Genomic DNA, 60,948 nt, shown 5'->3' with positions numbered 1-60,948 from the left:
GAATACAAATTATGACGTCAGTTGTAATGTGGCATTACCATTAGGATTATTCTTTATTTAATAGTCCATTCATAGCTGCATTTCCCCCCCCCAAATTAAGGAATTTTCCCTGTTTACAAAAAAATTTAATATTTTTATTTATATTCAAAAAATTTAAATTCATTTTTTTTATTCAAAAAATTTAGTATAATTTTACCAATTTGGTTGTAATGTGGCGGTTGTTTTGCTTATTCACAGTGGCATTAACTGTGAAAAAAATTTCATGAGAAAAGAACCAAAGTTTAGCCGATTTTTTTTTTTTTTTTGGCCTTGAAAAAATTTAAAATCTTCTTTGCTCTTTCCAACCATCTCAGCTTGATCTTTTCAGAGATAAGAGGTCCTGTTTTCCTTCTCCTGGATTTTGCACCAATTTTATTCCGGATTGAAAATAATAAAATGCGTAACATCAACCCTGTACCAGTGTTTCGAACAGCATTGAAAAGTTAGGTACTTAATCTCGAACAATTCATTTCAAAATCAATAATTTATTGTATTTGACTATTCAGTAAAGACCAACAAACAATTCGGACCAGTTTGCTATAATACAAATCAACTGGTCTCAATACTTTCCTGATGGGTATTAATAAATATTGGAGATAACCGATTTTGAAACCAAGTATTTGAAATTATTTATTGTAGAACGCAATACCAAACGTCAGTTGCAGCAAGTGCTGTAATTTTCCTCGTATTGTTTATTCTTTAATATATATTTAGCTTCACAGATAATATCCTTGTTAACCAGAGTAGGTCCCTGGAGATGGTTGTGTGAGCGAATTTATCCGATCTATTATACTGATTAGAGTGATTTATAATCTGTAAATATATATAATAGTGTATTTTGTGTGTGTGGACCTACGTGGACAAAATTTTACTTGGGTGCCTCTTTTGAACCTGGTCAGGTTAAGGGGCACCGATTTTTGGGGTGTCATATAAGGGGATTTTTCAACCCTCAAAACATTGATTAGGGGAAAATAAGCCTAAAATGGCAGCTTTTTTTAGTTAACAGTCATAACAGGGTTTTTCTTATTTTTAGAGCTGCTCCTTTTATTATTGAGAAGGGAACATGTATGTATAGAGTCGTGACCGGAAGTTACACCCTGTGCAGTTTCCCCTGGGAAGCTCTGCCCTGGGAAGTTTTGCCCTCATATATATATTATTGCATAAATGGAGCTTCCACATATAATTTAAGGTCTTCCTTTACTTCAACTTGAAGTCCTTTGTAATTAATTATGAAATTATGGCATTTGAGTAATTTATTTGAAATAATTGTTGTTTCTTGTTATAATGAATTCGAACTGTTTGATATGTTCAATATTATAATATATTAAAATTGAATTAAATGCACTTATTTTTACACTACTGAATGCAAAAATGCATTACAAATGACTTTAATTAGGGGGAGACTAAACGTTAATCTTAAATTATATGTGGAATATGCATTTATGCTATAATATATGTATGAGGACGAAACTTCCCAGGGCGAAACTTCCCACAGGGTGAATCTACGTTGTCTTGGATAAACATATAGTTGTCCTTGGGGAACGTGCTCTGCAACCATTGTGACATGGTACTCGAGCTTGTTGTATACGTCTATGTTGACTTTATCGTTGGCTTTGAAGAAGAAGGAAGGCATCTTGCTGCCTTCGGACACCACGACGCCGAGGACCATTACCTGACCTAGATGTTTGGTTCTGAAGGTTCTCTCGATCTGAACTCTTGATTCAGCGAAGAAGCGATCATTTCTCCTGTTCAGAACAGCGTCAACTGTAAAGATCTTCTTGTCGGAGATCGCACACCCTCTGCCTTTTTGCTTGTTGCTCGGACATTTTTGATCGCAAAAAAAAAGAAAAAGTAAAATTGTCAGACGTTTAGAACTGAGGCTCGACGGCCTCAAAGAGGATTCTAATTTTGTGAGCCCTCACCTTGTATACGGAGTGGGATTTTGTTTATTCTTTGCTCTCACGACTGCTTCAAGCTGATCTAATTTAAACGTCATGACAGCACAGCTGCTCTCCTCCCAAACAATCCTTAAAAATTGAGGATTCCCATGTGCATCTTCGGTTTCTTAAATTTTTACATACGGACAGTTGTGCATCACTGGCTATATGTATGTGTCACGCTTTTTGTGACGCAATTTCTGCCCAATTGCTTCTTCCCAAATGAAACCCTAGTATGAAACACTATTTATTGATATTTGAAGATCTCATTATTTGGTTTTTGATTCAGTTTCTGGAAAATAAATACGGATTTGTTTCCAACAAACCAGTCCCACCACCCATTTCAGCGCCAGACGTATAAAAAGCATGTAAGACAGGGAATTCAAAGACGGCAAGTCAACACCGCAACATGTTAAAGTTATTGGAGAAGCGACACAAGGGTTATCAAGGTTAATAGAAATACAAGGTTGTTAGGCCATTGTGTAATCGGGCTTGAACGAATTTTCAACCTGATGTATCGTACCGACTCCAGGGAAAGAAAAACAGATTTTGACAAAACATACAACCACTCATTTACTATGACGTCAATATTAAAAGCATGGTGGAAGTCAAACATCAGTTGTACATTTGTTATGGTATAACCTTGTATTTCTATTAACCTTTGAGGGTAGGAAAGGCATAGTGTTGTCCTCCTTCTTTCGGCAGTGCAACAGCACGCCACCTTTTTCGTTTCATATAAAGTTCAGTTTAAAATAATTGGGAGTGTTGTGAATGCAAACTGACAGGCTGATCTACCTTTACGTACCTTGCATTTTATGAAAACAACAAATAAAGGTGACAGAGCAATAAATCTACTAAGATCACACGTTGACTTTTTCTCGATTTTCAGTAAATATCTTTTCCCTGGCAAACATTTCGTTCGTGCTACAAAGTAATAACTTCAGTTGTTAGATAGGGAATGTTGTTTTATTGTATAATAATAGAGCAATAGCATATGATATAGTCAAATAATCCGTAAACTCATCCTTTTTGAAGCAATAAATATATACATACATAAAATTTACTTGAGGAGCATCAAGTGTTCCATACAAGTGTGTCTTGCTCATTAGACTTTCAATGCTCCTGCGTAGTAACTCATTGGAAAATGACGTCAAATCCCTTGATGACTACGATAGTTTAGTTTAAAACACATCTTTGCACATATACATGCTCTGTTAAATTGCGATTTTGTACAAGTTGGAACTTGTACAAAATTGATTTCATTACAACATCCGTCATTTGAGTTGTTGACAAAGGTGGGGTTGGTTCTTTTTGACAAAACTTTAACCATTTTGACTGACAATCATATTTATTTTTTTAATAGAAAAGACAATAGAGGATGAGCAAACACATAATAAAAATTATTAGGGCGTCCGCAGGATCATATTTAAAAAATTTAAATAATAATTTTTCTTTGAGAAAAATTTCAAAAATCCATAGCTATTTAGATAAATTTACTTTTTTGAAAAAAAATTTAAAAAATTAATTAAATTTCTAATATTAAATTTTTTTTTTTTTTTAAATTTAAAAAATTCGTAGCCATTCTCAAAAAATTAAATTTATTGTAAAAAAATTCTACAGCTGTTCACAAAAAAAAAAAAGTTTTGGGATTTTTTAAAAAATCAACTGTCAAAAAATAAGTTTTTGGAAACAAATTTTGAAAACTATATTTTAAATATTAAACTTTTTAAAAAAAAAAATCCAAATATCCAATTTTTGGATAAACATTTTCAAAAGTTTATAGTTAGTCAGAAAAAATGAAATTTTTTGGAAAAAAATTTGAAAAATTAAATTAAATTTCTAATATTAAATTTTTTGAAAAGGAATTTCAAAACTTCGTAGCTATTCTCAAAAAATTAAATTTATTTAAAAAAATTTTACAGCTGTTAACAAAAAAAGAAGTTTTTGGATTTTTAAAAAATCAACTGCCAAAAATAAGATTTCGGAAACAAATTTTGAAAACTATATTTTAAATATTAAACTTTTTGAAAAACAAATCCAAATATCCAATTTTTGGATAAACATTTTCAAAAGTTTATAGTTAGTCAGAAAAAATGAAATTTTTTGGAAAAAAATTTGAAAAATTAAATTAAATTTCTAATATTAAATTTTTTGAACAGGAATTTCAAAACTTCGTAGCTATTCTCAAAAAATTAAATTTATTGTAAAAAAATTTTACAGCTGTTAACAAAAAAAGAAGTTTTTGGATTTTTAAAAAATCAACTGCCAAAAATAAGATTTCGGAAACAAATTTTAAAAACTATATTTTAAATATTAAACTTTTTGAAAAAACAAATCCAAATATCAAATTTTTGGATAAACATTTTCAAAAGTTTATTTGCAAAAAATGAAACTTTTTGCAAATAAATTTGAAAAATTAAATTAAATTTCAAATATTAAATGTTTTTTAATTTTTTTTTTTTTTCAAAAACCCATAGATAATCTCAAAACTACGAATATTTTTTGAAAAAATAATTCAAATATTAAACTTTTGAAAAAATATTTCAATTATTAAATTTTTGGAAAAAAATGTCAAAAATCTACGTTATTCACAAAAAATGAAATTTCATTTTTTGGAAGCAAATTTGAAAAGTTAAAAAAAAATTAAATTTCAAATATTAAAGTATCTACAAAAAAGGCAAAATTCCTTGATTTGGCAGCGCATCATCAATAAAATTCAATAATATTATCCTTCAGGGAGTTGTATTATTTTTCCAAAAGACGACACAGCCGATTGTTTTGTAAACAAACTAATATAAGTAAACAACACTCCTGCCCTAGTATTATATGCCCTGTTGACCTTTTCAAATAGAAACGACGAGAAAATATGTCAACAATGAATGATCTATTTCTAATTGTGAGTAAATTTTGGAGAAAAGAAAATGGTTTTTTTTCAAATTTACGAACAATATTTTAGTATAACATCCTCCCTATAGCAACAAACTTGATTTTAGGCCCTTTATACTTGTTTCTTTAGGGAGGAAAGGTTGTGAGATACAAGATGTGAATTATCAGTTATGTAAGTCCAGTCTTTTCTTTTTTTTTTGGAATTGGTAATCTGAAGAGTGAATTTTCTTTTCCTTAGCAGTTGATTATATAATTCCTGAGTGGTGAACATCCTTTCCTAAATAGATTCAATAATATCCAAATTGAACATTCGTAAGAGCTCATAAAAGACCGAGGTAACCCTGAGGATTTGTTGTGGAGTTATAATCGTAAGTTCGTGTTGGACTCGGAGTAGAATAGGGGATCGACATTGGAGTAATTCTAGCAAGTCCCCTTGTTGATATCATTTTCTACCTCCTTCCTTTTCACAACTAATCGTAGCTGATCTAATGAAACGTCAATATCATCTTTCTTTCTCTCCTTCCAAAACATTTTTCAAATTGTCAGGGGGTACCATGTTGATTTTCTTTTAACATGGCCAATATACACAGGATTTTCATCACTTTACAACGTGGCTTTTGAATATACTCTTCGGGGTGTGTACAAAATATAATTATTATATGAAATGAATACTTTTTTTTTTTGCATGAGGCCTAGATTGTACAATAATACACATGTAAATAGGATATTATAAAGTTATTAGATACGTACTACTCTACAAGAATTTGTTCTTGGATCGGAATGTTGTTGTGCCTTGTCGTGAAACGTACACAGTATATTTATAGGGTAACTATTTTACCAAATATGACTCATACAATTTTTTTATATATTTGTGACTCTTATTACTTATCTGGCCTAATAGATATTAATGTATGTACTATTAGGTGAAACATCAATCCACGAATATATATTTAAAAAAAACAACATTTCATTGCTTTATTTCTTCACAAGGTGGATATCCAAGAACTTTGTGAAAGCATGACTTCATTTAAATCTATTTTTTTTGCACTTGTTATCTCATCGTCTTTCATATTCTGATATATATTATCAGAGTGCATTAAAGTAACCTTGCTATTTCTATAAGAGAGCATCAAAAATTTTATTCCTTATTAAGAGTAAATTTACCCTTTAAGGACAATTCGCAAACACATAAGAATGTGTTTGTTTTTTTGGCGCAGGAGCTATATCTTAGAAAGCGTAGGTTATTTAAAAAGCGTCAATGAGAAAGTCTTTTTTTTTTTTTTTTTAAAAGAAAAATCATCATCTCCTTACTAAATTTCTACAAATGTGGAGAGCAGGAAAGACCTTCGATCACAAATGATGATTAAACGAATAAATAGATCATAAAAAAATATTAAAGTAGTAATGTTATTCCATTAATAAACATTATCGTTCCATTATTAACTCACGTTAAAATAAATAAGGCATTGTCCTCCCCTCTTAAAATCAACTTGGCTGTCTCTATTAAAAGAAGTAGCGAAAAAATATGCTTTAATTATAGGGACAACGAACTTTACAAACACTTGCTCGAACAATTTATTATTGTTAATACAAAAAAAGGCCAGATGAACCTTGAAAATCAATAGAAGGCCGGTTATTATACGGAAAAAAAGAGAGAAACAAAGTATTTCTGCTCTCTGCAAAAGCGTTCAAGGCCAAGTAGTTAATAGTTCACCTTGCAAACGGAATCATACATTATAGAGAATCCGTGTTTCTTCATGTTCATTTAAATGTAACATGGGGAGACTCTTAAACTTAAGGTAATTAGAAGCACGTACGCAGTGCGTGGGCTGGAGGGGCTGTAGCCCCCCCCCCCCAAAAAAAAAAAAATATATATTTTTTATTTTTACTAGAAAATTAAATAATGGTAGTTTTTTTTATAAAATTTAATATTTGAAATTTAATTTAATTTTTCAATTTTTTTTCCAAATCAAAAATCAAATTTTCTGTGAATAGCTATGGATTTTTGAAATTTTTTTTGTAAGAAATTGAATATTCGAATTTTTTTTTTGAACAGATGTGTATTTTTGAAATTTTTTGGTAAGAGCTATGAATTTTGGAAAAAAAAATCTAAATTTTTTGTGAATACCTAAGGATTTTGGAATAATTTTTCCGAAAAAATTAAATATTGAAATTTAATTTTTGAAATTTTACGACAGCAGCTGTGGATTTTTGTTTTTTTTTTGCCAAAAAAATCAATTTTCTGTAAATAGCTATGGATTTTTGAAGCTTTCTTCCAATAAATGGAATATTCGATATTTTTATTTCAATTTTTTTTTTAACAGCTTTGTATATTTGAATTTTTTTTTGCAAGAATGTAATTTTTTGATAGTTACTATGAATTTTGGAAAAAAAATTCAAAATTTTTTTGTAAATAGCTGTGGATTTTGGATATTTTTTGCAAAAAAAAGAATATTGAAATTTAATTTTTGAAATTGTTTGTCAACAGCTGTGGATTTTTGAATTTTTTTCGAAAAAATTTTATATTTGAAATATTTTCAAAGGTACTAAGTATTATTTTCATCTTAGTCATATTTTTTTGGAAACACCTTTCGAGTCCTTTTTAATGGGAATTGATTGTAAAAAAGATGTATTTTTAATAACACAACAAGGATGGTAAATAAAGAGATAATATAACTAGTGTTGTGTAAAGTCCTTATCTAGAACTAAAACAGGAGCCCAGTTCAGTCTCGGTCCGGTCCAATCCTAAAATCTTATAAACTTTGGTCCTAGATGATATAACGGTACTTTATTTATTCTTGTTATAATCAGATATAGTATTGACAGTCCGGAGGACCGACAGTCTTAACGACCTGCCCTCAGACTGGACTCGTCTAAAACGAATAAATCAGCACTGACGAAGCACTACAAATAACTATTCAAATATATTTGGAGATAAAACTTGTAAATTATAATTCTCTTATCATATGTTTAAACGTAAATGTTTCCACACACCAGTACAGCCACTCTTACAAATTAATTAATATTTGAATAAGATACTAAATTCATTACAATTGAGTCATTCTAACTCTAACAATAAATGGAAAAATATCTACTTTTTCAAAGGTGTCCGCATGATTAAATATTAAAACTCCAAAAACTAAAAAATTTTGAAAAAAATTCAAAAATCCATGTCTATTCAAAAAAAAAAAATTTCAAATATTATTTTTTTGCTCTGCTACATAATTTGCCAGAATGAACTTTTTTTTCAGAAAAGAAATTCTTCAAAAGAGTACAGCCCCTCCAGCCAACCCCCTGCGGAAACTCCGGATTTTAATTTCCAGCTGAAAAGTGTTTTTCAAACTGTGCACACCAAGGCATAGCCAGCCATCCTCTTAGCCATACCTATATATCTTACTTCAAACAACAATTCTGTAGTTAAATAAATTGATAGTTATGTGTCCTAAACAAGTTGTAACTTGTACTAGAAGAGTGTACAAGTTCATATTTCTTCGTTTTATTTCATTATACACTAACCATATAAATTAACAGTCAGGGAAATGCCCGTATACTGCAAGTTGAAGTCGAGTTTCAAGTCTTTTCTCATAAGCTCAAGTCCTTAAATGTTTTCATTAAGTTCAGTTTGAGTCTTTGGATATTTTTATCGATTCCTCAGATTTATTTAAATTCATTGGAAGTTCATAATTACATTTTAGGGTCTATAGTGTTTTAAGGCTTTTTTTCTGTATAATCTAGCTTTTGAGACCAAGTCGTCGTGTCGCAAATCTCGATTCCAAGTCCCCACCTTTGTTCAGAACTAGGTATTATAATGCATGGACACTATCATTACAGGGACACACGTAGAGCGGGAGCTGTAGCCCCCTCCAAAAAAAAATAGAAAGATTCAAGTCAAAAATTAGTAAAGAAACGCACTAAACAAATTATGGGTACAATTAGGAAATACTAAGATAAGAGGAGAAAATTATGTTTATATGACGGTTCATTTATATATTATATTATTTTAAATCTGCACCCTTGAAATAAAAAGTAAGTATATCATCGTGTTCCCTAAAGATATTCTAAGGAAATACGAGACAATCATATCAATAGAAAACTAAATTATCACGTTGAATATCGAAAGAACATCTTTTAACTCGTGTTATTGTTAGGGATATGATGAAATAAAAGTGGATGAAAAGTTCATAGATTTATCATATGTGAAGAAAAAACCGCTGAGCATTTTTAGAAAAAGATGCATCAGAGGCTCAATGCACTGGGTCTGAAAAAGGAGGATATCTGTGGCAGGGCTTATGACACTACTAATAGCACGTCATCCAACATCAATGGCCTGCAATGATCAAGAACTATGTACCAGGAGCCGTCTAATGCCCACAAATTGATTTTGCTGAGGGCAAATGCCAGCGAGGTGCAGCAAATTCGGAATTGCATCACAATGTTTAATCAAACATCCCTATTCTTTAATTATTCTTTTGGAAATTTTTCTTGCAGAAATGTAATTTTTAAAATTTATTTTACAAAAAAATTTTATTTGAAAATTATTTTTTGTCAACCGCAGTGGATATTTTAATTTTTTTTCGTAAATTTTTTAGTTTTTGGATTTTTATTTCAGCATTAATCGAACAACCCCCCTCCCCATTATAATCTTGCAGACGCCCCTGAATATTGGGTTCACCATATATTATGTATATTATAAGAATTGAAAAAATAGATTTTCCCCTATTCTAGATTATTATCCAATATTTTTTTTAAGTTTACGTACTACATGAATATATATAAAATTATTTCAAGGATTTTGTCGTATATACATAGTTGATGGCCACGTTGAATTGCACATATATTGCAAGCTCACTAAATTTTATGAAGGAAACTACATTTATTTGGTGTACGATCGTTTGCAGATCATTAATTATTGTTATTCTTTGTATAGGACGAGGGGGGGAAAAATTGACAAAAATCTTCAAGGTAAATAATATTGCATTTTTGGTTTTTCCTCTATGTAGAACAGTGTTTCTCAAATGATTTATTAAATTTCCTCCTGATTGTCAGGCCCGTGGCTACCTCCTCACTAAAATCTTGTTGTCAAATTTATCGAAAAAACAAAGTTTTTTGTCAAATTTTTATTTTCTAAAAAAACTCAATAAAAAAGTATTCTATCAAAATTGTGAAAAATCCGTCCCCCTAATGAAAAATTATAACAACGACTCCTATGATCAGAAAATGAAATTTCTTAATAAATGACAACTTTTATTTATTATTATTTTTCTCCATGACTTCTTGGTAAGTTCTCCATTGTGGGTAGACAAAACGGGTTGTGTGAGGTCTAAATCCTAATCCGAAAATATCATTATAAAAAATATTTTCAATTTTTATAAAATAAAATGCGTGGCTCTTTTTTTCAAAATTTATAAATAATAGTTTTCATTAGATTTTTTTAATAAGGATTTTATAATATTGAACCACTGACTTATTGATTGGAGACAAATATTTTATTTCATTTGAATAATATTTTTTAGAAAAGGTCAAGTATTCCTGTCGCCTTATTAAAAAAGATTGTATTTACATTTCATTTAATGGCGGTTTTTTTGTTTTTTAAAAAAATATATTCCTTTTTAAAGACATTTGACTTTTTTTGGAAGATAAATTTTTAATTTTTATAAACGTCAAACGTGAGGTATATAGGAATTGAGATTCACTGCGACTGCAGTGGTCTAAGATCGTCTAAGTCTTAAAATATCCCGAGCCTAAATTTTAAGAAAAGAAAACTAGAATTGTTTTTTGGGCGTGCGCCTGCTTTACCAACACTTAATAAACCAATAAACTCAAAAACTCAATTTCCTCTTTGGGAGAAAAGGAGAACGGAAAATCAATGGTATTTTGACTACTTTTTAATACAAATTTATTCAAGTTTTCCATAAATGCTGCTTTATGGCAAACCTATTCACAAGTGCTAGATGGATGTATCATGGCAAATTCTGGCAATTCTGATTACATGATGGCATTACCTTGTATTTCTATTAACCTTGATAGGCATCAACTCCCTCAAGCGACTGTTACATAACAACTGCGTGTAGAAAATGGGTTACTCTTTTGTGAGTAACTGTCAACAGATGCTAAATGGATGTATCATGGAACTGACTAGCTTTTATTTATGATTGCCGCTATCTTCACGTTGATGTCTGAAACTTTTCAGACCACTCTCTTTTATGGGCATGACTATAGTTTTACACGCAGTGACAAGACTCTCTCTGACAGATCAAGGGAATTTTCGATCCCCTCAAATCTGTCGCACCATCTCCTCCTGAAGAGTTTAATCAATTTTACACTTTGTTATTTTTAGAAAGCAGAGCAATTACTTTTAAAAGATGTTGGTTGTTCGATTAATGTTGAAACAAAAATTCAAAAACTAAAAAATTTACGAAAAAAAATTAAAATATCCACTGCGGTTGACAAAAAATAATTTTCAAATAAAATTTTTTTGTAAAATAAATTTTAAAAATTACATTTCTGCAAGAAAAATTTCCAATATTAAATTTTTTGGAAAAAAATTACAAAATATAATTTCAAATTATAAAATTTTTGAAAAAAATTATAAAATCCACAGCTGTTGACAAATAATTTCAAATATTACATTTCTGGGATAAAAATTTCTATTTTTTGGAAAAAATTCAATTAAAAAATTCAAATATTAATATTCTAGTAAAAAGCAAAAATTCTTTAATTTTTCTTTGAGGGAGGAGGTTACAGCCCCTCCAGCCCACCCTTTGTGGACGCCCCTAATATTTCATATACATATTGGAGTCAATTATATACTTATTATTCAAATTTGTGGGATAAGTAAATATATCCAAGTATTTTAGTAAGTATTTAGAACCTTTATTTAATTTAAGACACTTATATGGGGTCCAATATGGCCTTTCAAATAAAGTCTATCAAAATTATTGCGACAATCAATTTGGGCTACTTTAAGTGCAATTTGCGGGGTCTCCAAGGAAGTTAATAAGAATAATTAATGTAATACAGTCTCAATTTTGAGAAAAATCATTATAGTATGCTTTTGTGTTGACGGGACACATTTATTGTATAATACAAGATAATATTATGTACTTTTGTTTCTATAAAGATGTAAGGAAATAAGAAGCAAGTTATTTTAATATCGAGAGTAAAATATGTATATGTTGGATATTACGAATGAACGAACATGTGTTGGCATTTATGTATTCTACAATTTACTTATCATCGGAATAATATATAAAATTATGTAACGTTTTATAATAATTAAAATTATGATATCTGTAAGTATATTATAGTGTCCCGTTTTTTGGGTTAATATTGCCCCCCCCCCCTGCACAAGGACACCTTTTCTGTGCAAGACAATACAAAAAATAACTTTGGAAAGGATTGATGCCTTTCAGGTCTTTTTAATTTTTATTCAAGTGGAAATTGGCCATTTTTAAGCCTCTTATACCGTCCAAATATTATGTTATGAGTCAAAAATTATATTTTTACTATTTGATAGCGGTACAAAAAAGTCATTGCTAACAGGTCTAAGTGCTGGAATATTTTCATCGAATCAAGTTCGAGTTCTCAGAAAAAGAAAGATACTTTAACGAGTGCTTTACATGAATTTTGAGTCCAATTCGACACAAGAATTAGATTTCGAGTCCAAGCAAAGTCTTGAATTATGTGAAAAAGAAGAGTCGCAATTCTTCAAAATATAGACTTGAGTCCTTGTCGAGTCGTATGCCCCAACCTTTGGTAGTTGGTTTATGTGTAAAAATATTGTGAGCCTTGTTTTTAATAATTTAAGGGGTTTCAGATTTGTTGAATAATTGGATGCTTCTCTATTTTATCAAAGATAACGTTCCTCCCTTAATAACCCTCATTGAAGTGATAGTTTTTGAACAAAAAGGAGAAATATTATATTACAAGAGGCTTAAAAATGACCCATTAAGACACAAAAATCTCCTTTTTTTTAAAATTAGAATGCCCAGTACCACAATGGCAAAAATAGTGTGAAAGGCCTCGAGCTTTGCCAAAGTCGGTTTCTACAAAAAAGTTCCTTTGTGCAGGGGAAAACAATTTTCACTCAAAAACGAGACAGTCTAATGTACTATATTCATATAAAATATCTAGCCCTCAGGTATGACATTTAGTAGTAGTTGTAGTATTAAGGGATATGCTGTTATTTGAAGATGAAGTTAATTTTAATATAATATATTGAAAAGTCATCAAAAATTCAACTACTTCCGTCTCCATTAAAATATGGCGTATGTGTAAGGATTGAATACGTATACAGGGCAGTCCAGGATTAGAGTCAATTAAAAAAATAACTCGCAGATTGTGGCTTTTCTTAATACTTTTGTACAGGTTTAATATTATCCTACAATTGACCATAAAATTTCATTCAAATTTATGGCCCTTGTTATGAACAGTAGAAGCCTCGTCACTGACTTGCAGCTAGTGCGGGCAACGGCTTCTGGAATATTTTTCTCAGGGAGGTGCTGTGATTATTGCCCGGTAAATACTCTACATTGCATAGAAGAGGGAGGCCAAAAGTACTTAAAATAGTCTATACACCATTCTTGGCATTCATTTTCAGTGTGGGTTGTGACTTCATCCTGCTGGATGTTGCAATATGTGTGACCTGGTTAACGAGTATCTTTACATAAAATACCCTTCATTTTACTACGTTTAAGTTAATGGAACTTAATTAACGGTTATGAAACCCTCTGTATATAGAAGGCTTTAATATAACTATGTGAGCTATTAATGAATTAAAGGAAATATTATTTACATAAAGATTTTTATATGCAGTGTTAAAACATGATATTTACTAATGTAAGAAATCCTTTCAAATAAAGTGATTTTGTCTATATTTAACTATCTTGAGAGGAATATTTATGCGCGTCCTTGCCGTAATATGAAACCAAGAGTAAGCATTAGGTGTATAATTAAAACTAATTAATTCAAAAATAGTATATTATAGAGAAAAGTCAACTTTTTTGCTATATTCATTTATTTAATTCAAACCTTAAATGAATTATTTGTTAGTAAAATTGATTCATACTTCCCTTCCGACTTTAGACAATTACTTTTACTTCTGTTGAAGAGTAATTAATTAATGGAAGCGGCATATAATAAAACATCAAAGGATAAAATGAATTCATAAATTGCCAAAAAGGTGGCACAAAATCCAAAAATGTTAAAAGGCATAACATAATTCTTATACAGATAGCAAAATCTAAAAAGTGTAGATGGTAACTCTTATATTATAGCGTTATTTCTTTGAAGATTACACTTTGAATTTCCAAATATGTATATTCTTTCCTGAGTCGAGGGAATAGACAGTATTAGGGATTTTTGAATGCCAGCAATGCGACACAATGGGAAGTCTATGGCCATCATGTTGAAAAATCAAATTCCCTCCTGATTTTATACTCAAGACTTTTATCACTAAATTATCTTTTGTAATGTATGATAAATATTCTTCATTTGGACTAAGACGAAAGTCCAACGCTAATGTGTCTTCCAGATGAAAAAGTCTTTCTGTTTTCTTGTATAAAACATATTTGTCTTTGACTTTTTCTGATAAAGTGACAAATATGTAATGAGCACTAAGAAAGATCAAATTATCTGTAGGGAATGGAAGATTGAGTTGAAAATCCAATTGATCATCGGTGTAAACGCTTCCATCCTTCTTTAATACTGTGGGAATTCCATCCTTGGATAATAAAGCACTCGCAATATCTGAATTATGGGAACACAATTTAGAATCGGATTCAGAAAGGATGGAATATACGGCATCATGGCTAATCGCTAACGTTCTCTCTCTGTGAATATAATTATATGAAATGATATAAATATCGTCTGACCAAAGAGAATTCACTTTGATATTACTTGTACGAATGCAGCACTTTGAGGTTCTTAATATTTATATCTCTATTCCTTTGGAGTATATCCGTTTGACTAACTCTCCATAAACCAATAGGTGTAACCAGAGAGTCTTCTGTCAAGAAAAACACGAGTTTTGGTCTTTCTTCTAAATAAATCCCGGCAATGAGTGGCGCATCCCTCTTCGGCAAAATAACATTTGTTTTTAACGATGAGGGTGATGCATATACTCCCAAATCGTTGGTAGTCAAGAGTACCCAACGATCTCCTGAAGGAGAGACGGAAATGCAGAGAGCCTTTTCTCCATCCTTAGCCTCCATATCATACATAAATAAGTGTTCATATCTACAAATAATTATTACTTTTGAATTAATTATGGTAAAAGAAAATAGTTACGATAATTACCGTCGGATGGACTCAAAGAACCATTCATCCTCATTCACAACTTGGCCTCCTTCTTTCAATTCCATGTTTTGAATATACACTCAGTGTTACCAGGTTTCTTTTCTTCTAGAAATTAAGCGTGGATTCGCTCAAATCTCGCGTCAAGCTAATCTACCGACGTTATGAAATATGAGTTCATAATGATTTAATCACACGATTGAGTATTGTTAAATGAGTATATTTTCATTATGAGTGATAAATCAGGCTATTTTAATAAAACTGAAAATAAAATATATACTATCAATATAATATAAAAAAATTTCTATCATAAATGATTTCCTCCTAATTTTGGACTAATATTAACAGAGAATATAATATAAATATTTTAATATGTATTTCGATATAAAATTTGAGATGATCAACAAGCTCTCAGATGACGCTCAATAAATGTTTCATGGAGTCTTTATGACCAATCACTATCAGAAGCGGAACCTGATTCCACAGAACTAATTGAATCATCAGAATCCTCATCATCAAGGAATGTGGGAAGCATACCTTTTCCTTTTTCATCTGCAGAGTCCAAATGATCATTATTATTTGATTTACCAGACATACCTTTGCGTCTAAGGCGTAAATTATTAGCTAATAACATCATTAAGTCAGGTCCATTCGTGACTTTGTTATTGACTCCACCAACACCAGGCTTAAGTTCATTTAATTTTCGATCTTTAGCAGATTTTAACCCAGCACATTTAGAACCTCCAGCATTACGAATAGCAGCTAATAAATCACCTCTCGAGTCCCCTGATTCTACAGGTTTTTTCAGAGGGTCTGAGGGGAGGAGGGAATGGGTAGAAGTAGTACCAAAATGATTCGATGTTAACAATGGAGGGGGTGGTGGGGGCGGAGGGGGTGGAACAGGAATAGGAGGATCTGGAGCTACATCAAGTGTACTGTTAGTAGGCGGTGGGTTCGGGGGAGGTGCTGGAATCGGAGGATGTGGTACTGTTATTGAGTTAGGAGTACTTATAGTAGGTGGTGTATTTGGCTGAATGGTGACTCGAGAAGTGGAAATCGGTTCAAGCAATGATGGCTTGGACTCTATTTGAGGTTGGTGTTCAGGCTGTTGTATTGTTTTTGGTAATATCTCCATAATGGAATTAGTAAACCCTTCAGCAATATTATCAAGACCCAAGTCATCAGGAAGATCCAACTCCGGCATTTCTTCCTCCTCTTCATCAGGATAAAGTAAATGATCACCTCCTTCAGTATCCAATTCTCTAGTTTTATCAACATTATCTTCTCCATCTAACAGCTCATTCCCAAACATTAAAGAAGAACTTCGTTTTTTAGAGGCATTCAAAGGATCAATCGCTTCTCGATGTTTATCAAGCATATAAATGCGCTCGGCCGTATTGAATAAAAGGACATTAGAAACGGATTTCATCTTCGAGCGATGATGGTGATGAGTAGAGTGTTGTTGAACAGACTTCTTCTTTTTTGATGAAGAAGTATTGTAGATGAATATTGGATTAACTGTATTAGGCAGATTGACCAATTTATCACACTTATACACCTTATAGGAAGGTGGATCTATGGAGGAAAAGAGGGATTTGTAAGGTATGTAGTCCAGTCCAGGATACTGAGAATTGGATATTAACTTGGAAGCCGTTTTTTTAACTTTGAGCTCTTCTACCCGTGACTCAATCCCTTTGATCTCCTATTCATTCAATTATAAATATATAAAAATAAAATTAGTGAGTAAAGTATATATAATATACATGTCATTACTGTTGTAATCCTATCCAAAGACTCCTTCTCTGACTGGATCCGTTGAGATATTCGTAGAAAAATATCATTGGCCACGGCATTCAGGTACTCTAAACTGGAGGCAATTTCCAAAACGGTCTCTTGCGACGAAAGTCCTTGTGCTATGAGTTTGATGGGATAAGAGCATGACTTCTTTGGCACTTGTTCCATGGCAAGGGACTAAATTATCTATAAAACATGAGCAATTATAATGTTAACTATTAATTAAACGCCTCCCCCATCAAAAAATGATTGGATTATTTTGATAATATAAATAATATTGTTATTCTATAGTAAAATACGTAGGTTGTGTGATTTTTGACAATGGATTTGACATTTTGAGAGTGACGTCATTGTACATTATTGAGGATTTATTATTTAATGTATTAAATATTCTATTCTAAATGTAAAAGGATTATTTAATGAAATAAAAGAGGGGGGGGAAGCTACATGTACAAAGCAGAGAGAGCCTGCGCAGAATTAAAAAAGAGAGAGTGAGAGAGACAGAGAGAGAGAAAAAGAGAAAAAAACAAGTGCTGCTGCTCCAGCAGCTGCTAGAGGGACTAAAAGGAGAAATAGAAGGAAAGACTAGAAGGAAGGAATTGGATGGAACTCAATTCCATGAGCAATTCAACATAAAGCTTTAATAAGTGTTCGCTCAAAATTAAGACCAAGAAGTAATAATATTAATATAAGGAGGGACGAGCCTGTCAATCATCTATAGGAGGAGAAGAGGACGAAAGAGAGTAAAGACTTGTTTTGGATTGGAGTGATGCGATGTATTGCTTGCAGTGGCTTATTCCTGTCTTGCTTATCCCAAAGCCATTGAATCCAGCTCTTGTGCATAATCACGCTGCTTTTCTGGCTCTGTATCTAACGGGCTTCTTCTTGGATCGGAAGCCCTGCTCCATGTGCAGCCTTGTCTTTCTCATTACTATTTACATCTCATTCTTTTGGAAGTAAAATTAATTAGTCCTCGCCGCACTTGATTCTCCTTCTCGCCTCTACAAATAAGTGAACATCCCATTCCCCAGCATGAAAATCAACGATAGAACCCTTTGCCACTACGCTGTAGGTCCTGAGGGATTCGATAAAGACGGCATCCTTTGGAAGCGTGGAGAAGTCAATAAAAACTTTCAGAAAAGATATTTTGTACTCAAAGGAAATCTTCTTTTCTATTTTGAAAAGGTTACTCACTCATTTTATTTTTAGGCGAAACACTCAACTCATCACCATAAATGCAATTTTTGTTTTTTTAGTCATTATAGCCTTTCTAATATAAATAGAGGTAAATGAGTCATGGGGTTTGCAGCTAAACTTTTTTTATTCTACGGTTTTTAAACGTAGTAGAACGCAGTCCTGGTGTCAACGGCTTAATACGTATGTTCGTTTTTGCTTGACATTTATGAAAGTCTCAAATGAAGTTATAATATTCATCACTTGAGCCGGATCTCAAAGGACTGAAAAGCCTGCCCTCTTTAAAATAAATATATCCTATGAAATAAGTTATATTATACTCTTATTATAACTCATTCTGGACCTTCATAAATATCCACTAGACTGTAACGTTTTCGAGTTAATATTTTTTTTTTTTCTATGCACATGATTTGTGGTTTCTCTATTTTATCAATTATAATATTAGAGCCTGTTGCTCTTTTTTGTTCCTACAAAATCATTTCAATTAGGATAAAATTCTTTAAATTATTGACAATATTTTTAACAGATAAACTGAATACTAAAAAATATAAGAAGTGCATTTTTTTGATTAATAATATTATCATGTTTTGAGCGACGGTACAATAAGACTAAAATGGCCAATTTCGAACCAAAATGTTTTTTTTTTAAATTAAAGAGGCATGTATACTGCCTCAAGGGCATAAAAGGCCTCAAACTTGCCTAAGTCTATTTTTATTGTTCCCAGTGGAGAAGTTATGTGCCGGGGGGGGGAATATTTACCCGACAAAGGGACAATCTAATGTCCATTATATACAGATTTCTTGTATACCTGACAGAGTCTTTCGATCCCTTGAGATCATCCGGCTTAAGTTGCGTCTACTGTATGTAAAAATATTTATTCATATAACTACAAAATTTCAGACAAATTATCCGTAAACCATCCATGTATCTTCACTGCAAAGCTTTAATTTCAAATGAGGTCTCTTACCAGAGTTTGTATAAAAAAACAAGTCACTCCTGTGTATAACAAGAAAATGTCGGTTGTTTATTTTACTCGAGAGTATATGACTCGCCTTAATCTTGACTCAAGTTGCAAGTTGTGGTGTATCATTAAAAATATAGTATGTACTTTAAATGATCTAATGTGTTGTTTTTTTGTAATTTTTATAGAAAGGAGACAAAGAACCCTTGGGACTCATCGTTCTCGAGGGCTGTACCATTGAGCTCGCAGAGGAAGAACAAGAAAAGTTTGCATTCAAAATAGTATTTCATGGTGAAGGCCGAAGATCATATGTTCTAGGGGCAGAGACTCAAGTAATGATCACAAGTTTCTCCATATTTATCTTTCTTATATGCATGCAGTCAAATTCGAATAAAAGCAATACCACAATATTTCAACGAAATTGTTGCTGTTATCCGAAGTGCATCCAACATTCGATTTAAAATCAGTCATTTTCCTTTGTTTTTGCTGTTTAAGTTTAATGTAAAAATTTTATTTTCTCATCACACGCCACTAATGTTGTTCGGTATAGTAATGCCAGGGCACTGACGTATTTAAATATTACTATTAAGAATGGGAATATTGTCTAGATTCCGATGAGCGTAAATTTAAAAAAAAATGTATGAATGCTCTTTTAAACTATTCCTCCCTATTATGAAATTTATAACTTATCAGTGATTAAGGAATAAGGATAAGAAACTATAACTCAATAGTTAATATAGTCTAATATAGAGATCACTGATATCAGATATTTTGTCTCTCAATGCGGCTCAAAGTTACCATATTTCTTATGAAATTCTCTCCGGCCTGATTATTACGCTCATCACAATTTAGCCAATATTAACATCAATAAGTACTAAATTAGTCTTGGAACTGCCACTTGTGGTGTCATTACGTAATAAAAATATTGGACCACCAATGAAGTAACCCCCAAATTTCAGATTTAGACCCCCCCCCCTTTCTTTCCAAAGAATGTCCCTTATAAAAAACAATATTTATGAAAAAAAAAGTCTGACCTAGCCCTCCCCGCCACCCAAAACAAAAATCATATGGTAGTCCGTGAGGGCATGTAAATTTCCTTTTATATATATATATATATATATTTTTCCATCAAAAAAGTACCAAGAAGTATAGAAATACCTATATCAATGATGGTACCGGAGCCAGCACAAAAATATTGGTATCGTGACAAAAAACTAAACTTCAATGTGAAATTAAGGAGTCCATGTTGATGGATTTTCTGTAAAATACTTATAGACAGGACTATAAATAGGGTTTTGAATGTTATTTTGAAACATACATTATTCGTGAATTTGATAGATTTTCTCTGTAGATATTTTTGGAATGAACATATTTATAGCTGTGTTATCAGAATACCAATATCTTCGTACCAGTTCTGTTACTTTTCGATACTTTTTGACCAAAATTATTAAATAAAAATGTCATTAAGAGCAATTCACGTATACGGGCATCTGCATGATGTTTGTTAGAAGTTAGTGGGGGTTAGCTCAGAAATTTGGTTACTTTTCATAAATAAAATTCTTTTTTTTTTCCGGGTAGAAGAAATTTGAGGTCATTGGCGGCATTTTTTATGACGTAATGGAGCTGGAAGTACCAATTCCAATAACAGTTTTCTTGGTAGTTCAGGTAAATCCCGACCATCTTTAATTACACCCTGAACAATAAGTGAAATATTTTATCCAGTTATTTCAATTTTAAACTGAGAGATTGAGCCTTAGCTTAAAGTTAAATACACAACTTTTAATTCAAAACAAGTGTTTACGATGTAGGAGACCCGTAGGAACACCATCATCGAATTTGCTTGAGCTGGAAACTGCCCAGCGTACATCAAATTATTACATCAGTTATCCAAAGAGCATAGTCTACGACGTCTACAACCACTGGAAGTAGGAGTAAAAATATAAGAGAAAAGTCCCAAAGTGATAAATACGCACTCTCATATTCCTCATAGGTCTTAAACATTCCTTGAAGTCATCTCCTGGGACTCTGATTAACGTTCTTGCCAAACAGCGCCAAGTAAGCCGTACAACAGTCTCCAGGATCATAAACACTGACCTGAGGATGTATTTATACCGCCTCTACAAAAGACATATCCTTACACACAAAATGAAGGCCACCCGGGCTGCCCATGGAAGAAAGTTGCTCTAAGATTTGAAGTCCAATGGTAACCAGATCATCTTTTATTCGGATGATAAACTATGAACTGTCGACATATCTTACAACATCCAGAACGACAAATGGTTGGCCACAGAGAGAAATAATGTCCCTCAAGTGTTTAAAACTAAGTTTCCGGCCAGTACCATGACTCTTGGGACTATTGGGAGCAACGGAAGTTGCTCCTACGATCCTATCCTTTGAGCAAAGGAGGGGGTAAAGGCCTGCTAATCATTTAGACCTCATATCCAGGGAAAATGGTTACCACAATGAATGATTTTTTTATTTTGTATTATTAAAACTTGTAAATAGAATTTCAAGCCTCTACTTGCTTCCTTTCTTGATCTGGATGCAGTTAAAGGTATTCTGGATTTACCTAAACGACCCTGTAGTATAGTAGCGCTTTAATTGCGTCAATAATCCGGTATAGTAATACTGGACAACACTCATTTGTGGTTAAGTATATTATGTAAAGTATCTTTTAACTGAAGAGTTTATTTATTGACCCCCCTAATCGTTAATGGAGTACAAAATTTGTTTCTGAGAAAAATTTGATCTATTCCCAGAGTTGCTTTTAGGTCTGTATCTTAATGAGATTATATACATTTATTATACCAACAATATGTAACAACCTTCACTTTTTTCCCTGGCATGAAACCCTGAATGTGCAAATACGGTGTTAAAGTGTTTTTTCTTAGTTCTATGTTTTCTGTTGAGAAGCTGTCATCAAGCAAATGTTTATATATTTTTGGTTAATTTTTATGGCTATTTACATCATACTCTTTTATCTTAAGTTCATCTTCTTGAGTGTACAAATAATCATCAATGCATTATTTTTATAGGAGATGGTAGAAGAATGGATGAAACTCCTGGCCTGTGCTCCATATGATTATATGAAGCTAATGGTACTTGAATTACAACAACAATTGCAAGAACTTGATGAGGCAGATCGATTGGGAGTCAATTCGTATTATTTTGGGGGTGAAGTCAATAATATTATTAATAATAGTTCAACCACCTCTTCCAACCAACGAGTCAATCCATTCGACTGCGATCTTTTAGATGATTTGCCTAAAAATGACACTTTTACGAAAACTTGGCAATCCATACATTGTGAGTATGGCAGGAAGATATCGAGGGACAGACAGCGTTGGTGCCAGAGAATAGAAGATGAAAACAGGAAAATAATTATGCGAGACGATGATACGTTAATTGTGAAGCTTTAATTTTCTTTTATTTTACTTACAAATCGTTTTAATTTTTTTTAAATCAGTCCATGGATTGAGGTGTTTCTCTATCTCTCTCTCTCCCTCTATTCAAAGGGATGAATTAATTATGATTAATTGATTTTACTATGATTGAATTAGATTGTTTTTATATTATTAATATTATATTATCCTTGTAATTACCTTTATCTTAAAATTTATTTAATATATTGTGTGGGAATTGTTTACTCTTTATTAGAAGTTAAATAAAAAAAAATCTTATGTGGTATGAATTCATAATTCTTTATCGATTTATTTAATTATTTATTTATTTGTAACTCAAATTTTATTGCTAGTTGTATAAATTGCTGCGGCTTCTCACATTGTGAGAGGAACAGCTGACATAGATATATATATATATTAATGAAAGATATAATAATAATTAATTAATAACAAAAATACACGTAATGAAGAATATCTTTTTCATTGAAAAAGACTCCAGATTATAATAACAATACATAGATAAAAAAGAATACTACAAGGTAAATCTTCAACCCTATAAAAATATAAGATTATTTACAATTAGTTAATAACATTTGAAAGCTGCAATCATAGCACCTCTCGTTAACGCATACTATATGCATCTAAATATGCAGTTGATATATATGTATATACTTATATAAAGTATCATAGAAGTTACTAGTTTCTCCGTCGCTTAATTGAGGCAAAGTCCTTAAAGTTTGCAAAACGAATGGCAGGATCGATATCATATTCTTCAAAGGGGTTATCTTGATTTTGTCGTCGATTCGATCTTAGTGAAAAGGGTGAATTACTGTTTGATTTGGAGTAATTTCTTGAAAAAGATGATCCTGTGTAACTTCTACGTGTTGTTCCTTCATTAAAAATCCCCCCAGTTAATACATCAAAATTTCCTGAACCGAGGATTTCCTTGTTTTTAGAGGAGGGTAAATCGTTTTGAGAGAAATATTGGTTATAGCTATTGTAGTTATTGTTTTTCTTATAGTTGTTTTTGGTATAGGCAAAATTAGATTTTGGATATACAGAGTGTTGCTTCCTATAAGAATTTTCTCCCTGGACTTCATAATTCAATTCCTCCTCTTCCACTTCGTCATTTGTTGTTGAAGGTTTATCAAAATAATCGTACTCTATATTGGCATCACTCCAGAAATTTGAGCCTATTCTCCCAAATCTAGACTCTGGTTGAAGCCTTTCTTCATCATAGCCCCCAACATATTCATGTTCGTAATTGTCAGCATTTCTTTTGTTCCTTATTTTCATACTTTCAAATCTCGTATCAAAGCTATCGAAATCCGTGAAAGATTCGTGAGGATAAGAATAACCCTTATTTCTTCTTCCATGATGTGGTGGGTGCGTAATCATGGGTGGATGCGTTGGATGGCGAGGATTTTGTCTTTGGGATGAGGGAGGTGGACGTGGAAAATCAAAAGGACCTGGTGTTGGGATGGGTCTAGAAGTTGTTGATTCTCTTTTGTAGGGAGTCCTTGTTGTTGTACTTGTGGTGGTCGACGCCGTGGTAGTCGTCGTAGATCTTGTTGTAGTTGTGGATATTGTAGGATAAAAAGGTTTCTCTTTTGGAGTTAAAATAGGTACTCTTGAATCAGACTGGAAGTTGGAGATTAACTCTTCCTCATTAATCTTCTTTGGCTTAAAACGCCTTCGAAAGCTGTTTTTCCTGGGTCTGTCATTGTACGAATTAAGGTCCTGACTTTTTTTGTACTTTCGATAAGTGTTGAATACTCGTCTTTCACCAGTTGGTCCGAAGGCATCAAATGTATCGAAAAATGAGTTACTACTCCCTGAATACGATGATGGACTCGCTCCTCCGCGATAGACTCCACTATTGTGCTGTTCAAATTGACCTATAGGGGCTCTGTAGTTAACACTTGGTTTATATCGGTAGTGGTGCCTCGGTGGTGGAGTTGTGCGAGGCTGGTCATACTGTGGGTACGATGGATAAGGATAGCTATGCTCTTGGTTATTGTATTTGTAGGGATAGGAGGGTTTAAAATCGTTGTTGTTACTATTTGTACTGGTGATGGGACTATTATATATTGGGCGTCTGGGGACTTTGTTCAACTCTTCGCTTAATACAATTTCTTGGTGATTTCGATATGGATATTTAGCCAAAGGGGGACTCTCTGTTGGTTTTTCAGTAGCGGGTGGGGCAGTTGGAAATTGATATTCTTCCTTAAAATCTCCTAAAAATCCAGTATCAAAAGAAGCGTAAGGATCTTTATGACTTGGAGGGGATTCATCATCAACATCGGGATGAAAGTCCGCCGTCTTCAATGGATTGCCTTCAAAGTCCGTCAATTCCAATGCCTGATCAAATCCATCAAAATTAAGTTCATCATAGTTTGGTGGGAACTTGGGAGCGATGACTGTATCCTGAACTCTCTTTCTCTTAAACCTCCTCACAGGGAGCGTATTTCTGATATTGTTATCCTCAGGCTCAGATTGGAGTGGTAAATTAGCAACACTTGGAACTTGATATGGTGATTTACCATTCCATGAGGGGCTTAAACTATAGCCTCTTTTTGATGAGCGAATACGTCTAATCCAATTGTTAATTGCATCTCGTCTACGCTGGATTAGTCGACGATCAGATTGAGTAAAAACTGATGATGACACAATTACTAATATCAGAAATGCATTAAGGAAAAATACCCTCTGCATGTTAATGTTGTATATTTCCTTGGATTCCTTAGCACACCATCAAGATAACCAATATACTAAATCGAGAAAATGCTGAAAATTGCTCAGAAATTTTCAAAGTGAAAAGTCCGCTTAGAATCGCACGCTTAACCGTAAATGCGTACGTACGTTCATTCAGTTTTTATAAAACATACAATCAGTGTGTGTACATCGTCATATCAAGCCAAAAATGTATTATGTATGTACATATAATCCAAAAAGAACCATCTATCTCTAGATGTATTTCAAACTCCCGCCTGGTGAAGAATATACCCTTTTCTCTCTTTTTTTAGTAGTACGTATGGATATCTTTGTATGGTAGTTACAATTAGATACATATATGTGTCTATTTCATATATTTATATTATATATGTAGATAAAAGTCCTCGCATGGTTATATCTTTTTTGAAAATCATGATTTCGAAATGAATTTATATTCAAAGTTAAAATGCTGTTTGTTGTATTATCCATCATTTTATAACTTATATAGAGATAATTCACCAGGAGTCATTTGAATCCTTTAACATGACGCTAGACACCCTTATTTGTATTTCTCAACCTTACCACTAAAAAGAGAAAGAACAAGGGCACAACATCAGTTGGTAGTTACTAGAGCCCTATAAGAAGATTTAGGTCACGAGATTTCAGCGCTTCCTGATGACAGATATCAAATGGCCCAAAAAGAACTTGAATACAATAAATGAATTGGAAAAAATACTTTTATTGAGGATAATTATTATACAAAAATGGAATAATTTCTTAAACTTACTTAATTTCGCATTCTTCGCCTTCCAAAAGTAGAAGAATCTATTTCATTTTCTTTGATAATCGCAGTTTGCATTCGTAAATGTATGTGCATTCTTATACTAACATACTTAGACACAGTAAAAATCAAATTGTATCACATTTTACGATATTTATATACAACTTAATTAATGGAACCGCTATTTCAGTTATTGAGTTTATAATTTTTTTGAATTGATTGATATATGATTTGAATAAAGTCTCTATTTTTGCAAATTGATCCAAACAGTTCTTGGTGCAATAGATTAATTGGACAACATATAGTTCCTCAACGAATCTTAACTGAAGTGAATTCTCGAAAGTTTTATTAGACCAAAGGCGGATTTTGGAATCCAAAGACTTGGAACTAAAATTTTTTATATGGTTTGAATTAAATACCGAAGAGAGGCGCCTTTTTAAAGACTTAAACTTTGATTCTGCGTCCCGAACTTTGAGATCTTTCTCCTTCAACTTCTTCTTTATTTCTGATTCATAGACTCCTTTTTGAATTTGTTGGTTGGTATTAATATCCTTTAGATGTTTCACCCCAGGAGAAATATCTGTAATACATACAATTATTATTTTTTAAAGATAAAGTAACTAATGCAAAAACAAAATTACCATTACAAGAAGTTTCATCTTTTATTGTTAATGAAATTAGATTCATGTTCACTAAGTCTAAAATGAATAATGAATTGATTTTCTTAAAAATGTACACCCTCAAGAATTGTATGATGGTTTCCAAAGATTTCATTTCCTTTTTAGGAATGAAAAAAGTGTCATCCCCTCAGCACCAAAACGATTCCTGCAATCTACGGCACCCCAAGAGGGCATACTTGGGGTATTTTAACAAAATATATCGCCTCTGTAGAGTTTTTCACCTACAATATAGTATTAAATTTTGAATTTTTTGGCCGTGACTCAAACACATGAGGAAGTCAGCTATCGTCAAAGTGGATAGCCTGGTGACGTAACTCTACTTATAGGGCTCTGGTAGTTACTAGTTATTAGGAATGGTTTAATGTACAAGAATATAAAACAGGGAGCCCTCTATCCAGTCAAAAACTGACATGATATCAAATTTTTAAGACTAAGAGGATGTCGCATTTCTGTCGAAAAATTCAAATTACTCCGTGGCATATTTTTCTTATGATATAAACTTTGGTTTGAGTTTTGATTTTGAACATTTCATAATGTTTTCAGTCATAATTATGATTTAAAATCATACAAACACAGAATATATATAATATAAATTGCTTAGAGGAATTTTGTTATGCTAACATAAATTAGCATTTAAACTTAAAATTAGACCTCCTACACCTAAAAACAATTAAACATTTCAACAAAAACGATCACAAAATTACATTAAACAATCACATACTAAATATTTAAAAGATGGTAATCAATCTGTGGGTCTTCCTCGACGAAAGCATTCATGCCCCCAAACAATTGCTTTTAAACTAGTCATATATATAGCTGAATATGATGGTTTTATTGGACCATGTCAATAGCTTAATCCCAGTTATCACCATGTATCCCTGTTATTATCAAAGGAAAAACAGCATATCTAGCTACAGAGGACAAAACTATTGCTCTCAAGTCTTCTTTATGAGTTGGCTCTCCACATTTCAACTTATTGGCAATATGAGCTTAGGCGCTCAAAAGAGCGAAACATATTCCTTGGTTTTCTGAGGATTTTTGCTTTTGCATTGTCGGCAAGGCAAAAAAAAATTTGGAGTTTTGCCGCGATACTCGCGCTGTGGATCTGCAGACAATTCGTGCCGGCTGTTAAACATTCCAACTGTGGAATTATTCTTGAATAATAGTAGAGAAATGTCCACAGCTTAACAACAGCTCATTCGAGTTCGACCAATCAACGTTCATAAAGTGGATAAGGGGAAGTAGAAAAATCAACAGCTGACAAACAATATAATGTAAATTTTATATTAGTGCGGTAAGGCCGTAAAAATTGCCCAAATCAGTTGGGCTACCTTAGCCAATTCTTCCAAAATTGTAGGTAGGATTATTCTTTAATAATGGTTGATAATTGTTCACAGGTTAAGAACAACTTGTTGCACTGATTTAAAAACTTAACACAATGCCGTCTTTATAACATCAACTATATTACAATTTTGATTGAATCTCTCAACCTTTCTCTGAAATGATAAATAAAAAAGACGCAAAATTAACTAGTAATTCTCTAATTCTTCTCAATTGTGGGATTATTCAACAACAACATTAGAAATTACAAATGTATTTTGTTTTTAGCAGTCAATTTTTTGCTTTTTTCCCCATATCAGTGTTTTGGGTCTTGATGGGTTGAATTATAAATAGTTGTTGTTAAAAGCAGCTGTTAACAACAATTATAGAATAATTGTTCCATAGTTGAGAATAATTGGCTAACTACCAACTGATTTTCGGCCTTTTTTCTGTGTGTGTATTTTTTAGAGGAAAGGCTAAGAGATGGAGTAAAGATAACGACGTACTTTGAGCAAATCCGAGGTCCTGCTGATGTAATAACGCTACTGTGTTGTACTGATTTAAAAACTTAAGGTAATTATATCTTGAAAAAATCAACTACGAGGGTCGTTTGAAATGTCCGTGCAAAGATGTAACTACTGGCTAGTATCGAGCTTATTTTTAGTTAGTAGCATCCCTTGGAAGAATACACACCAACATTCAGCCAGATCGGTCGCTTTCTTTCGGTTTGGCATTCTTTTGAATGGGAGGAGAGGAGTGATTTTCAAGAAATGGTTAAAAAAAAATATCTTGTGTTGATTAAGCATTACTTTATGAAAGGCAAAACACCTCAAGAGACTAAAAAGAAGATTAATAAACATCATGGGGACTCTGGACCTTCGATTAAAACAGTTTATAAATGGTTTCAAGATTTTTGGAGAGGCTATATGGGTAAAAGTGACACTTAACGTTCTAAAAGCCTTATTGAGGTTACTACTACAGAAATCATTTATAAAATCCATGATATGGTGATAGAAGAATGAAGGTGCGTGAGATTGCTAGTGCTGTGGGCATCTCGAATTGAAACACTATTTCTATCACTTTTGCGATCCCAACTACTACATTGAGCAAGTACATTGCAGTGATGGAAAAGTACTTTTTTGTGGGCCAATCGTTGGCGTTTTTCTTGCAGATCCCTTTTCTAAATCTCCAATACTATTAATAATATACATCTGTAATAGTTTTACCCCTTTCCAGATAGTTAATGAGGATTATTCCTTGCGAACCCAAAAGACAGTCGCCATAATCTTCCTACCGATTCCTCGATTCAAACGAATGGCAAACGGAAAGAAATTGACCAATCTGACTGGAAGTTAGTGTGTGTTCTTCCAAGAGATGGTACTGACTAAACATAACCTCGATACGCACTCTTGGACTTTGAAGGGACATTAGAATTTACATAGAATTAGTTTTATGTTCATTGATTGTTCGAACTCGAATTAGCTGTTGTTAAGCAGAGAACAATTCCCTACTATTATTATAGAATAATTTTACAGATGAAATGTATAACTTCTGGAACATTTCTTGTCTACAGATCCACGGCGCTAGTATCGTGACAAAACTCAATAAGACCTTAAAGGATTATTTTAACTCAAAATATTATTAAATGTGAAAAATCCAAGCTCAAGCAAAATTTAACTCACAAGAAAATGATTCAACGAAGTCATTTGAGTTTTTCGACAGAAATTATACTTCATCTTAGTTTTTTATATTTGAAATCCTGTCAGGTTTTGATTGGATAGAAGGAGCCCTAGTGGCTATTCTTGTACATCACATCAAACACCTTCAATTTATATTTTTGCAAATTGACGACCTCAAATTGAATCATATATCAATTATAGTACAAAAGTTGTAGAGAATGACAGTTAATTCCCAATTTTTCATTCTCTTTTAGGAGCAAAGTTTTAGAGATACGATTTGGCTTCATCATATTATTGTAGCCATAATTATTTATGTAGAACGAACAACCAATAAAATAAGGGGGAGAGTGATTACGATCTCACCGCACATAATACATCATCTTCCCTTCCTCCTTATTTATTGATTTTAAAAACCCTTGCCAGTTTGAGGGTAAATATTGATAATTTTATCCATGGATATGTACACTTAAGACAAATATATATGTAATAAATAAATTAGAAGCATAAGCAAAAAGAAGATAACAATCAAGGTGGGTCTAATGATATAATCCCTTCATCTTTAAGTCCACTTTGTTAATGTACACAGTAATAAATAAACTCACTAAAGGTTATTAGCACATATTATGTATGACGTATTTATGTAATTGTATATCTATGCCTAACATGAATGAAAAATCTATTATTTTCTTCAATGGATGTAAAAGTGATGAAACTCTGATGCTTAAATATTTGTATACAACATATTTATAATATAATTACTGCTTCCTCCTTTTTCCGGTACGTTTATTCATACAAAATTGATCATTAATATAAATTATATCTAATTTATGTACACCCAGTAAGTAAGTCTGAGATTGCAAAAAGGCAGGTACAGTAAAACCACGGGACTCGACACTAATTCTTCCAGGAAGAAGCATCGAAAAGTGAGGATGCATTTGAGAGCTGAATCAATTTTCTCCATAACAAAGAACCAGGTTTGGACCCGTTCCTCCGTTGTTTTCTAAAAAATGATGTTCAGTCGCTCATTCTTAAATCTATTTTCGTTCATCCGTTTAGTTCTTGTTAAACGAAATAACAATCACGTGTTCAATTTTGTTTAAGTTAAGTTGATTAGGAAAAACTTTTACTCCATGGGATGTCGCTGTTGAGATACCACAGATGACGTCACTTTTTTTTAAATATTCCTTTACTTTGTCAAATGGAGTTGCAGTAAAGTATAACTTTAGAGTGGACATGTTTTTAATTTATTTTATTATGGCTTTAAAACAATTTATATCAAAGATAGGCGAGAATGCTTACTTCAGAGGAAGAAGTTAACAAGACGACGACGATCTTGTAAATAAGGAGAAGAAAAAAAAGGAGAAAGAGGAAATACATCATCCGTTTTTCCTTATCTAAATTTTAAAGGTAGTTTTTTCATTACAAATTACTCAACTCTACTTATAACTTATATGGAAGCACAATGTAATGTCAACTTTACACCTAAAACATTATATACCTACATGTATTTACTTACATACATATAATGTACGAAGTGTGTTCAAAAAGTAAGGTGACTTTGTATTTTAAGCCAGAAATATTTATTTATTCATCAATATTTATGTTGTCCCCTTCAAAGTAATCCCCCTCAGGTACAATACACTTGTGCCAACGTGTTTTCCAATCCTCGAAGCACTTCTCATAACCACTCTTTGGTATAGCCTTGAGCTCTTCGACAGACGCATTCTTTATCTCCTCAATCATTGCAAATCTCCGTCCTTTCATAGGTCGCTGCAGTTTTGGGAACAAGGAAAAGGCACACGGGTGCATCCGGTGAATATGGTGGCTGAGGCATGATTGTGGTGTGGTTTTTGGCCTAAAAATGCAACGATTCATTTAGTCAAAATTAAGCAGTTTCTGAAAAAACTTCGCCAACACTCGTATCATACACAAAACGTTCAAAAAATAGTCTCTGATATTGATTCCACGGTTTTAATCTGTTGTTGACGTGCTTGGAAGTCAAGAGCGAGGTTTGTCATCGGTATCTTCCTAGCTATCTAAGAAGAATTTGTACCACTTTTAATCATTTTTTTTTTACTCAGAACAGTTTCACCGCATGCCACTGTCAACATTTCCAGTATTTTGGAGCATTTAATTTCATTTTTTACACAAAATTTGATGTAAATCTATTGATCCTTCTAATTACTTGTAATTGTTATGCCTCTGACAAACAAACTAGACATATAATATAGCTGAAAGAGTAAATATATGTTCATGGCGAGTCTACTAACATAAAAAATCAAAAAAATTGAGCATACCAAATGTCTTATGCCCGTAAAATTTGAGAAGTCACCTTACTTTTTGAACACACTTCGTACATTATTATCTTGAAGATTATTTTATCTGCATCAGTTATCCTGTAACACGGATAGCTTGTTGTCAATAGATGAGTTATTATGAAATAAAGCCAATAGGATGATTTATTTCCGGATTCAATATTTTGGATGATTTTTTAAATTTACTCTACAAAATTTGTCAAACGATTTTTATGGTTCCCACTCCCTGGATACATCCTATTTAAGGGATGGGACGGATAGAACAGAATAGATAGAAGCAAGTAGAACAGAGGCTGATAACTTTAATACAATTTTATTTTCTTAAACTAGGGATACAGAAGCAAAAATAAGGTCGTCCATATCCCTCTTTTTTATATCGCAGGATTTATATTTAGGTGTGGATAAAATATTGGCATTTCTTTTAACCTAGGTCAGCTTAAAACAATTATTTTATAACTATTTTTTGTCAATTTTCTAGCTCAGAAGTTTGGTGAATACCATTATAGGTTTTACATTTTTTTATGACTTAAATACACTGCAAGTAGCGACTCAAATGTCCATTTTGTATTGAGTGTGCTTAAACAAATCATACTGTGATGAGGTTGCGATACCCTTGTTGGATGTCAACTACTCTGAAGAGGATTACTGTTGCCAATAAAACTCAGTACCTAGCCATAAGTTCGTAACAACTCAAGCTTGTTGCAAGGAGAACCTCATATATTTCTTGCCTTCAAAATTGTGGCCCCCTCATCAACGGAATGTTCTCTACTGGACTATTAAATATGAGGCTTAATGGAGAGCAAAGCCTCCACCGCATTGTTGATTCCCTGAATGCCTCGGTGTAGAAGGAGTGGGCTGATGTGTCAAATGACTACTTCATCAAGATGTGGAAGGCCTTCAGGCCCAGACTGGAGGTCATTGTGACTGCAGAAGGAGGACATTTTGAGAAATAGTTGTTGATATTATAAGGTAATACTATACTACAAAAATAATCATGTACTATGTAGAGTTATGTTATTCTTGATCAAGTTGTTTTAACACGTTGTTACCTTAATTGTATTAAGTAACTTTTCATCCAAAAAGAAACATAAGAACGGCCCAAAGTCATATGGTAGTTAGCCAAATAAGTCAAACATTTCAACTGCTATTTATTTCTTAATTACTAACAGACTATAATTGTCATATTATTCTCCACAATTTTAAAAATGAATTGCACACATAATTAATAATATTAAAATCCTACATCGTATTTTATTTGATACTTTATGATAATATTGCTTAGTAATATTTTTTTTAATAATAGTTATACATTTGTATTTGTGTATCCTATCCATTCGGGAAACTTATTATTTAGTTAATATATAATGAAGAATAAATTATGAAATAGCCACAAGGTATCAAGAGACGAGGGAATCGACAGTATCCTGTTAACACTTTATTAACGATATACCGAACAATACTACAAGGTATAATTATTATTATTGGGAAATGTCTTGATAAATTGACTTAATTAATAACTGGACAAAGATAATTGGATGCTACTCAAAAACTTCTGAAAATATTTGATATTATATCTATGCATTTTGATTAAGTTATTTTTCTATTTCGAATACGTCATAAAGGGAACGAACTATTAGATAATAATTATTAATACTCTTAAAGAAATATATAACTGAATTAATTAATTATGTATTTATTTATTTGTGAATACAAAATTCATGTTAAATGTATCATTCCTCCAAATATATAATTATAAGAGATGTATTTATTGATACGAACATTATATGCCTACATATTTTACTTGTAGAACCATACGTAGTATATACCTTGGGATTGACTCAATTATCGTTAATCATCTAAAAAATAATTATAACTAAAATTGATATTTTACAAAATAATAAAGTCATTTTAATCAAACTAATAATTCCTCTACTAAACAATAGGTTATATAAAAGTCAAACTTGGTTTAATCCATCAGTATTCAGAATTTGAAGTGCATCAAATCCCCCAAAATATCTTAGTGTGTCTCAAAAACAGATTCTGCAAAATTTCATAAAAATTTCAATGGCTCCGCACATCATCCGAAATTGATGCAGAGTTTTGTAGCTTAAGATAACTATTTGCAGAAAAATATCAAATACCGACAATTTTAAACCTTATTAAAAACTTAATTTAGAGAAGGAGTTTATTGTTTTAAAAGTGTAATATTAGGCTTGTGATGTGCAGTACCTCAAAAAAAAAAAAAAAAAAAAAAGTATGCACCTTCGCTAGCCACACATTTCCCCCATTTTTTAGGCAATTTATGGATGCCTTTTCAAAAAAATTGTTCGTCCTTGGTTGCAAACCAGCCATCGATCCATTTTTTTAGCTTCCGCGTGAGAGTCGAAGCGTAAATCATTGGGTGCGTGGCCCATCGATGCAAACAAGTTAGAATCGAATGGCACCAGGTCTGGTGAGTAAGCCGCATGAGCAAGAGGTTCCCACTTGTACGATTCAACAAGCTGGTGGGTGGCTATAGAGCAATGTGGTGGTGCGTTGTCATCAAGGAAAATTACCTTGTGTTGCATGGCTTCATATTTTGGGTGTTTTTAGCGTATAGCATGGTTCAAATCGACCAATTGTTGTTGGAAGCGATCACCATTAACGATTTGACCGGGTTGTTGAAGGTCATACCATATGACATCACACTGGACCCAAAACACACACACAACATTGCTTTCTTTCATTTCTTGCGTCAAAATCACCATTTTGGAATTTTTCAAACTACCTGAAGCGCTGTGCTCCGGTAGCTTCCAGAAGCATTTGATGGGCTTGAGAAGCGCTTTTCTTCAATTAGTAATATAAACTCCATGATGTCCGCACATCGTAGTTTGTAGGCAGAAAATTAGACATTTTTACGAGCGAAAAAAAGTGCGTGTTTGAATGAAACAATACAAACTATGAACACAGACGAATCAATCTGGTCTAATAAGGTTCTTGTGACTTCTAATTGTCTATAAGGAGATCATAGTTAGATTTGTTTCAACCTATCACCTGCTTATGGCCCGTACGATGGTGAAGCTGGATTTAGAAGATTTGGCTCAATATTGCAACGATGTTAAGGATTCTACAAGTTCAAAGTTAATACAACTAATATAAAAGGGGTCTAAACCCATCCTGTCTTATAAGTCCTACATACACAATATGCATACAGTCCAATATTTTATAAGCATATTTGAGTCAATTAATTATAGGGTGTGTATTCAAATTTAGGGGGTAAGTGAAGATACATACGAATTTTAGCTATTGTTTAGAACATTTATTTGATTTAAGAGACATATATTATCCCCAATATCGCCTTTCAAATAATATATATCAATTTCTAATTGTCATAATGAAATATTACGACGTTAAGTACTTTTTTTTGGCGTCTCCAAAGAGTTAATAAAACAATTTGTTCTTTAAATTGCTGTTAATTATTCTTCAAATTATACAAGTGTAATGTACACTCAACTTTAAGAATAATCATTATAGCTTGATTTTGTGTTGACATGCCTCATATTTGTTCTTTCATATCAAGTAAATAATGAGTATAAAACGAAAATAATATACAAATAAATATCCTGGTTGGTTTATTTACTGTCAGAGTCCATAGCCAAGGTGTAAAAAACAAAGATTCCCATCTTTGTTTTCTGATCTAAAATGATTCATCAAGGTAAATCCTGGACTCCTATCAGTACCCTGGCCAAAAAAAAAAACGCAGTTAGAGCCATTCAACTGTTCTCAAAGCCATTAATTTGGACAAGCATCACTTCTTTACAAAAAAAAAATATAACAGTAACCAGGAGATTACAAATTGGTAAAATATTGTTCAACAAATTAAGTTAAATCGAGGAAGAATAATTATCTTCAGCGATGAGATGAAGTGGATCGTGTAAAGGTGTTTGGAATGACTGCTGGGTAGCTGAAGTTAGAAATGATGGCTGTAGCATGTTTAAAACAAAGTTTGAGTCCTTTAGCAGGACCCTAGATGTCCTGAGGGCATTGGTATTGATATTGTGTTACCTTATTTCCTGCGTATATTCTCATATTGAGTGAACGATTGGATCCGGAAGAAATAAGTGTACCATTTTAGGTCTATAAATGTCGTTAATTATATATTTTTTGCACCATTTTACCTACATATTGTTGTGAATACGTGTCAAAAATTGTTTGTATTTATTTAATGGACCCTGTATGTCATAATTGCATTAAATACAGAGTTTAAATACTTGTTTATTTTTTATTTTTTTAAATACATTCTTAAACAATAATACTGTCTAAATATATTTGCATATATATTATGTAATTGAGTAGGAACCATTACTCAGATTTAGGGGGCGTCGACAAGCAGACAAATATTTTTTAATAATATAGATTTGCTCAATTAATATAGAGGATAGCTCACCAAGAAATCCTGAGTGATGCTCTCCTTTTTCATGAGCACACTCAGATGTGTTTACTCAATACTTAGATGTTGGTTCATTTCCAAAAAAAATCATTTTTTGGAAAAAAAACTCGCTCGCTAAAAATACTTAGTGCCATTCTTTTTTAATATGACGTTATGAGTCTACACACGCTTCTCGCTAAACATCATTTAAAGTCACATTAATTAATTTATAAGTACTTCAATTTGTTTTAATCTTTATATGAGGTGTTGAGCTTTAGTTAAATTTTTTGTTGTTAATTATGAGTCCTCAGAAAAATGAAGGAACAAACAAGACTAAATTTGATTCAGTAGAATAGATGTGAATACTCACAGCTCAACAATAAATAATTCGAAATCCGTAGATCAACGATCAGAATACTGAGCTTAAGCTGCACACGCTTGATATAAATATCATTTAAAGTCGAATTCTTTTTTTACAATATATTCCTTCTTCTTTTTTCTTTTTTTTAATACGACGCGCTGAGCTTAAGTTACACACCCTCCTTGTTAAAAATGAATCCTGCTCGGATAAATAAACATATCTACAAACTTTGCTTTATAAAAGGACATGACAGATTAGATGATCTCCTCTAGAGCAGAGGTTCTTCCCCCTGTTATAACGTTTAACAGGATGATTTCTTATTAGTGATGAATGTACGTATTTTTATAAGTTTCTTATGGATATTTTTTTTTGATTCAAAAACACATGACGAATTCTGGATTTATGTAATTAATGCGTACCAACTCAAGCAGCAATATACATCTAGAATTAAAATCTGTATTCTTGAGTCATAGAGACAGATAACTTATATTATTTGCATTTGGGTTAAAATTAGCAGGGTTGATATTGTATGGGCTTTAAGTCATCTATTGGCATAAAATGCACTCCAAATTTGATATTCATCTCTCAATGAGAGGTGTAAGGGTCGCACATTTTCTAGCCATATATTTAAAAAAAAAACATTTTTCAAAGGGTTACCATGTTAGTCATCCGTTTTTTTACATAGTGAAAATAAAACCCTTATCATCTTGGCCCCTTAAGTCGTCGTCACCTTGAGAAAGAAATCGGTGACACGATATTTTTTATTTATTCCATAATAACTGTACATATATTAATAATATTTTTTTATATAAATGTACTTACGTATTACATAAATAATCCAAAATGAATTAAGACACAAGCATACATAGCATTGCATAAGACTTACATATTCGTGATACAGCATTTTATAGTAATAATCATTACTCCTTTTTTCTATATATCTACGGGTATTAACACAAAAAGAGATAGAATACAAAAAGACTTCCCTGGTGAGTGAATTTGTGCAAGTTCATACCTCACGGCGTTACCTCTCTTACACAAAAATATAGAGTGTATTTTGTTGTCAGCTGTCAATGTGTCTGTTTCTTTTCTCCTAATCAGTGTTCTGAACGATGATTGGTTGAATTCAAATTAGCTCTTCTTAAGTTATTAACATTTCTTAACAATTATGAATAATAATTCTATTGTTGGGAAGAACTGGCCCAGAATTGGCTAACGACTAACTAATTTTGAGGGGGGGTTTTCAGTTTCTTTTCGGAGGAAAGGTTGTGTGATACAATAGAGGTAAGAACGTGAAATATATCCGTCTAGAGCATAGGTTAATCATAGGAGAAATTTATAGATACACAATAGTGTAAAGTGTTTTGATTGCCGGAATATTTAACCTTTTTGTAGGTGTAGATCTTGGCTAGGAGTACCAATTTTAAGCTAAAATGCTTATTTATGTTGATACGAAACAATTCCTCCTAGTAATTTCACATTACAGTATTTTATGCTTTGTATATATATACATGATATGAATAAAGATAAAAAAATACGCAAATCATAATTTATAGTACAACTTGTCAAACAGATGACAGAACATGTCATCCTCAACCCTTACGTTTGTTTAAACAAAAAGACCCTCACATCAAATACAAAGGTTAAATTTTCTTTGTAGGAAAAAAGGTGTGCTAAATTCAATTTGTGGCAATGTGGCATAGAAGTGTGAAAAAGAGGGGACTTGCATTGAGAGACCTGGAATGGAGAGAGTGTGTGTGGGGGGGGTTACAAAAAAATGACATTTAAAGAGTTCTAAAACTTAGTTGTAAAATGATGAACGAGCTGTTTTTTGCTGCAATTTAAAGTTGACCGAGCATGACTAATACACAAGGATTTTTTTTTTATCAGCTTGTAAAGGAGACTGGATACAGTTGCTACTTTTTGTTTTTGATTTAGACTCACCCAATTTTGACACACCGTATTTATAGAGGGTGCAACCTCTATTAACCATCCAACATAATTTCTTTGAAAATGTTTTTTTCTTAGCCATAGGTATATTTCATTTATATGACTAAGTGGTTATTTTTTAGATTACACATATGTATGTGATATACATCAGGGATCACTTTATACAGTACATCCTCTATACACGCTCGATGCTAAATGCAAAACACCACTAAGATTTCCTTCATATTCTACATTGTTACTTCTTAGATTAAAAATATGAAGATTAATACCATAAATTTTCATTCAAACAACCTTTTTTTACTCGCTAGATGGCTCTTAAGTTGAATCAATATTACTTTTTAAAGACTTTTTCACAACAATTAGCAAGATTTAAGGAACAGATGCTCAATTCCATAAAATTATATCAACTCATGGTCACATATTCAAATGCCCTAATTCCCCTAATGGAACATCTTTTTAGATTAAAGGAAGCAAGAGTTGATGTTATTATAAATATCCAGGAGTGAAACTTTGATTATTAATGAGATAAGAAAGAACAACAAACAATGTGCGAGATAAATTCAAAGTTTTGTTGCAACTGAACACTTTGTTCAAAGTGCTTTAATTTAACAACTCTAATTTATCCTCGATGAGTAAATTTTCACTTATATAAAATTCTATAATAATCCATAATCCTTCAAACTTTAAATGTTCAAACAAAGACTTATTATAAAAATATTGCTTTTCAAAATATCCCTTTTTTGATGTTTGAGAAAAAAGGTCATGTTGCAACTGTCCAACTGTTGGTTCACCCTACGTTATATCCTTGATGCCAATCATGTACCTACTACACAATAATAAATATAAGAACACTTAATCAATAAACTGAAGGACGACAAATGAAGGTCTTTAGTATTAGTTTCCATTTTCTATTAAAAGATTCACTTTTAAAGACAGAAAGTCACTTTGTATTTGTGTGTTGTTTGGTAGAAGAATTAAAACCACAAAAACAGAGAGGGGAATTCAGGGACAAATAAGCCTATAAGAATAAAAGTATTTTGTACCTATATATAAATACATAATTATTAGCCACAAGATACATATTGATTAAAAATGATTTATTTTTTCTTTAATTTTTACATTTCACATTCATTTTGAATAAATACGAGTTTATATATACAAAAATATGTATAGAGGGGGAATTTTTTTTATTTAAGTAATAATGTTCTGACAATATCAATATTTTCAAACCGACTCCGGTACAAAAAGGGTTTGGTAATTTGCTAAATATATATAACAAAAATTACGTTCAGAGCAGTTCAAATCTATTTACAAGAGCGTCTGCAGGATTTTTTTTTTTTTATATAAGATAATTCTTGCTTGTTTTACTGGGTCATGCAATCACCAGATCATAATCCCCTGGATTATAGTATCTGGTGGCATGTAGAGTCCTAGGCATTCAGAATCCGACACTCAAATGTTGAAGTCTTAAAATACTCTGTGAGTGAAGAGTGGGCTGCCTTGTTAGATGCTTACATCAAAAGCACCTGCAGCAAATTCCACTACTGCCTACAGTGATCATCTTCAAGATTAATTATCCTTAAGTTCATTATTCTAAAGTATATGTATAATTTTTTTTGATAAACAATGTATACAAAATTATACATCATTATTTAATAAGGTCCTTTTAGCCTCAAAACTTTTGTATGACCCTATTAATAGGACACTTTTGTTTGGAGGGAGGGGGAAATTTGAGTGCTTATGTAATCGGTAGGCCCATGTTAAGAACTAGTTCTATAAGTTAAGATTCTAGTAACAAGTATAGTACCTGTATATAGAACAACACTAGGAGGTACTAGGGAGGATCTTTTTTTAGAAGACATTAGTAAGCCTGGGATTTTTGAAAATTTGAGTGACTCCTCGGGATCCCTGAAGAATACTGGGAGATCCTTTCAAAAACTGTTTTAGGTCCATAAATTTGACAACAATATTTAATTCAGGGAGTTAACACTACCTCCCCCTCGTAGTCATGGGTCTATCAATATGAAGAAATTGTATTCACGTCCTTTTGGAAACGAAGGATAAGTAGAACACAATTTAATTACTTCATTTATTTATGAAAATATTTATTATGAAATAGGCGTCATGGCTATATGAAGTAAAATGAAGGAAGTGACAGCTGGCAACAAAACACATCGTAAATTTTTTATGTTAGTCACATCGAGCTTTATTATTCATTCGCAACATGGACTCTCGTAAGGGAAACCAAAATTTGAACCAAATTATTTCAGTCGAATTAATCACTTTATCAACATGAGTATCAATGACCAGTAATTTGATTTTTATGTCACGTTGATACCCTTATTATATCATGCAACCTTTAATACGAAAAGAAACCGAAATCAAGGTCCAAAATCAGTTGATAGTTATCCAAGTCTGAGCCAATTCCTCCCAACTGTAGAATTATTTTTATTCAATAATTGTTGAAACGGGTTCACAGCTTAAGTAGAGATCATTCTAATTTAACTGATGAACTTTTAGAATACCGATTAGTAGCAAAATAAGGAGATATATCGACAGCTGACAACAAAATAAACTGTATATTTTTGTGGTGGTAAGGTTTTCCGTGTGTATATCAATAATTTCCTCTTGCAACAGCTGACAAAAATAATTCGATGATAATTCCCTCAAGTAACATATATATATTTGTATGGATAACGTCGGGGCAATCCTTAGGACCAGATCTCTAAGGGATCTTAGCCCCCCCCTGGAGGACTACTCGTAAACATTTTACCCCTAAGCAAGTATTCCTCTTCGCATTTTACAATATATAACAACCATACGACCAAATATTGAAACGTAAATAGTAATATAACTTAATTACGTAGGTAGTATTGATGTGTCGGAATTTTCTTGACGTTCTTGACGTCACTTGTTAATTATTTAAATATAATTTTATCTGTGATCGGAAGAGTCTCTAATTCATGCTACCAGCAATATTCTTTTTTTAAATCATTTTTTCTTCCAGTTTTAATCTATTTGAGGATGAAATGCTCCTCTTGGGGGAGGCAACTGTAACAGGCAAAGTGTAGGCTATTCTGAAAGCTACCCAAAGATTTAAGTGAAGCTTCCATATTATCTCATTTTTTTATAAATAAGCGGTAAAGAGACAGTGAACATGTGATTGGCCCCCTGAACCTCGGTCTCTGTTGACTTAATGAAGTAGAAAGTCTCACTACGTATATTTGCATATACTTTCATAGAAAAGTGATCCCCCATGACTGAAGGATTCATGTACCTTTATAAAGCTTGCCTGAGACTCTCTAACGAAGGACGTCTTACATGAAAATATTTATTGATCATTTTGGCGTCTCCTAATTCGAACTCAAAAGTAGCATTGCCCAACAACCGCTACCAACAATCATAACATTCCTCTATCGTTTGCTGGATTTACTTCCAACTATAATGGTAAAAAGGATTGCGGGTAAAGGGTGTTGGGGGGTAGATGGCTCGGGAAGTGAAATGTTAGGGTGTAAAAGGACGGGGAGGGCTGGCTCCCTGTTAAAAGGACGAAGAGTAGTCGTCCAAGGGGTCGGTTTCCTCTTTCCTTAGGACCCATATGAACCAGATTTTTTAAATGTGATCGATCCGGACTCTATTGAAACTTTTGGGATTGACACAGCTCTTTTTTTTTTAAAATGAAGATGTTTAAATTCTTTGCACATTCCTGTAGGAATATCAAGACACTGCAAATTATTAGGGAGAGTTTGAAATTTGATAAGATGATTGATTAAGTCATTTCCGAGTGGGCTTACTATGCAAATAATAATTGCATATATTTAATATCAGGGATTTCCTATTGGTATGTTATGTACATGAGGAAGAAAAATGGTTTTCTAGGGAAGGAACAAATTGATGGAGAGGGGGGAGGTATTTATAAAATATATTTTTAAAAGATGTTCAACTCCTTCTTTCCAAAAGTTAATATTAATTGAATCAATTAGTGTTCATGTTTCTTTTACTTCCTCTATACATAAAATTTGATAATTTATATTTAGGTATAACAAGGAAGATTATTCTCAGTTTTTATTTATTTCGTAATAACTTGGCGTGGATATTTTAAAAACCTATTAAATACTACTACCAAACAAAATACAATTTAAAAATGTCTCACAAATATAAATGGTATATATTATACCTGTGAGTCCTAACATTTTCATCACTGTGGAGTCCTGGTACTAAGACAAAACTCCGTACGAACAAAATATCCCCAGATAAAAAATGCCAATGAACAAAAAAATAGTCAGCTTATATTCGGTATATCATTGTTCCTTTAGTATAATGACTTCATCATTTTGAAGCTCTTATTAAGCAAGGGTACCCCCCCCAATTTCCAAAAACTGTAATTTTTCAATTGATTTTTACAAAAATATACTTTTTCCAAAAAAAATAATCTTCGAATAACTATGGATTTTTGATATTTTTTCAGAAAAAATTAATTTTTGTAAACAGATGTAGATTTTTGAAAAAAAATTCCAAAACTTTCAACATTTATAATTAATTTGTTTTTCCAAAAATGACTGTTTATGTGAATTTACTACGGATTTTTGAAATTTTTACTTTTAATTTTGTCTTGGAAAAAATATAATATTTGAAATATTTAATGAACTATGGATTTTAGAAATTATTTTGAAAAATGTTGATTTTTGTATTGAAATAAACCTTTAGATCATTGAATATACAATCTATAAGCTTAGTAAAACTGATAGCTGTAATGATGACTCAAAAAGTGACAGTCTAAGGTATGTAGGGACTCGGAAGAACATCGAAAAGGCCCATTTAAAAGTTTATCGGAACCGTCAACGATCGATGTCAAAAATTTGTCAGAAATCGCAATTTCCCAGCCATTAATCCATATGTTGGTCCAAAATTACAAGAAGAATAAACTTTTTAGGCTACGTTCTGGTCAGAAACTCAGAGAGGCTATATGAGTCACAAGTATGGATAGGTTCAGAAATTGATGAAAATACTACACGAAGGGACAGAAGATTGGTACATTGGTCCAGAGCTCCAATATATACTATTTGAAAATATCAGGAATGGCTGAAATAAAGAATTTCATTTGGGGAAAATCGATATGGCCTACTTGATTATTCTGTTTATGGTTATCTAGAATCAAAGGTTAAGATTTATTTCTATCAGAATTTGGTATCTCTCCGCAATGCCATCAAAGAAGCGTGGGAGGAACTGCGGACCATGCAACCTTAAGGTAATGGCTAATAACGGCAATTATTTAAAAAAAAGAATTTATAAACATTAACTTCAGAAATGTAGTATAAAACTTTTCTTTTTACTGTTTCCCAAATGTAATTTTGTCTGATCGATTACCTTCTAAAAAAATATCTATAAAACTTATGCATAACCATGTATCATAGTAAGAAAAAATAGGAATTAAAAGGATTTTCTGAAATTATTTTAGTTAATCCCTTTGAATGAATTACGTATTGTTGAATGATATAAATAATTGTCATACTGCTTGAAATAATCTACCACATTGAATCATTGATGTCATATATAAAACATACCTATGAAATAGATGTTTCAATTGATTCTCCAATTCGATATATTACGACAAGTTAAAAGTTCTGAGCGTTTTGCGCTTGTTGTCTTTAGTGAGCTATATATCACTATAAATACATTCCATTAAAAAAGCTGTAAGTATGCTTAAAGGTTTAGTGTACACTTAAAAAAGTTCATATACAATTTTATGTTTGTTGAAGCCAGTTGTGTGTTACAAAAATCATATTAAATTTTTTTGAAAAAAAAAAATGAACAATCCACAGTTATTCACAAAAAATTTCAAAAATTAAATTGCAAATATAATTTTTTCTTTTTTTTCTCTCTCTGCTGCATCATTTACCCAAATGACGAAAAAAATTAGTAGTATAAAGCAAAAAGTTTCTTAATTTGGTGGGAGCTACAGCCCTTGATAATGAAGACTTTCAATAAGGATATTTTGGGGAATTATCTGCCATATTATTTAAGCAAAGTTTGTCGACAAGTCGACAAACGGAAATCTTACCATAATTATTTTTCAAGGTTAACTCAAGAACTCAGTAAAGGTCAAACGACGGTTGACATCAAGTCATGACAATCATACGTATGTTTCTCACAATGACATTAATAGCTTCAATCTATTTTCTTGTCAGCTGTCAATTTGTCGAAACATATACACGACGGAGTTTGAATTTTATACTAGTATGGGTCAAGAGTTCAAAATTTGTTGCCAATGATATTAAGAATATAAAATATACCTGTTCACATAATAAATATTGTGCGTCAGGGACCCCTGCACCCCTCACGCAAATTTCGCTTTACCTTTTATCCCTATTTTGCGTCTTAAACGTAATTAATCTTGAATTAAATATTGTTAAGCAGTTAACCAATCATTTCTATTGAATATAGAATGATTCAATAGTTGGGATCTAGGTACATTATCTACCTAGGCAAGGGCCTAGGTAGATGAAGGACAAAGATAGGTTGAAGCTCATAGAAATACCAAGTTTAGGAGTCCACTGATGAGCTGAAAATTATGGGCTTTACAAGTCGTTTTTTTGTGTTTTTGGTAAGATTTTTTTTATTTTGTATTTTTAATCAAAATGTGTAATGTATTTCACTATAAAAAAAAATCATGAAATGGTTTTTGTAATTATATTTTTATATCGGTGTTACTAACTTTGGGCCCGCCTGCCATCGACCATCTGTATATAATATGCATGTATATTCTATTGATCAAAAATTATTTTTCCTTTATAATTGAGCTCCTTGTACAACTGTTAGTCCATGAGTCAATGAGTTTGTGGTGAAAATACCCATGTATTTGAAGAAAAAAATATACCTTACTTCAACCATCAATACGAAATGCTCTTGGAATACTAATTAATTAAAGAAGGGGCTGCACCTCCATAAGAGGTAAATGAATTTAATTTATGATCAAAATTGATCAATAAATGTTTTTCAAATAAGAGTTAAATTGGGTTACGTAATCAAATCAAGTATGATATGATGGTGACCTTATTCCATGATATTCATTTTTTTAAAAGAACTTACTCTGATACAGTACTTTACTCTGGACTTAAGCTGTCATAGGAAATTGTAAAAAAAAAAAAAGTCAAATCATCAAAGGCTATCATAGACTTCGAGCAAATGAATATACCTGTACATGTTACAATTTGTACAAGTATATTCTACAAGTTGTAATTTCTACGTCGCATAATGTCTGATTTAGTTATACTCAGATTTGGATATTGAGTGGAAAATGAACGGGAGAAAATTGAAAGATTAATATGCAGTGTATTTTGTCGTCAGCTGTCGATATTTCTGTTTCTTTTCCCCATATCAGTATTCTGATATTAACCCATAAATAATTATTCCATAGTTTGAAAGAATTCACTTAATTTGGAACTTTTTTTCTGTTTCTTCTCAGAAGAAAGGTTGCGAGAAACAATGAATTAACGACGTGTTAGGAGTTCATTTCTTTGTTATTTTTATTTATCTTTTCCAAAGATATATTTTATCTCAATATAAAAGCTGAAACTCATTTGCAAAACGATGGTCAAATGATCGATTTTTTGTTGGCTAAAATAATACTTTTTGTGCGCAAAGAACAATGAGGCTATCATGAATGACATTATAATTAACCTTTATGAATTCACATGGGAAATTATATGGTAAAAACTTGTATTCGTAACGAGAAAAAGGGATTAAGTGAGTTCATCTATGGTAATACCTTTTTACCAATTAAAATTGGCTAAAATTGACCCTTGATCGTATTTTCGAACAAAAAAAATTAATAATTCATAGTAAATTTATAGAAGTGAATTGATGAAAACCTGAACGGAAAAGTGTGAACAGGTTCAAGCCTGATTATAATAACTTAGCCATTTATATTACTTATAAAAGTAACCAATTACACAATTGTATATGTGCTTTTTAATCAAACATTTAATAGAATGTTAATCATTGCATTATACTGATCACAAAATATCATTAAATACCTCTTCTCAATAAGCAATAAAAATAGACACCTAATAATAAAAAAACACTATATATTTTTGTATTAGCAAAAGTAAAATTAATAATATTTAATTAGTAAAACTACAACGGCGCCATCTATGTATATTAAACATTAATAGAAGGAAGAAAAGGGTCGACGTTTGTTCTCGTAAAAGTGACAATTTCTCCGTTAGTATCTTACGTAAGAGAAATATACTTTGTGACTATAATTACAGACATCTAATGGACTATTTTTTACTCCGAGTAACATACCTATAACAATGTATTGCAGGTTTATTCATAATTGAATCTCAACACAATGAAACACTCTTTAGGTTAAATTACTTTAACCTTAAAGTTATGACAAACCATTAAAAATATTTATCTATGTGAATAAAGTATTTAACTCAACTTAAAAAACACCTACAAAAAAATAAAAATCCATCAGTGTAAAAATGTGAGGCCTTAAATTTAAAGCTATCAATATTTAATATACTTTTAGCACTCCTATTTTCAACAACAACAAAAATAATAATAGAATACGAACAAAATGGCATTGAAATATTGATTTATTACAAATATCCCAGCTTTTGCCAGAAAATGATGATGTCAGGAATTATTTATCTGTCCTTTACTAATAACAAAAATGACTATCATTTTGAATGAAGTAAATCTTTTTAAGAAATGTACAAATCATTTGTAAGAAATGAATAGTGAGAAAAAAAACAAAAAACAAAACGTAATATTCTCTCATTACGACAAAAGAAATTGATGAACTCTGACCTACTTTCAATTGCCGTATACTTCTTAAGGCTACAAGTTCTATAGAGTATTTCTACTGACGTCATACTTTGTATCATAATTGAAGGAGACACCATTTTGGAGACTCAAAGTTGATATTTTTTCAAGATAAAATGGACAAATTTTCAATAAATCTTGATTAAACTTCGTGAATTGGATTTAAGAACAAAAAAATAAATAAAAAGGCTTAACACTTACATTGAATACTAATTGATGCTGATGATATCCAGTTATATTGGAATTAAATCAGAGTAACATGTACTGACAGTCCCTATGAAATGTCGATATATTTGTACAATTTTTGTTGTTGATCGATTAAGGCCGAGAAAAAATATCTTATTCCCTCTATAATAATTGTAAATTTTTGCCTCCAATAAGGAAATAGGTTTTTACAACGATGTAATAACATATTTTTACTACTTTTAGGGGTCGGATATACCTAACAAAATAAGCAATAGAGGGATAATTTTTTAATAAATAATAAGTTCATTTTACCGGGTGGTTCCATTGAAATTTGAACAATTACTAAATCAATAATTTATGAAGGTTGAATGATTGAAATAAATTCATATTTCGATAAACTAAAGCATAAACAATTAGTTACAAAAAAAAATCTGAGCACTCTAGCTAACGTATAAGTCGAGAAATGACACTATAACGTGATCGACGACTTTCCATTCGCGCACTCCGAGCAATGGAGCGTCTTTCGGACCACTGTCTACGCTGTCACCAAGTACGAAACATTGAAAAGGGCTCTGTGAAATAGCCCAAACTGGACCCGGAGGAGTTAAAGGAAACAGGCCAGGCCAATCCCTTCAAGTCCATGAGGGCACATTCATGAGATCTTGCGGTTTCACACCAGAATGTCCAGAGAGATATAAAAAAAGTGGGTGGAAAGAGCCTTGTGAGGATGGAGAGGCCACTTTTGCCATCAGTAATGAAAAACATCTATCTCTTCCGTTGCAAGACTCTTTTGACCTCTTTTTTACACTTTTGGCCCCCTACTGCCCTGATGCTAACCCCCCTCGACTATGCCTTTTTTGTACATGTAAAGGAGAAGGGCTGCAGTGTCCATCATCCCAACACGGAGGCAACTGTCAGCCAACCCCGGGATCCCATGACAGAAGACTACATATGCAGTAGGTGACAGGCCTCCCACAGCCACCTGGAAACCATTATTGCTGCTTAAGGTGGCTTCATTAACGGTTCAGAGAGCTCAGACACACATATATTTATAGTATTAATTTTGCTGAAACTCTATAGTTAATTAATGAATTTATACTTGTTGAAGCTTAAAATTTAGAGTATTCAGATTTTAATGGACCACACGGTATCTGTTGGTCCCATTTTATCATCCAATAGTTCAGACTTTTCCTTAATATGAATGAAAAAAGGGGCTTCGTTGTTATTAAAATTGGTTATTTAGGTTTCCAAAAGGACCAACATCAGCAATATGACTGACGTCACATTAAAGAGGTCTATTCTATACAAGAAAATATGAGTTGAACAATAACCATATTTATCTAGGGTTATGGTTGTCACAAAGTGTTCGATCCATTAAAAAAAAATAGATCCATACTTTCGGTCTTAAGGAATGACACATTGCATACTAAAATAGTGTTCCAAAAACATGAAGAACTAGAATGGGCACTCAATAGAGCACAAATCTCAACTTATGGTTATTTTCCTGGATTTTTTGCTATACCAAGCATCTTTATGAAACCTACATAATGACACCATATTGAACTCCGTACCTCAATATAGCTACTTCTCAAAGTTATCGCCTCTCAGACTCTGTCAAGTCCTCCTCAGGATCCCTTTGACCTTGGAGAATAAACACTCGTAGCTGGACTACTAGGAAACACAACATTGTATCTTTGAAATACCTTTTTGACCCTCCGGTAGACCAGGATCATTTCCAGATCTTCAAAGTCATCCTCCAGGTATCTTTATACTTCATGCATGGCCATACCCATCTTTTTGGGAAGTTTGATGAAGAAATTACTCTCTTTCTGCACATCCTGAGACAGCTGGCGGGATGGTTGATCTTCAAATAAGCTGGTCTCCTCAAGAAGGAACTGTTTTCTTTTTCTTGAGTCTCTTCAGTAAGAAAGGCTACTTTGAATTGAGGGAGATAAGCTGAGGCGACGAGCATCTCTCTCAATTCAATATAGGTTCCAAAGCGTTTGTCAATCCCGGCTACTAAGGTGTCAACCAGGGGCTTGCATTTGTCGATGTTGTCCTTACCCTCGTCCAGGTTGCCTTTAGAAATGTGATGGTAGGAAGCAAGTGGCCCAAAAATATTCCATTGTCCTCCTGGAGCACATCAAGGGCGGAAGCCGTGCGCTACATAACACACAGCCACTCCACTATGAATACCAAGACTTTGATGTGCCGAGACCGAGACGAGACCAAAGCCATAAAAAAACAGTAAAAACCAGTCTCGAGAGCAGTTTCAATACCAAGGCTAGTCTCGAGAACCACAGCGTTACTATATGACATGTAATTTGGTACAAATTTATCGGATCGCAATTTTTTTGGTAGTTCTGTTGCAATACCTATTGCGATACTGTGATCAGCAATATAATATCGCCAAATAACAATTAATCTCCGATCAGAAAGAACTCAGATCAACAAGCCTGCTCATACTTGGCTCTCAAGTCTCACACAATTAGCGTGAGACTCACGTATGTCCAATCAATTTCATTCTCTCATGCCACCCATTGCAGCTCTAACTCATCATCAATGATAATAGTACATTTTTGTAAAATTTGAAACCTCAATGTTTCAAATGGAGGACATCCATCCCTATCACAAAGGCCTCAAAGCATGCCACTTGTTCAATTTATTGTCATTGTTGAATGATATCATTACACGTCCACGAGTAAAATTAAAAATCGAAAATCCTTCGAAAAGGGTCAAACATTGAGGAACTCCAAAATGTGCCCTCGTGCTCACATAAGTCTAAAATTTTAGACATAGTGTTGATCTATCGGGACAACTTCCAAAAATTATAAAAATCGGTGATGATGATGTTCACTCCAGTTCAGTAGTCTTCGGATCGATCCTGTCAATCCTTGAAGCCAGTTCTTAAGACTGTCGGTCCTTCTGACTAAGAGACTAATTAAAAAAAAAGAATAAATAAAATTGAGTAACATCATTAAGAACCGAACTTTATAAGTTTTGGGACTGATATACAAGCTTCAACTGTACCGGACCGAACTACAGCTTTCAGTCCTAGATAAGGACCAACACAACGCTAACCCCTGCTACTATTTTGTTTTCCTTTTCTAAGGTGGAAAAGTTAAAAGATCGAATAAAGAATTTCAACTAATGATCTAACACGAATTTTTGTATACTAAATGATGATCGAGGCAACTGATTGTCTCTTCGTTCACCTCAAATATATATATATATTTTTTTTTTAGATAAAACGACTTGTTTTGGTATTCGTACAAATCATGTCGTTAATTGATGACATTCTTCTTGACGTTGTTTTTTTTGCAATCTATTAACCCTTTCAAAGTTTTAAATGTGAATTAATCATCAATCTATGTACATACTACGTGCCTTTAGTTTCTGTTTCTATTTTCTTTCTTCATCATAACTAAGTAAGTAAATAAATGCCATGGTGGTATTAAAATAAAGAAAAAAAGAAGGCAAATCCCTGTCCTTGAACCCTATTTTCTAATATCCTTTTAGAAGACACTCGTGATTTTCTCAATTTATGCGCCATTCTGTCTCGGTTTGGTTATTAATAATACCCACCTTTAGTGATATTGTTATTTCCCCTCTTTCTTTTTTAAGGTGTGCGGTTAAAAGGTCAAGAGAAGTATATATGTACATAAGTTAATCATCAGAAGTTTCCTATGATTTTGTGGTAGGTAGGTAAAAAAAACTTTTAGTTTCCCTAGAGTAAATACTTTCATAAATATATCATATATAGAACATTTTATGTACATGCAAGATTTCAATGATTTATGGTTCAATATTAAAAAATAAAATAATATTTTCGTGAAATCTGAATAATCTATTTTGAGCTTAATTGTATAATACCGATGGATCCATGGAAAATTTACACTCGATTTTTTTTTTTTTTTTTTTTCATCAGAATTTTATTCGGACCGGACTGATAGGACTGGAGTCTTTTTAGTATTTTTTATACCAATCCAACACTAATTATAAGTATCCATTAGTTAAGGGGCTTACAAAGTACATTTCAAAACGCAAAGGTCTTCAAGTCGATTTTTGATCAAATTCATCTTGAAAAGGAGCTCAAAACTCGATTGATTTACAAATCTGATATTTCATGCTTGAGTTTCCCAATATTAGATGATTTTACATATCAGAATGTGTTCTTGCTGGGACTAGTTGTTACACACTCTGTGTGTGTTTGCACTTGTCATCACAACCTAACACTTATGATCATAGGATCGAGAATGGCCGAAATAACAACTTACCAAATGTACCGTCATTTTATTGTATTGAGGCCTGCATTACCTTCGTGCTACTTTGGTACTTGTGATGCCTGCAAAAGGACTGATAGAACGAAGAAGAGGAGTCAAAAGTTGAATCTGTTTCATAATTTAAGTTTAAAATGAAGAATGATTGTTACGAGTTAAAATTTAGATCAATAATACCAAATTGATATAAAAGTGGCTGTACATACTCTAATTAATGCTCTCGTTGAAAGTGATCCCATTAAGATACCACTCTGAATTTTGGATATGTTTGAAAACATATACCGATACATATTTTACAAAAATTAAAATATTATCGGTTATGCTGCTTGGCAGGCGTGCCATCTTGAAGGCTACATCAGAGACCCTAAACTTTTATTTTTGATTAAAATAAGAGTATGATTAAATATAAGTTAAATTTTGTGTTCTTGTGTATCTTTTGACGTATTTATTTTTTTTTAATCGAGCTACTACAAGCGGAATAATTACCTTCTGAACAACACTGGTCTAACGCATTTGGATTCACTTTGAGTTGGCCTGGAACGGCCGATGTGAGCCATATAACCTAATATTTCATGGAATTTCCGATAATTGTTAAAAAGTGTGCACACTTGACTTGGAATGACTCAGTTACTAACTACTTAACATCTCTCAAAGAGACAGAATACCTGAAGTTTAAAGTCTGTGTGTCTAAAACATATAATACTCAAGTACTTTACGTTCTAGCTAACATTAATTCATTTCTTCTTTTTCATATTCTTCAATCATATCTACAAGTGAAGAAATTAAAAAGATAGCTAGGACTGTAGGATTATTGAATGGTAAATAGACAATATAAATTAAAATAAGACTAAAAGGGAGGAAAAAAAATTATTAATAGAGATGGGATTTGTGTTAGGGTGCAAGGACAAGGCGGGAGCGAGACAAATGGTACTACTGAATTAAGACTGCTGTTAAATTATTTTAGGGGAGAAAATAAATTATTGATATACAGAGGAGAATCTTCATAATTTAAAAGCATTAGTGCAGTGAAAGTATTGTAATTATATTTATATTGATTTTATTATGCCTTTTAAATCAATTTATCAAAAGTTAGGGAATAATTTTTCTTTTAGAGGGATATCCTTAGATTTGTTACAAAAATCCAAATTCATTGTTTTCCTTTCAAACCTGTTTTATCTAATAGAAAATATACATTTTGATACCAAAATCAATGTCTCTGCCTTCAATATTAAGGAAGTTATGACCAATTTATCTTTAGAATTTCATCCCTCTTTTTTCTACTGTTTATCTTATAACTCACACAAAAATATGTGATCCAATATGATAAATAAATACAACAACACAACTTTCTTAAGCATCAAAAGAATTGAATGAAATTTTCAGAAAATACAGAATAAATTATGGTGCAAAAGTTGTTACTTTTAAATACATACAATTGAATAAAAAAAATAATTTAACAAATTTATTTTACATTGCACAGTAATAAAGCCAAAGGTGCTAATATCGGGTTAAAATTGAAGTACTTTGCATTGACAAGTTAATTGGAATTTTTACACACTACTACATAAATAAATAAAGTAACGTCCATTATATCTTGTGTTTAATTCATAACACTTTATTTGGGGTTTTAAAGACTATCTTCAGGTAACTTATTTTTCGGCAAATGATGCGATTAAATGAGACAATGTATAGGATTTTTTTTTAAACTGGTGAAATATTAACAATTTACACTCATTAAATATAAGTGATGTTAAATCATTTTCTTTCATTTAAGTAATGAAAGTCCAGCTTTTCTATAGAAATCCCAAAACATTTCTAAACTTCCGTGCACGCCTCCTGCAAGTTTTTTTCGCACCATTAATCGTCATTCTTTAACATACCTTATATGTTAACACCGCCACGACTTATTAAATAATGAACAAAAAGGAAGAAAGAGGACACGCAACAACCGTTTTTCCTTTTCTAATCGCTATACTTACTTTATTCTTTACACAAATCCCCTCTTTACTGATTAGGAAGTCAGTCCTAGGACCAATTCAACACAAATTATCATGCATAATTAGATAGTAATTCGACTAAATTATTTGTTAATTATTTTTTAGTTAGGTTATTAAAAAATAATCTTGACTTTGAGCATATTGTTACCTTAAATATCTCAAAAACTTTGATAAAAATCTATCAGACCAAATAAAATCAAAGCTCATTGTAGAAAATAGGTTAGAGTAAAATATATATGGGCTTGGAAGATGCGCGAGGTGTTATTTGTTCATAGGAATAAAAAATATAGTATAATGCTTATAAAGTTAATGAAACCTATTCACGTGTAATATTAATTATCATAAATGCCTATTGTTGTGATTTATTTTTTATCCAAAACCAATGGTGTAAATAAATCAATGATTGTATTATTAAAACAAAACAAATAAACAATGAAAGGATGCTACGACTTTAATGACTAATCAATTTACGCAACATAATTTGAAGATTGAATAAGATTTATAAGCGATATAAGAAGTTTAATTTCTTCACATAAATAAACTGTCACATTTAATGGTTGTCAAGGAATAATTCTAATAAATTAAAAAATTTTTATCCATAAATTGGTTAGTTGATGTGATTTTTTATGAACTTACCCATATATACAAATGTACAGTTAAAATCGAAAAACTTGAGGGGACTTGCTAATTATTCTCTGGATATTTGGAATAAAATTAACATAACAATTAATTTGATCGATATTTATAAAGTATTATTACACAATGTTACATTGATTGTGATTCAAATACATGACAATTTACTGGACATGTCTATTGGACCCACATTTACTCCTTTGCATCTTCTTATGCCTTCATTGAGAAACATGGGCTTTATTACAAGGAAATTACTTAGCAAAGTATACTCCATAAAAAAATCGATCACCTATGAATTAATGTCGCAATTTAACTTTATTCTCGCATCTGTATATATATATATCAAATAGAGTTCGTGTGTGTATGTGTGTCCTTTATGGGTGCCCACACTGTTGAACCTGGTCAAGCTAAGACGGAGGTACTGATTTTCAGGGGAGGTCATATAAGGGGGCTTATTCTATATCCAAAACACAAAAACTGTTTTTGCAGCTCAAGAAGACTAGATAGGGGCTGAGTTATAAATCAAAAATTGATTACCGTCTCAAAAACAACTATACGAGTGACTACATTTTCTAAATTTATTAAAAATAAAAAACTTATGGGCAAAAAAAGAAATTGGAGAAAATTACAATTGCAAAAAAAAAAAAAAGGATTTTCAATCGAATATTGGATTGATATATAAATAATTTTTCAAATTTTAAGATGAAATGCCGCAAAACGATGCCTTTTGGAAATACAATTGTAAAACTTATATTTCAAATATAATATTTTCAATTTACAGAACACATTTTTACATAATTTTGCAATATTTGCAAAAATGAACCAGTAATCGAGGGTTACTTTTCCAACGACATTATTCTCCATAACTTTTTAGGTTCGTAAGAATGAAAGAATCTTGTTAGGTTTTTTGTTTCTCTTTACAATGCCAATTCATGCTATTAACTACCTTTTTGTGAAATTAACACAAAACAGTTGTTTGCACTTTTCTTTGCGAGTTTCGATTTAACAATTTTTTGAAAAAAATAAAAGTTGGACTTCTTATATAGACAAATTTTTTGAACCCTATATGTTGGTATGTTTTTTGAGGTTTATAAAACTTTTTTTTTTTTTTTTTAACTCATAATAATACATTATAGAATACCCTAATGCTCTCCCACACTGAAGGGGTATAAAACATTAAAAAAATGCATAAGCTATTGTCAATGTGATTTCTTGCTCCCTTCTTAGCCCGAGCAACACCGGGTAATCTTTTGCTAGATACTTATATAAATATTATTATATATATATACATATATGTTAAGTTTTAAATATCTTTATTTCAACTGAATAAAATGATAATTCCTTTTCACGAAAAAGAAAAGGAAAACAAGGTACTATCAAGAACAATTAATATTATCTATGCAAGATAAAATTTTACACTACTCTCCTTAGACAACAGAGTGAGTAAAGAGATCTTTGAGTTAGTAATAACCAATACACAATAAACTTCATCATAAATAAGTGATAAATAAAGAAATTGATCATTCTCGAGCTGTATATCTTGTGCAACTTATAGTCGGAGACGCTGGAAGTATACTCGGAACTCCAAATGCAGGTCGAAGTCTATCCATCGGAATATTGTCAGTTCTTGATCCAAAGTACAATCTATAGTAACGATCCTGCCTCTCAATCACTCTAAACGGGCCCAAGAAAGTTGGAGAAAGCGAAACTTTTATTTTTAACAAAAACGAATTTGGTTTTTTTTTAAATCGTTTGTTAATGGTTCCCTTATTAAAGTGTCTTGGAAGAACCTGTGTTATTTTCTCCATTGCTTTAAAGAAACTTTCGAGGTAGAGGTTGCCAGAAGGAAAGTTGGACACATTAAAGAAATTAACTGCTATGGATCCCGAGCGACCTGTGAGTAATTCAAAAGGTTAATATTTAGAACCCGGGTCTATTGGTACTGAGCTCCTCAACCTCATAAAACTACAGGTGTACTGCAAACACCTATCCATAATGAACTAGTGAACCAACGACTCAAAAATTACTAACTATTGTCTAGAAGGTTATATCTGGAATGGGTATAACTTCTGGCCACCTTGTGAAACGATCCATAATAGTTAGGGCATAGCGTTGTACCTGAGTTAGTGGGAATGGACCGATTATGTCTATATGAAAGTCTTTAAGATGGAGGATCGAAGGACGACGTTGGTTTTGATGTCCTGAAAGGTTTGGTTTTCGGACACGCAAAACACTCTCTAGTGAAGTTTCTGACAACGGCTCGCAAATTAGGCCAAGCATAAAAAAGTGAAACCCTTCCTAAGGCTTCTTTGAATCCCGGATGACTGTCCTTTTGTACAGAATGCACGATTCTTTGACGTAATTCTGGAGAATACACAGCCACACGGAATGCGTCAACATATCCAAAAGCAGCAAGTAGGGTTCCTGCAATGTGTTTAAATTTAATTTTAAACTTAAGTAAATTAGGATCCATACAAGGCAAACTTCTACATTTACTAGCAGAGAGTGCCCGCATTGCATTAGTGAATAGAGGGGAATAGAAGCAAAGAATGAAAGTAGAAGAAAATAGACAAGGAGAGGGATGTAGAAAGATACAGAGGGAGAGAAAAAGAGGGAATAGACAGAGAGAAAGAGAGAGATATTGAAAGAGAAAGGGAAAATGAGATTTTAATTCGGTCAAAAATAGGCTGTTAAAAGGGCAAAAAAAATATCGTATGCACATTCTTGGTTATTTTATGCGTCTACTTTCTAAATATCTAGATCTTTTCGACGATTTTGGATTCCATATGTAATAACAATCAAAATAGACTTATGAATATATATAGGAGAGAATAAACATTTAGGGTGGGGGTCATAAACTTTTAGGGGTTCTCAATCCCCCCCCCAAAAAAAAAAAAAAAAAAAGAGGCGAACGACGTTACTGATCACAAGTCTTTAATAGTGAGTACGAATATTATCCGTGGATAATATTATTAATTGGTACTTTGTCCAGTCAGTGATCTTACCTCTTCAAAATTGGAAGGGAATGTCTGGGATTGAATGAATTTTGCAATTAGAATGAAAATACTATAAAAAACAAAAAACCTGGAATTATTTTAATGGGAATGTATCTATCGGTCACGATAATAGTTAATTTTATATTTGTGCCTCATTTCTAAAAGCTCATCTTTGGGAATAATATTATATAATGTCATCCTCTTTCACCACATACAATATATAATTAAGGGTATTTGCAGGGGTGTGGCTAGAGGGTCTGATGCCCCCCCTCCCATTAAGGATTTTTTTTTGCTCAGAATTAAAAAAAAATTACGCAAAGATAAAGGTAAAATTCTTATACAGTTTTGAAATTATTATCGAATTATTTTCCAAAAAAATTCATTTTTGAATTTTTTTTTTCAAATAATTTAATATTCAAATTTTTTTCAAAAAAAACAGTTATGTGAACAGCTGGGAATTTTTAAAATCTGTTTCCGAAAAATTGAATATTTGAAATTTATTTCCCAAAAAATTAATTTTTGAGAATACTGTGTATTTTTGAATTTTTTTTTTTACAAAAATTCAATTTTTGAAATATTTTGTCAATAGCTATGGATTTAAAAAAAAAATTAATATATATTTTTTTTTTTTTCCAAAAAAATTCAAAGACCAAGCCCCCCTCAAAATATAATCGTGCGGACGCCCCTGATAATTGGCATTAGACTTTCACATAATAAATGTATACATCAAAATATGCACGTTCAACAATCTACATCCTATCAAATATCTAAGTCAAACAGCCTTGCAGCAAATGTCAATAAATAATTATACTACAAGAATTAGAGTCATTTCCTATTTGCGCATTTTCAAATCTATTTGACAATCAAAATAGGAACAGAATTCCCATTGATCTAGAGTATACAAATACTCAAATGAAAACAAACAAATTAAATAGTTTAACAAATCAACAATAACACATTTACCGTCTTAATTAACCTTTCTTGGAAAGGAATAAATAAATGATGATATGTTTAAAAACTTGTATAGTATATGTATGTAGATATATTCCAACTATTAAGGTACATGGATAATAATCAAGGTTTCATTATTCATATCTATGCAAGTCACTCCAAGTATTATAACAACATGTCACTGAAATCCTTGAGATAAATCATTTGATATACTCTTATACAAATGACAAACATTGAACTATTTACACCCTCTATAAACATATAAAAAAACCTGTTCATATTCGATACTATCAGCTCGAACTTTATTGTTGTATCTCGAACAGATTAATTATCTACAGGGGCGTCCGGAGGGAAGAAATGTAAGGAGTAGTATTTTTTTTTTTTTTTGGAAGGATTTCTTTTCTAAAAAAGGTCTTTTGATAAAATTGTGTAACGGAGCAAAAATTAAAAAAACCAATCCACTCCAAAAAAAATATATATAATCCTCCCGACGCTAGGTGAAGAAGAATAATAAAAATAATATCAATGTAACTTACTTAACATTTATCAACCATTGGTTAATGAATTTATCGTTAAATGTTCTTCTTTGATATTGAATTGTAAACATTCAGTCCAACCATCATTTTTTGGGATTTCAAATATTACCCTTAAAATATGGAAGAGTGGATTAAAATACCACGTGATGTTGATATAAAATTACAACTACGACAAATATTATTGCTTTATAATTGTACAAAGTTCCTTTGAGTTGACCAACTGGAGTTGCTCATCAAAAATGATGTTTTCCACAACAACAGGCTGCGTGATTGGAGCTTGAGCTCCTCCAGATAGTATTAAAACTCATTTCCTATTCCTTTATTATTATTATTTATTAATTATTTCATCATTATTTTTCTATTCCTTCTTCTCGTTGATACATAATTAATCTCCTCGAGGGAAAATTCCCAGTGGCAGAATGTAGGCAACAAAATTACCGGATGGGAAAATGTTTATGGAAAAATAACCAGTAAGGTTACTATTTAACAAAATAGATATGATCAGGGATGTTCTTAGCTTTCATCATTTGAGGGGGGGACTTAGCTCCAAAGATTAGTAACATAGTTATATAATAACTGAAGGTGCCCACGTTGCAGGGATGAATAGAGGGCAATAGAAACAAGGAATGAAGGTAGAAGAAAAGAGAGAGTGAGATAGAAAGATACAGTGGAAGAAGACAAGAGGGGAGATACAGAGAGAAGGAGAGAGATATAGATAGAGAGAAGGGTGATAAGGCTTTATTTTCGTCAAAAACAGGCTTTTAATGACCTCAGAGGCCGAAAAAAATATTATAAGAACATGATTGGTGATTTTATACGCCTACTTGCTAAATTTCAGACAGATTTGCTCGACAATTTTGGATTCCATATTTAATAACACCAAAAACATATATATATATATATATGTAAGATATAATTTAAAAAACAGAAACTTTTAGGTGTCTCAAACCCCCTTCCCACCAAAAAAGAGGTTATCGACGCACCGGAACTTGATGTAACCATTTGAATTGTGGTGTTGTGGACAAAAACACTTTATTTGAAATCAGGAATTTATATTGGGGACACACACAGTATATATTGCTGTCTTTTTATAAAATACACTTATGAATATACTTTAACCTTTGGCATTTGGGAGGGGGGGGGGCAGACATGACCCATCTTTAAGTCCATATTTAATGATACTCAAATTGTACATTTTCAATTGTCTATTTTATCATGATTTAATGCCCGTTATTTTTAATAATGAGATTTCATTACGTAACCAAACGACTGCTGAAACAAAAATTAAGAAGTTATGTTTTTATTCCATGTCTCTAAAGGTTGGTTCACTGATGGGTGTAAAGAAGTTGTGTTCGGGTTTTCCCTGACCGATTTTTGTGGAAAATTCCAAGAAAATAGCATTGTACCTATTAAGAGAACATAAACTAGTGGAGTTGGACCGTTCTCGAAACATTACAGATATATAAATTGTGTATAATTTCATAGAATATGTAGGATAAATTACGGAGAACACGAATTAGGGTTAAAGAAAATCCGACTTCTCTTCCTATCCCCTCTGCCAATTTTGCCCTTAAATTGTACGCTTTATCTTTGCAGTCAGGCTTCACACACAGTAAAACCAGCTTGGCCCATTCCAGTTTAAAACATCATATCGTCATTCCTTCTTCATTTACAAGCAGTAATTCACATATTTTCTATTTATGTCTGAAAAATTTCGGTTCAGGCGCTCCCTTGTTAATTATTCGTTCAATTTATATTAAAATAATAAAAAAAGACGACCACGTGGTTAATTCTTGTCCAAACTTAGTTAGCTACGAATAAAC

General features: G+C 32.1%; 3 protein-coding genes and 1 long non-coding RNA gene across 4 annotated transcripts; 1 reads left to right on the top strand and 3 right to left on the bottom strand.

Moving 5' to 3' along the window:
• Positions 1–13,823: 13,823 nt before the first annotated feature.
• LOC121115106 (WASH complex subunit washout) lies at positions 13,824–15,299 on the bottom strand. The gene is made up of 3 exons (XM_040709268.2): positions 15,159–15,299; positions 14,760–15,098; positions 13,824–14,692 (listed from the first exon to the last, which is right to left on the bottom strand). The coding sequence occupies exons 1-3, from the start codon at positions 15,221–15,223 to the stop codon at positions 14,155–14,157; spliced, it is 942 nt and encodes a 313-aa protein (XP_040565202.2). The 5' UTR covers positions 15,224–15,299; the 3' UTR covers positions 13,824–14,154.
• Positions 15,300–15,359: 60 nt separating this feature from the next.
• On the bottom strand, positions 15,360–17,503 carry wash (WASH complex subunit washout). The gene is made up of 2 exons (XM_071887395.1): positions 16,929–17,503; positions 15,360–16,857 (listed from the first exon to the last, which is right to left on the bottom strand). Exons 1-2 carry the CDS (start codon positions 17,115–17,117, stop codon positions 15,601–15,603), a joined length of 1,446 nt encoding a protein of 481 aa, XP_071743496.1. The 5' UTR covers positions 17,118–17,503; the 3' UTR covers positions 15,360–15,600.
• On the top strand, positions 17,478–22,802 carry LOC121115108 (sesquipedalian-1). Its single transcript, XM_040709269.2, has 3 exons — positions 17,478–18,134; positions 19,293–19,436; positions 22,140–22,802. Exons 1-3 carry the CDS (start codon positions 17,982–17,984, stop codon positions 22,521–22,523), a joined length of 681 nt encoding a protein of 226 aa, XP_040565203.1. The 5' UTR covers positions 17,478–17,981; the 3' UTR covers positions 22,524–22,802.
• Positions 22,803–25,939: 3,137 nt separating this feature from the next.
• Positions 25,940–26,927, bottom strand: LOC139904865 (uncharacterized). Its single transcript, XR_011779116.1, has 2 exons — positions 26,643–26,927; positions 25,940–26,581 (listed from the first exon to the last, which is right to left on the bottom strand). It is a non-coding gene; the product is annotated as an uncharacterized lncRNA (long non-coding RNA).
• Between the last annotated feature and the right edge of the window lie 34,021 nt (positions 26,928–60,948).

This window comes from Lepeophtheirus salmonis, chromosome 3 (assembly GCF_016086655.4).
Source record: "Lepeophtheirus salmonis chromosome 3, UVic_Lsal_1.4, whole genome shotgun sequence".
NCBI classification, from domain to species: domain Eukaryota; kingdom Metazoa; phylum Arthropoda; class Copepoda; order Siphonostomatoida; family Caligidae; genus Lepeophtheirus; species Lepeophtheirus salmonis.
This window is presented reverse-complemented; position numbering and strand designations above follow the sequence as displayed.

Coding starts and splice junctions, on each gene's coding strand:
- LOC121115106 (XM_040709268.2), bottom strand. CDS start 15,223: ATGGAATTGAAAGAAGGAGGCCAAGTTGTGAATGAGGATGAATGGTTC. Junction 15,099..15,158: donor TTCTTTGAGTCCATCCGACG/GTAATTATCGTA, acceptor AATTATTTGTAG/ATATGAACACTTATTTATGT. Junction 14,693..14,759: donor AAAGTGCTGCATTCGTACAA/GTAATATCAAAG, acceptor TTATATTCACAG/AGAGAGAACGTTAGCGATTA.
- wash (XM_071887395.1), bottom strand. CDS start 17,117: ATGGAACAAGTGCCAAAGAAGTCATGCTCTTATCCCATCAAACTCATA. Junction 16,858..16,928: donor CTTTGGATAGGATTACAACA/GTAATGACATGT, acceptor TTGAATGAATAG/GAGATCAAAGGGATTGAGTC.
- LOC121115108 (XM_040709269.2), top strand. CDS start 17,982: ATGAAAATCAACGATAGAACCCTTTGCCACTACGCTGTAGGTCCTGAG. Junction 18,135..19,292: donor TTCTTTTCTATTTTGAAAAG/GTTACTCACTCA, acceptor TAATTTTTATAG/AAAGGAGACAAAGAACCCTT. Junction 19,437..22,139: donor TTCTAGGGGCAGAGACTCAA/GTAATGATCACA, acceptor TTATTTTTATAG/GAGATGGTAGAAGAATGGAT.